Source organism: Misgurnus anguillicaudatus, chromosome 20, assembly GCF_027580225.2.
Source record: "Misgurnus anguillicaudatus chromosome 20, ASM2758022v2, whole genome shotgun sequence".
NCBI lineage: Eukaryota > Metazoa > Chordata > Actinopteri > Cypriniformes > Cobitidae > Misgurnus > Misgurnus anguillicaudatus.
Genome location: NC_073356.2, coordinates 10,016,537 through 10,080,913, shown reverse-complemented (window position 1 = coordinate 10,080,913; position 64,377 = coordinate 10,016,537). Strand labels below are relative to the sequence as shown.

At 37.4% G+C, this 64,377-nt stretch overlaps 2 protein-coding genes across 2 annotated transcripts; both read left to right on the top strand.

Annotated features, from left to right (window-relative positions):
• The first annotated feature begins 11,147 nt into the window (after nt 1–11,147).
• Nucleotides 11,148–38,924, top strand: LOC129455188 (uncharacterized). Its single transcript, XM_055219848.2, has 3 exons — nt 11,148–11,455; nt 25,747–26,194; nt 38,464–38,924. Exons 1-3 carry the CDS (start codon nt 11,294–11,296, stop codon nt 38,922–38,924), a joined length of 1,071 nt encoding a protein of 356 aa, XP_055075823.2. The 5' UTR covers nt 11,148–11,293.
• A 5,535-nt stretch (nt 38,925–44,459) lies between these two features.
• LOC141351613 (uncharacterized) lies at nt 44,460–46,490 on the top strand (the record flags this gene model as incomplete). Its single annotated transcript, XM_073858715.1, has 1 exon — nt 44,460–46,490. A coding segment is annotated over one exon (1,806 nt), but the record flags the coding sequence as incomplete, so codon positions are not given.
• Nucleotides 46,491–64,377: the final 17,887 nt, after the last annotated feature.

Below are 64,377 nucleotides of genomic sequence, written 5' to 3'. Positions count from 1 at the left end.
TTTTAATGATAAAACATCACTTTACTAGTCTTCGTTTTTATATCTTAAGTTACCCTGTACATTATTACAACACAAACGTCCTAAGCATGTACATAGTTATTTACTGTAAGTTGTACATTTTAGTTTTTAATCAGTTATTATACATTAATCTTCATTACAGTATCAGATCAGCAGACAGACCGCAGCATATTCAGTATTAATGACAAACGTGCTTATTCTGAAATCTAAATAAATAATCATACTTTGTACCGTATGTGCATGCAATAATTTGCTGGTTTTATGTTATCTAAACTTACAAGTTACCTAAACTTATTAAGAGAAATAACGCTTACCGTGTAGCTGAATGTCAAACAAAACTTTATTTATACCCGTGTCATTAACAGAATGCAGCAGACGCACTCACCTTAACGGTTTTTTATAAATCCATTTTCCTGCCCGATTAAAGCATAAACATTGCAAATAACACCAGAATTAACAGTTAATTTACGTACACACATCTTTAAAATAATCTTGCGTGACTGATACGCTGTAAAGCGGGTGAATTTAAAACATGATTTTGAATGGAAGTCAATGACGCAGTCTGCCGGTAGGGTATACCAAGATGGCGGCTCGAACTTTTTTTTTTTTTTTTTTTTGGATGGCGGCTCGAACTCTGCGCTGGCTTCACCTCACGCTGTTACGTTAAGCGTTCTATGCGCAATCCAGTCATTTATATAGATCAGTGGTTGCGATAGACATGGGGCCAAGATGGCGGCGTGAATAGATGCACATGTTATAGCGCTTACAAACAATATAGGGTATATCTTACAAAAGTTTATGTAAGAAGAAAGTCACATTTGTTACGGCTTAGTGATAAATAATTGCAGGTAATTAATACAAATTCCGCGGTTTCTTACTTGAATAGAAGAGGAATTATCATGGATTCGTCAGCCCATGAGATGGATACCGAACTTCAGAGATCAACAGAGAAAAGACTTATTAGCCAAACTCACTCTTATACTTGTCAACAGGAAAAGGAAGATGAGTGGGATTCGACTCCAAATACGCCAACCAAAGCACCTCCGTCGAAAAAGCATGCAAAACGTGCTGCCTCGGATGATCTAACTTTAAGTCAGGTGCAGCAAAGTATCATACAAATAATCAGACAGTCATCCGAGGAAATAAAAGACATGGTGAAAGAAAATTCGAACAGCATCAATCTCTTGAAAGAAGCTTTAGAAGTGGTGCATTCTGAAATTTTCGACATTCGAAAGGAGAATGACAATCTTAAAAACAAAACCGAAGAAAACATGAAGCGCATCTCTGAGTTGGAGGACAGATTAAATGATCAGGATCGTTACTGTCGAAGGTGGAATCTTCGATTAGAGGGGCTGACCGAACAGGCAGATGATAGTGTCAAAACTCGTGTAATGGAAATCTGCAAAGCGGTGGTTGTCGAAGAAGATCGTAACTTCGTGGCAAACAACGTGGACATTGCTCATCGAGTTGGAAGACCCAGTCCAAATAGTGGCAAGCAGAGCCGGATTAACCCAAAGGCAAACTAGGCACGTGCCTAGGGCCCGATTGGCGGGATGGGGCCCAGACAGAGGGGGAATTTTATTTATTTTTTTTTTTTTACAAATGTCCCATCTACAATTTCGCAGCTGTCGGGCGGGATCCCCGTATGTCCAAAACCATTGTTTTTCAGGAAATTAAAAAAACGCCGTATTTTTTAAGTTATTAAACATTATTTCATTAAAGACGAGCTTTATGACTCGGGAGCAGAGAGATACGAACTTATGCTCTCATTGATAAAAATGGTACGGACACAGACGTCGCCGCTGCCAGCAGTGTTCAACAAATACTGCGGTCATATTGAGCCTTAAAGACGATGCTTCAATAGTTAACCAAAGCTGACTGTAGTATACATCTTTCTTACTAAACTCGATTTTAAAGGTTTACGATCTATAAGTGATGCAATACAAAACACGATGAGCGGACTGCTGTCTAATAAGTGGAAATGAATCTGCTCGCAAACTTACTTTCGTGGCTCACGGGCTTCCTTCTGCACAGAAGCATTACAGCTATCGAGTTTTAATAAATGTACTCAAACCTAACTATTTACACTTGTTAGTGCCTAACAAACAGAAGTATTATATTAATTAAACAGCCATTTTATCTCCAATAAATAAAACATTTACTTGTGTTTAACATTCACAAAATAATTTAATGGTGGTATGCAAAACATTCAATTTAATTCAAAATTGAATTCAATAAAAACATTGCTGCTTGTGTTTTACATGCACAAAATAATTTAATGGTGGTATCCAAAACATTCAATTTAATAACAGTATTATATTAGATACATTTTAAAACTTCAATGCATGTATGATAAGCCTAGTAATACGTAAATATTTAAAATACATCAATAACTGATTAACACAGATAAAATCATAGTTAAGTCTTTCCATTACTGAGTGTATTTGTGAGTTTATGACTGTTGTTGTCTGAGGTGGTGACTCGGATGGGGACGCCAGTCATCAGAATGGTTGATTTTCAAGTTCATAGTTCTAATCTGTACCTGACAGAGTTCCTTTAAGGACACAGACATGGTTGCTGCAAAAATAAATAAATAAAGGACAAACGATCATTTCCCTACGTTATATAAGGCATGTTTACGTATAATAACGAGGCAAAAAAAAAAAACAGTTCCTTGCATAATAATTCATGACTGCAATGGCAAGATTTTTTTTTCTTTAAGCCCCACAAAAATCACGTTAGATACCAAACATGATAACAAAACCAATGGATAGTGGCTAACTAAGTCAACTGCAAGCAATCTGTGTTTTAAATTCACTTCACAAACGTAAATAGCGTAAAGAATAATCTAGCAGCCTCAGAAACGATACATTAGACTTTAGCACTACCATTACTTTGAGATAAAACTGTTATACATAATATAAAAACTGTTATTATATAATTCATATAACTGAAACATAAATAATCAGTGTTTTGAGGACATTTACCTCAGTGGACGTGTTGCTCGACGAGGATTTCGTTGCGATTCTCAATCTTGAAGAGAAATATGCAGCGAAGCTCTCCGGCGGATTACTGACACCTGTTGGTTATTTACTGGTACTACTGCCTTAACAATGACACTCCCAATGGATAAGGTGAGGATAATTTAATAGCATTTAATAGAGCCGTGTAATGACGTATAAATAATAAATTTAGCAAAAAATTGTCTGATAGACTGGTTAATATACAACACATGACTTAATTTGGTATACAAACAACCAATTTGTAACCAAAGACTAGGCTATGTAAAATGTGAATTAACTTTTATTAGTAACTTTGGTAAGTTTCAGATTTCAATTCATAAATAACCTCGATGGGGGGGGGGCCCAAAAAATGCAGCCTGCCTAGTGTAGTCCATTTATTTAATCCGGCTCTGGTGGCAAGGAAAAGAAACCAAGGCCGGTAATAATAAGATTCACTTCCAGAACAGCGAGGGACCTCACATGGAAAGGTGCAAAGGGAAATGACTTTCTTAAAAGGAACAAGATGTACTTCAAAGAGGATCTCACGTTTAAAGACAGGGCTACGCGGAATCTCCTTTGGCCTTCGATCGACAGAGCACGGAAAGAGGGTAAAAAGGCCTTCTTTGTGGGAGTCAAGGCAATCGTAGATGGTAAAGAAATTAAAATGTAAACCTGCACTACTCTCTTTACTTTGTGATCTGAATCTTAAATGACTATGAAACGGAAAATGGGTTGGCTTTAGGCTTCTATTCTTTAAAGACTAAAACTAACTATGCGTTTATTTATATTGCTTCTATTCATTAGAAATGTGAAATTACAATTTCACAAGGTTTCTTTCTTTTCATTTTATTCAAATTGAAGCAAGCAGGATTTCAAAAATGACTACGAATGTGACTGATTTTCGAAAAGATGAGAGTAAGATTATACCCTTTATTATACACTCTCAACACTTTCAACCTTAATTTGGTTATTGTTCACCTAATTGTTCTATTAAGGTGTTCTTTCATTCTTGTTCGAGTTCATGTCAATAACAATATTTTCAGTTAATGCCAGGGGAATACGAGATATGTTAAAAAGAAAAGCTCTGTTCTTGTTTTGTAAGGGTAAAGAAGCAGATTTTTGTTTTATTCAAGAAACTCATGCCTGCAAAGATGACGTTCTTTTTTGGAAGAATCAATGGGGTTCTGACATTTGGTTTTCTTTTGGTGCCTCAAATAGAACAGCAGGTGTCGCTATTTTAAAAGACAAATTTTCAGGGAAGGTTCTAAGTCACAAAACAGATGATCAAGGTCATTGGGTTGCTTTACTTATTGATATTAACCAAGTTAAAGTTATTATTATAAATATATATGCCACCAATAATAAAAAAATAAACGAGTTGATTTTTCAGGATATTGAAGGCCATATTAATAATTTACATTCGAAATTCCCATCTGCTGAGATCATTTGGGGTGGTGACTTTAACACAGTGTTTGATGGACAACTAGATCGATGGCCACCCAGAGTTGACAATATGGCAAATGAATTAAGCAATGTTTGTTTACGGCTGAACATGATCGACATATGGAGATATAAAAATCCACAATCACTTATGTATACATGGAGTAATAGGGACAGATCTCAACAGTCACGTATTGATTTTTGGCTAATTTCAGAACATATAAAAGAGAGAGTTGAATTTGTTACTATTGAACCATCAGTTTTAACAGATCACAAAGGCTTATCAATTAAAATAAATGTGTTAGTATGTCAGTCAAGCAGAATTAAGCGAGGATATTGGAAGTTAAATAATAGTTTACTGGATTACAATGATTTTTGTGACCAAATTAAGAAGTTAATAGTTAAATATTGGCAACAGGCTTCTTTGATTCAAACTTATGGGGAATTATGGGAAAAAACTAAATTTGAAATAAGGAGATTTTCAATATCATATGGAAAATCAATTAAGAAAAAGAAAAAAGAAAATGAAAATAAAATAATTAATGAAATAATATCCATCACTTGTAAAAATAACCAAAATATGACAAGCACTGATTTATTAAAACTTGCTACATTGCAGAATGATCTGGATAAGATTTATGAAGAGAAAGCGAAGGGTGCTTTTGTTAGGTCTAGAAGAAAATGGATGGAAGCAGGAGAAAAAAACACAAAATACTTTTTTGGTTTAGAAAAAAGAAATGGAAAAATAACATCTGTAAATAAATTAATAATTAATGGAGTTAATAATGATAATCCCAGGGATATTTCTTGTTTTGTTCATCAATTTTATAGTAAATTGTATAGTTCAAATAATCAACTAAATGATGCAGATTTTTTTCTTGATAATGTGTCCAACAGCATTAATAAAATTTCATCAGATTACAAACTGTTATGTGATAAAGAATTAAATATTGAGGAAATTACTAATTGTATAACTGATCTTAAAGACAACAAGGCACCTGGGAATGATGGATTGACAGGGGAATTTTTTAAAAAGTTTTGTGATGACCTTGCACCTTTTTTACTTGCTGTTTTTAAAGAAGCAATTGATTTGGGAGAAATGCCTGCATCATTAAAACAAGGGGTAATAACACTTATACCAAAGCCTAACAAAGATCAATTATTCTTAGACAATTGGAGACCAATTAGTTTGTTAAACAATGATACCAAAATTTTTTCTTTAATCTTTGCAAAACGTCTCAAAAAATATCTGAATACAATAATTGACGAAGAGCAGTCAGGTTTTCTGAAAGGACGTTTTATTGGAAATAATATTAGATTAATTTTAGATTTAATTGATTATAGATTCCTTATTCCAGATGATTCCTTTATATTATTCATTGATTTCTATAAAGCGTTCGATACTATTGAACATTCGTTTATGTTCAAAGTTATCGACTTTTTTGGTTTTGGATTTTTTTTTCAAAAAGCAATTCGTACACTTTATAATGCATGTAATAGTTCAGTCCAGCTTTCCCACGGTACTTGTCAGAGATTTGATATAGGCCGTGGGATAAGACAAGGATGTCCTATATCACCTTTTCTCTTTATTTTGGTTACTCAGGTCATGGCTGCATATATCAAAAAAGCAAGTTTTCAAGGAATATCAGTGTTTGGGAAAGAGATTAAACTTAGTCAGTTAGCAGATGATACCACAATTTTTATCAAAAACAGTGATGATGTGGGCGAAGTTATTAATTGTATTGAAACATTTTCTGGTATATCTGGATTAGTGATGAATAAGAATAAGTCCATCTTATTTTCTCTTAAAGAATGTGTCTTGAAGGAAATTTGTGGAATACCAATTAAAGATAATCTCAAATACCTTGGGATAATGGTATGTAAAGATTTGAATCAAAGAAGCAAGTTAAACTTTGAGCCTATTATAGAGAAAATGAAGAATCGGTTTAATATGTGGCTTATGCGAGATCTGTCCCTAAATGGACGTGTTCTGCTTTCAAAGGCAGAAGGGATTTCAAGGTCTGTTTATATATCAATGTCAGCAGATGTACCAAACATTGTTGTCAAAGAACTGGATAAGATTCTTTATGATTTTATTTGGAGGAAGAAAATACACTATTTACGGAAAGATATTCTAAATAATAATAGAGCTTTTGGTGGCCTTGAAGTGTTAAATTTTACAGATCTTAATAACGTGTTTAAGATAAAATGGATAATTGAATTTATTAAAAATAAAGACAGTATTTGGAATATTTTCCCTAATTACATATTTAATTCTTTGGGTGGCATTAATTTTCTTTTAAAATGCAACTTCTCAGTTGACAAAATCCCAATTAAATTGGCAAACTTTCATAAGCAGGCATTGCTGGCTTGGCAATTAATTTATAAACATAACTTTTCTCCGCATCGATACTTTATATGGAATAACAAAGATATCCTGTACAAAAAAAAATCTATATTTAATCAGACTTGGTACGACAATGGAATTCTTACTGTTAATCAATTGCTTAATGAACAAGGATTACTCTTAACATATTCTGAATTTCTCAACAAATTTATGATTCCTGTGAGACCAAAAGAATATGCTATTATATTTGATGCAATCTCTGATAAAATTGTACTACTATTACGGAATCCTGGATTCTATCCTGTAAATGTTGATCTTCAAACCAGTTTTTGTAGTGATACAATGTTTATTGGGGATGTTGATATACTGAAAGATAAATGTAATAATAAATATATAAGAAATATTTTAAAAACAAACTATTTACCATCCTCAACAGTGTTTTGGTCCACAAAATTTAAAGATATTAATTGGAAAAAAGTATGGTCAATAACAAATAAATTTTTTATTAGTAATGGTTGCGATAGACATTTTCAATCTCCGTCATTTTTTTTTTTTTTTTGAAAAACAGCGTTGTAAAGAGTCCTTCACTGTCATTTATTATCCGTCATTTCATGTTTTAATTATTTTCATTTTCGTTCACATGTCCATTTCTAATCATAAACTTACAAGACGAGCATACAAGTCAAATGTGTTTATTCATCTGTTTAGAGAACAGATAAACGGAGACCGTGCATCACTTTACCCTCACGTGAAGCAGATGAATTAATGTTTTTTTTCTCACAGTGACAGCGGAGGCGATAAAACACGGAGCTTTATGCTGAACAGGCAAATATGAACAAATCAAATAACAAAATACTAGTGCGATTAAAATATCAATAAACATGTAAAAATCTGAATTGAACTAAACTCATCTGAAACCATCTTATGTAATAAACGCATGAAGGCAGATTAATGCAGACTCTTGTCATTAGATTTTGTATCTTTACCTTAGACAGGCGTCTTGTTGCAGCGCTCCTGTAGTGTTTAACTTCAGCAGCCATGCGCAGACCAATCAGTGTATGATATCAAAATATCGCGAGAATGTTTACAAACCAGGGCGTCATTTGAGCAACACACTGCCACCAACTGGACATAAATAGGAATTACATTCTCAAGTTGAGTTGTGTGGGCAATCTGCCAAAGAGTCATTCTGAGATGGGTGCCTTTTTGGTCAAACTTTTTTTTAAATATATGCCTTAAATAGTTATATTTTTGATCATTTCATGTGATAGTGGATTAGTCAAACCTTTAAGAAAATACATTTTCCCACCTCAGGCATGAAATTCTAATCAATATTGAGTGTTTTTTCTTACTGAAAGTTGTTTTGGAGTTCAACCCCGTCACAGACCACTTGGACCCTGTTTAAATATGATTTAAAAAGATTTTCAAGTAAATTCTTGTAGAAGCTTTTCATTGAGATGTCCCTTGTTTGATATCATTTATTGCATTTAGAATTTTATTTTTTAATACTCACCATTTGAATACCAAATCAGGTCATGAAAACTGTATCTAACATTGGTCTTCATATCTTATCACAAAATATGCATTAACATTAGGATTTAATCAGGCTTTCATATTTTCTCAGACTGTCCTGTAAATTCTGCACACAGCAAAACAAACATTGACCTAATTTGTCATTTTATCACCAAAATATTAATAAAAACTATCAAATAACAGGGTTGAACTCAGCATAACGGGGTTGAAAATGATAACAGGGTTGAAGTGATGATCATTATTTAATATAGCATGGATTTCTTACCTGTAAAATTAATGATATCACATTCAATAAAATTGTATTTTATTAAATTTGGCAAAAAGAAATAAACATTTTATTAAGTATTTAACATTAAATCAAAAGCATTAAGGATTAATTGATCAAAAACATCAATCGATCTTTCCATTTGGTTTTATTGAACATAAAATACCATAATCGATTATTTCTAACAGGTCACATCACAATATAACAAGTCTACAATTGAGTACTCTACTCAAAAGTGTCAAATATTCAACCCCGTCACAACGATTCAACCCTGTTATAATAAAAATGTGACGGGGTTGAATGTGACGGGGTTGAAGTTTTTGCCTAACAGTAGCTGTTAGTCCTTACTTAACTAAGACAGTAGCATCACATGGCATTTAGGAAATCATACAAGTTTAATGTTTTCCAAAACTATTATTTAATTCTTCTTAAACCGTTGTTTACTATCATTTAGTAATACAACAGAGTTGAAATGTTGAGCCTGACAATCTTAATCTGACAGTGAAAAGCATGAAATAAAAGTAAGAAAAGATTCTGACACTTGCCTTTCTTTGCAGCATGTTCTTCAAGAGACTTGTGTGATATCACTTTCTGGGTGTGATGCCACAGGGATTGATCCGTTATTTTTATAGGGGGGTAAATAGTATGGCGTGATGGGGTTGAAAACAAACTGGAGGACGTGTATAAATATTGCAATTTCATATATAATTAATGCATTTTTATATACATATGTATATTTTAGTTAAAGTAAACCCATGTATGATTAAATTAGCAGTAACTATTTTGCATTAATTGCAGTTTTTATTTGTTTGATATTCAATGAAAATGTAATGATGGTTAGTGAGGACATGCAAGTATGCTTGTTGTCTACTACTTAGGCAACCCATATCTATAAATTAAAATAAAATAAAAGCATTTTTTGTTGCATTATAATGCAAAGGCACCTGGTTCTATTAATTGACAGCGTTAAAATGCATTTTGTGATTTCCTTTCATTAAAAATCTTTGAAGTAAGTTTGGGGGACTTAAAGGGCACCCAATTCAGAGAATCACCCGTTTACTTTATAAAATGTATGGAGTGTTACATTGGTAGTTGAACTGTATAGTTAAAAACAAACATGAACAAAAGGCAGAGGCACTCAAAATATGGGTTTTAATTCCACTGCTATGTTTAAATGTCTAGTGCAAATTGCTGGAGAGAAAGCATTCAGCCCCTTCGTGTCATAAAAACCATAAAAGCTTAGTATACCGCTTCGGTACAATTATTTTAACTATCACACACTGACATTTTGTGACTATATAAAATGTTATGTTTATCATAATTTTAAATGTACATACGGAAATGTTATTTTTGGCTTTCATGAATGTGAAAGAAAAAAATATATTTCATAAACCTTATGTTTCTGTTAGTCAAAGTTCACATTCATAAATGTACATTTTCAAAGTGCAACCCCCTTTTTTTTAAAACATGAGATGTATTTTGAATTTTCTAAAAACCTGAAAGTTATTAGAACAATGGCTGTATCACTTAATCTGGACTGAAAGACTGTTGGACTCTGGCATATTATTTTATTGTTATATGACAATGATGAAAATTTGTGTTTGTTTCTTTTTCTGTTCTTTCAAGCATTTAATAAAAAAACCCGATTTTTTTAAACTACTTTTATTATGCGTGAAGATTAGGTGACGCATTTCCGCTCGCCCGCTACTGGAGGTCACGTGTTTCTAGTGATGGGCAGATCGAGGCTTCGTGAAACACTGAAACAGTTGAATCAATTGTGTCGAGGCTTCGAAACATCGTTCGAAACCGCCTCCACAGTGACACCTAGTGGTTATTTGCACGTATTGCCATAGAGCAGCCTTGACAAGGTTTTAGACGAGTGCTGACAAATTGTATCCCACATGTTGATTGATTAAAACAAGTGATTAGTTGGGAGAGTGGATAGAGTCCTCGACTCCCATGCAAAAACCCTTGGATCGAATCCCGGGAAACGCATGTTATTACCGTCGTCACAATTAAGTTACATATTTTTTGTTGTTGTTTCATCATCTGTTTGACAACTACATGAGCTTTTAGGCTCATCATTGTCAATAACTATAAGCTGGTCTATTTAATAAATAAATTGAATAGAGATAAATACCACATAAACAATAAGAAATTAATAAAATATATCAAGCCACCATGTCACATATAAATATCTGCTGTGTGTGGAAGGACTTAGCATACTTCTTTTTTTACAGATATATTTCTCCAGCCTTTAAAAAACTCCTCTCACAAAAACCCACAAGGTCAATATGCGTTTATTTCACTTTTATACAGATGTGCGAGTGTGTTGTCTGTTCCCGACCGTGCCAATCAAACGCTGATTCGGCAGACCACACCTGATGAAACACTAAGTGAAACACTTCGAGGCTTCGTTTGGTCATAGTCACGTGACATGGGTGTTTTGAATCACGCTTCGGATCAGTGTTTCGACACATCTGTGCTTCGGGATCTCGCAAAGCTTCGGAACGACTGTTTCGCGTCAGCCATCCCTACGTGTTTCCTGTGGAGCTCCACTCGCCCGTAGTCTGCAGCCAGACCCTTCTCAGGCGATCTGAAGCTCTTTAGTCCACCGATAAACCAACTAAAGAAAGAAAGAGTTTGCGTGTTAAGTGTTGTCTTGTCTCGGTGTATTTTAGTGTTGAGATGTTGATGATGAGAGATGTGAACGCGATGTGCTGTAAGTCAGTAGGAACTGATATGTCCATGCTGGATATTGATGATTTCATCACAGAAATCTCTCAGCTGAAGAAAGAGGTGGCGTTACTGGAGGCAAAGCTGAGAGGAGATGAAGGAGTGAAGAGAGAGGTTTGTACAGCTTAAAGAAAAAAACACCGTTATTAAGTATTTTACTATGTTCTGGTTCTTACCTCAACTATAGGGCTCGCAAAATCGCTAGCCTGACGTCCCGGGGCTAATGTGCTTTGTAGTCGGGCTATCAAAATGCATCCCCGCCCCTGCCCGTCGGGCTATCTTGACTTATAGGGAGGAAATATATATTTCAATGCTTATGCATTCTATCACAGTATTGGATGGGTAATTGTGGTGTATGAAATTAAGGCATCGGGTATTTAAATTGCGTTTGAGCGCGCGCTCGAGTTTTACTTTAACTTTCGCTGCAAAGCCGCAGTACCGGAGGCCAGGGGCGTAGCACAAGGTCCCGGGTCCTATGCATAGGCAGTCCTGATGGGCCCCACATTTTTCCATATAGTTTTCTAATCACTACATGAACAAACTGTATGATAACCAAACAAGACTTGATTCAGACATATTTTATTTTGCTGAAGTAACAAGACATTAAATTTTAGAACATTTATTTTTATTATGCTTTATTACTTTAAGGCATAAATTAAATCTTAAATATGCCATTTTAGTTTTGTACATAAACAAAAAGCTCCATTCATATTAAAAGACAAACAAAATATGTATCACTAGTCATTTTATCTGGAAAAAAGGCAAAATGAAACAAATGCTATTGCTTGCATACTTTAGCCTATTCATTTAAAATTAAACATTTTTTCAAATTAGGCTATTGTTTTGTATGCAAACAGCTGTTAGTATACAGTTTATTTATTTAGCCTTTCAACTCAATTTGCATGTAGTCTATGACCAAATTATCATCTGAAAGTGTATATTCTGCTTTTTCAATGGGTTGTCTTAGTTCATTTTAGCACTAACAATCGCAGCCAGGAAAATTCAAACAGTTTAGCCAGAGGTGGAAAGAGTAATAAGATATTCTACTTAAGTAAAAGTAAAGTTACTTGTCTAAAAATCTACTCAAGTAAAAGTAAAAAGTAAGTCACTTTAACTTTACTCAGAGTAAAAGTTACTTTTTTACAGCGGGAAGACGTGGAGAATTCTAGTATAGTTAAAAAACGACAAGGGAATATACATTTCAAACTAGTGGTTTTTAATTGTAGGAATATCTTTACAATTAAAGTGCAATAGCAAAAAGTTAATAAAGTAAAAGCTTTTATATAACTAAGAAACATTTATGGAATAGTTTAATGATTTTTACAGGTGAGTATGCACTTTTAAAGCAAAAAAAATATGAGGTCAGCAGCTAGTAAATAAAATCCCTATAGTAAGGTTGTAATTGATGTATTGCTGGTTACATACATTATTATATAGTTTAAATGAGCATATCATGAGATGAGTGCATGGCTATATACTTTCATCCTTATTGTCTTTTATCTAGCTTCCCTGACCTGGGTACCTGATGTAAGACCTTTTATTCTTATTTCTCTCTCTCTCTCCAATGTCTAATGACCTGCGCATTATCGAGGACGTTCTTAAGTTGTGGTTGACTTGACGCAAGGCTGATTGACCTCGGAAGATAATGCGCATTGTATTAAAAACGCGTCGTGCAAATGAGCGTTAAAAACCCGGCTGGCAATTTCGTTCTCATAAGCATAAATCCTACCTTACATATGAATGAAACACTCGTTTCGCCTCAGTGGAAAGTGGTCGCTTAAATATGGCCAGAGGTTTATTTCATAAGAAATGAATTGAGGGTCTGCATTAGCGCGTGTGGCGTGCCTGTCTCGTCCGTCTCCATGATTGTTTTTATGAGTTTAGCGCGTTCCCCGCCCATCAATCAATCATCATTCATCCGTGATTACCTTGCATTTTTAAAAATATTCTTTACTCAGTAACGGGTATGATTTAAAATGTAGCGAAGTAGTATAGTAGGAAGTTTGTTTTTTTCCTTCCACTGTTTTTTCTTTCTGTTTTGGTGGCCCAATTTAGCTTTGTTTGACAAAGACATTTCAACCGCACCGCAGAAGTTTGCGCTCTACCAGACGCACAACTACAAACAAAATGCGTGTGCAGATGGACTAAACCATTTGGTGCATTAGGAAGGGGTGGGACCGTGAGACTTTAGATAGTTTTTACTTATACAAAATATATTCAAACAGTTATTCAGCAAATACACTAACTTTACATTTCATTTGACATTATAAAATTAAATTAAGAAATGAAAATATTCAGGTAAAATAAAATATATTCCAGACTTTCAAGGGCCCTCTCTCCCCTTGGGGCCCTGGTAATCAGTACTGGTTTTACCCCCAGTCCGACGCCCCTGCCGGAGGCAGTCCGATTTGTCACGGATTTGTTGTGCAAAATCCTCTTACTTCGTCCTGTCAGTTATTAACATTACTATCCTCACGTCAAAAATAATTCTCTCGCAGCAAGCTTCAAAGTGTACTGGCAGTGAAGAGATTTACGAAAAAGGCTGCAGTATCCGCCTGTTTCTCGAACACGGAAGTAAGTGATGTGACGTTTTTCCTTTCAGGTGTTGTGTCGAAGTCTGTTCCCCCTATGTTCCCCCTATTTTTCCCTTCAGTGTAGTGTTTTTATGGCGTTTTTATCATGTTATAGGTTTTATTATTTATATATTTAAAGTTTTAATGGCTACTGAGATGTATATGTGTGCATTTCTGTAATGTATCTGTATTGTTCTTAATGGTAAGTCAATTATTTTTACAGTATGAATCATATTATATGTATAATATATTTATTTAATTATGTATGCAAACATTACATTTTTAAAACAACCAGTAAAGGGGAAAAAAAAGAAAAAGACAGGCTATATTTTAAAAGAAATACCCTAATAGAAAACTGTCAAATGTCTGAAATATTTAATAAATTGTATTATAAAATACATGATATTATGCCTTTTTAGTATAACCAATTCAAATATTTAATCTTTCTAAATGTAACGTGGTGAAAACGTTATAAAAGCACTACGCTGAAGGGAAACATAGGGGGAACATAGTTCGACACAACACCGGTCCGACTTCCTCTATCCAGCCGGTAGAAAGTGTAGTGGGAGCATGCATAAAATATGATTTAAACAGTTAAAGCTATGGTCTACGATTTCAAAGATTGTTCATTATTAATAACCTCGTTTAGATGCTGGTTATGGTTCTACAGTAACATCCTAACAATATGAAGAGAAAAAAAGAATTTAAAAAATCCATTCAGTCTATTGGGTGTATGGTAGCAGATAAGTTGACCAATGTAAACTGTCCGGCCGGATAGCTTACATTGGTTAACTGCTCTCATCCAATCCCTGCTACATTTGAAAATCCACCTCGTGCTCGCGTCTCCACCCCATCGCACACCACCCCGCCCCTCTCCTGCCTGCGACATGAAATTTGTGTCAGTGTATGGTAGCTAGCGAAGCAGCAACATCTCACTAATGGAAAAAAAAACTTAAAACAACAGCAGCAAGCAGCCCCTGCTTGTCCCTACAGTAAAGGTTGGAAGAAAAAGGAAGTCTGTTGAAGAAAGAGCAGAGGTTAAAAAAATTTGAAAAACGCCGGACTCTAAGTAGAATCAATATATGGTCCGCCATTGACCGTTGGAGGAAGCTTCAGGGAGATTTGGGGCTGAAAACCGACGCCGACACGGCAGACTTTTGTTGAACAGGTACGCACTTATTTATACTTTTATTGTGTGAGGTGTTACATAAATATCTTTTTATGAGTACATGCTGTCGTTCGGCATCGGAATGTTAGCCGTTTAGCATCGCGTATCACGGGTCAAAGTAATTATATTTACTAAGATTGTGTGAGGTGTTACATAAATAGTATTATAATCTGACTACATGCTGATGCTGCCGGTCGGCATCGGAATGTTAGCCGTTTAGGATCGCGTATCACTGGTCAAAATAATTATATTTACAAATATTGTGTGAGGTGTTACATCAATAGTATTTTAATCTGACTACATGCTGATGCTGCCGGTCGGCATCGGAATGTTAGCCGTTTAGCATCGCGTATCACGGGTCAAAATAATTATATTTACAAAGATTGTGTGAGGTGTTACATAAATATGATATTATCAGTCTGACAACATGCCCATGCTGCCGGTCGGCATTGGAATGTTAGCCGTTTAGCATCGCGTATCACGGGTCAAAGTAATTATATTTATAAAGTCATTTCTTGAAGCTCATGAGGGGAAGCGTATGCCAAACGTTGTTGTGAAAGTAAATAACGTCAATTACAATCATAATTGTAATTGTTCATTCCTTCAAGCCTTTGTGTTTACTGCTCGGTAAATCTCTGTTCTGATGTTTACTACCAGTGATCACAGCTTGAATGAGTGACGTTGTTCAGGTGGTTTCCCGGTGGGAGGGATCAGGTAGCACAGAGGGGCGGGATGAGTTTTTTAAAACTTACTAACCGTCTCAGGCTTTCTAGACCGATTTTCAACATCATAGACTACAGCTTTAATATTTACTACACCTGCCATGTATGAACCAGTGTGAGGATGAAATTAAAGCTATAAAAGTGATTTTCCTTTTGTCTTTTGTAGTTTGATTAACATAATGACTCAAACATAACCATTTCTTATAAGACGAACTGTCCCTTTAACAACAGAGAAGCGATCTATACACTGACACATGATCAACTTCTCACGTATAATAAACGACTGTTTTTATGAGAATACTTACAGAGACTGTGCTATTACAATATAGTTTGTGCGTATATCTCCTGTCAATCCCAAAAAAATATGCGTTTGCTTTGCGTGATTTTTGTAACGCGCGTGGGCTTTTGAGTTTGTGCGCGTGAAAACAGTTCACTTTAGCATCTTTGTCGCTCAAATAATCTAAAATCGCTTAAATGTTACTGTAAACTTCCTTATTAACTGTATTAGTAACAGTATGTTCTTATTACAGCATGTCATGCAATTAGGGGTGGAACGATACATGTATTCGTTTCGAACCGAATCGGTACGGGGGGTCACGGTTCGGTGCACGAATTTAAACGGAGAATACACGGTATGAAAAAAAAAACTTGCGTGCAATATAATTAAAGGGGACATTCCAGAAGTCGTTTTTAAGATATTAAATAAATATTTGATGTCCCCAGAGTACACATGTGAAGTTTTAGCTCAAAATCCCATATAGGTAATTTATTGTGGCATGTTAAAATAGGCACTTTATGGGGCTGAGTATCCCTTTAAATCCAAACGAGCTGCTCAGGTGGGCGGAGTCTCAAGCGCTGGCGCTGTAGACAGAGTATCGAGGGAGATTCTCTCACGAAAGAAGTTAGTGAGCGATGTTAAGCATTTGAACATGTTTAAAAAGTCAATTATCTGTTTTATGCATACTAAATACATGTTTATTAGCAGATGGGGAACATTGTGAAATAAAAATAAAGACTTTTAGGTATCATGCTGAACTTGTTTTAAACAGGCACAATGATTTTAAGCATGTTACAATAAAATACACGTCCACAAACACTCAGAAGTTTACTTTTTGACCAAACCATACGAGCACATTTAAATGATCTGTAATAAAACAACACGTTTAATGCTTAAACTTCAGAGAAACAGATCAAATGACATGTTTAAGTTTGTGTACACATATTGAACACATTCGCGTTTCTGTCAGTCTCTCATCTATTTTGTAACTCCTCATTCATTTGAAACTTCAGAGAAACATTAAACAACATATTTACTTATTGTGTATGATAGTGAATACGCGTTGTTCACTCACTCTGTCTCGTACAGTGCATTAATCCTCGTGTTCATTTATATAAACTTCAGAGAAACATATTAAACAACATAACTTACTTGAAAGCGAACCGTCGCGTTGCTCTCTCTCTCGTTTGTTCGCTCACTCGCTCTCTCTCTCTTGCACTAAGGTAACGTTAATCCTTTAGAACGTTAATTCAATCTTTAGAAAGATTATTAAAACTACAAGTTATAAGGTTGTAGGCTCCTGTTTGTGTTTGAAGGAATACAAACGTGTCGTGCTGTCAGTAATACTTTCTCTCGGTCACTCTCACTCGAGATAGCATCATGATTGGATAGCGCAGTTGCAGGGGCGGTATCATTATAATGAGATCCCTTAGCTACGTCATGCGGGGAGCGAAATCCGCATGACCTATTTATTCACATGCTTTCACAGAGAGCCTTACCAAAACAAAGTTACAGGGTTGCTATTTTTCATGTTTTCTGGGTTGGTAGAAGCACTGGGGACCTGATTATAGCACTTAAACATGGAAAAAGTCTGATTTTCATGGAATGTCCCCTTTAATGTAATGCGGAACTAATGTTAGATACGCGGGTTCTTTAGGGACAGCTAATCTGTAGCCCCGCCTTAGCTCTGAGGGCTGAAGCTCTGATTGGCGCCGATGCAGCCGAGCTCCGCCTGTGTATGCGCTCTATCAGAGCCCGTCTACATTCTCTGGCACTCTGCAGTTTTTTGTCAGGTTGAGGGTCGAGTGAGTGAGTGAGTCAGTCAGAAAGCAGCGACAGCGAGTATGGCAAATGGTGGTGAGGATCTGCCGGCCTCTTTAAGATCGCAAGTTTGGGAAAACTTTAGTTTTCCAGTCAGTAGTACAGGCGAGAAAGTGGTGGAAAAGACGAGGAGTGCGTGTCGGCGTTGTCAGCAGTTTTTGGGTATGTGAGTGGAAATACATCAAATCAGGGCTCTCAAGTCACCCGCATTCACCATGAGACACCCATTTCAGTCAGTTCACACGCTACACCTTGTATTTCTCACGCTGAGAAGTGGGAGATAAATTGTCCTGCTATTTATATTTTTTTTCTATTTTTATAGTTAATGGACAAAGCGCAGGCATACGCAGGGCAGTTCTGTCGAGTTCAGCTGCTTTCAGTTTTTTAAGTGTGCTGAACTTCACGCAGCGCCATCAGCGTCAGAGTACCGCGAGAAATCTTGCGGAGGAGGCTGATTTAAATCGCTCTCGCGTTACTCTGACGTCATCCACTTGTCGTTTCTTGCAGCGCCTGATGAAGTCGTACACACCTATTAATGCATCCTACAAGCCTACATTTTTTTGTTCTTTAGTAAATTAATATGAAATAAATGTGCTAAAATGTAATTTAAAAATGTATTTAGGTAACTTGTAATACATTTGAAACCCATCTTTGTATGAAAGATGAGTACAAGTTTATAGATATGTTAAATGCATTTCAGTTCACAATATTAATGACAAATTTCGCCGAAAGGTGAGGGATTTTCATGCCTGTATAATAATGTAACACAGTTACTAACTCAGTTACTTTTTGTGAGAAGTAATTAGTAACTATAACTAATTACTTTTTTAAAGTAACGTTCCCAACACTGATTATACAGCGCAGTAATATTGACGGAGGTTTGCGCGAGAGGGGGAGTAGTCAGGACTCTCAGTAGTGGTGATGATACTGCGCTACAAGGTCGAAGTGCACACACCGTTTTGACTGAATGTTTATTATGAAATCCCAAAGATATATACACTAGATGTCGCCTTGGAGTTCTAAGCATGCGTCAAAACCTCCGCCATCTCGGAACAGGGGTCTTGTCATAGGAAGTATCTAGGTAAAGCTGCTATCTCCGCCTGTTTTTCGAATTCATGGACGATGCCAGACTTTTGTGCTGCGTATGGATGTTAGGCCTGCTAGCACTATGCATTATAGTTAGAAAAAGTAGATTTTCATAATATTAAAACTTTAATTTTTTTCTTGACTTAATGCTTAATAAATGTATGACTGTTGAAACGAACCAAAAGAAAACCAAGAAAATCGCATTTATGACGATTTATGGTGATTTTATTTCCGTTGACGCTGATGTGGTGCTCCCCTGTTTCAAGATGGTGGCTCTATTTGACACATTCGGTCCAATGAACTGCTGTAGCCAAGGCGAAATCTAGTGTACATATTTATGATGAAATTCAAGAAGACTTGACATAATTTGTGCAGTTAGGGGTTGCCATAATAGCTAATACAAACGCAATAAATCTCTACAAAACATTTGTTTTAACCCCATGTACAAGAGCTGAATGTGTATGTGGCGCACATGCACTCATGATCTGTATTTACAAATCCATCCAGTAAAACCTTTCATAGAAACTACCAGTAAACAATAAATATAATAATTGTTTAAAAACAACTAATATTACGCTGATAAAAATATGGTAAATACATCAATGCGGTGCATTTTGAGAGTACAAATAAGTGACTAGATCTATGAGGATTTTTATGTTCTTGTAAACAAATTTGTGCCCTTTTAGTAAAATCTTTGGTTGCATATGATAATAATAATTATAAGGCACACAAACCACATACACATTACACAACATGATAAATGAGATTTGCCATTGGTCAAAACATGTTTAATGTTTATAGAATAATTAGTGGGGGCATTTAATACAGATTAATTATTGATTACAACATTTGAACGCTGAATTTAAAGTGGATACTGTTACATTAAAGTTACTTAATTCAAATGTTGTGACTTTCTGGAAAGGCAGTCAAGTGCATTTGTCTTTTGCATAGTTCTTTTGGCACAGTCACACACACACACACACACACACACACACACACACACACACACACACAGGGAAACCAGATCCATGAAAGTGTGTGTTTGTCATTATATTATTCTGTATTCGCAAGCATTACTGCCAGATTCACAAACCATTAAGAGGAGCAAATGTATGCGCGTGTTCGTCAGGATGACGTTGGATCTGATTCGCGTAACTTATATGCGTGCGTTAACGTGAGTGATTACAGAATAATAATGCAAGCAAATTATATTGATATTGCGAGACAGCATTTCACCTCGACGAGAAATCTGATATTTACATTACTGGCATATAGCGGTCTAATTTGAAACGGACAGTTTTGTAAAAGCAGCAAACACCTGGCAGGTTCTCTTAATTTACTACTAAAATGGTGCCGCTGCCTATTCCTTCTATCCATGCCCAGCGCCACTGATTCAAGTCCTTTATCAAAAAGGTCGTCTTACCTAGTCTACGCTTCATAAACATACTCTTCATCCTGCTGGTAACGTCAACTTGTTATGACATCTCCGCGGCCGCGCGGCATCTGCAGCTGGATCTCAGCCACACCTCAAAGACCCCTCCCTATTCTACTTCTTATTGGCTAGTTTGTTAGTTTGGTTGAGAGTGAAAGATGTGTTCCTCTCATTCTATTTGTAGGCAAACGCATGATTTGTTTTTATTCGCAGCCAAGACCACACGCCGGATCTGACTGCAAGCTCTTTGGTGAGCTCTGCTTTGAATTGAAGTTCGATCGTGACAAATAAATAGACTACTTGCGGAGTCAGTGATATGCTGCCATTTATAACGGTGCCTTGCAACCCCCACATAAACACAAAAAATGGATTTGCATGATTCACGAAAGCCTCGTTTTCAGGTCGGAAAAGCCGGAATTCCGGATTTTTCCGGAAGAATCACACCCCTGAATATATACAACATAATCTACTTTGTTTATGTTTATAATAGCTCGTAATGTGTTTGCGCGTACTTTTGCTATGTTTTAAATGAAAAAGCAAATACTTAAAGGCGCAAAAGAGGATGTTTCCGCCGATTGAGAATCCAAAGACCGTTACTGAGTTTTTTAAATAAGCGCATGCGTAAGAACAGCCTCCCTCCTTCACAGCTCATTTCTAGGAAACGCCTTCCATAACTCGTGCACGAGTATTTGAACACGAGTGTTTGTTTACCACTGGCATATGCTGTGTTGCGTCAGTGGATTCATTATGTGAAATGATATGATAATAAACACATAAGACGTTAGATCAGTCGACGCTACCTACTCCCATTTCAACTAGCATGTAGCAGACTAGTCACTGCCTTACAACTACAGTACAAGAACAACGTCGATATACCTGAATAACAGTACAACAATAATTATTACACAAAGAAAGAATAATCACTGTTACCTGTCGAGGGGAATTTTTGCGACCTGCGCGTCTGTCTTGACACCTCTCTGTTCCTTCATTGTTCTCCAGTGTTGAAATGTTTCTCCAATAACGGCTCTGGTTTGTTTACATTATTCTGACAATTTTCTCCTCTTCTCAGCGACTTAAAAACTCTCTTTTGCGTCCTCCTTCGGGCTTCTTCTCTTCCATGGTGCAAATTCGAAAACAGCGTATAAATATTCATGTGTAGACATTTCCTGGAATAGCGTTTGTAATGCTACTTCTTGTGTGGCACAAAGGGAGATTCTGCACGGGAGCGCCCCCTGGTGTTCGGATGTGCCTGGATTTCACCGTAATTCATTCAAATTCATTCATTGAGAAAACGCGCATTTGCACGATGAATCGTTAATACGTCTTCATATATCAAGCCACTTCTTAAAAAGATCAATTATATTTAATTTATAGAATAAAAACAGTGTTATGTTAATTTGATACAGTTTTTTCTACCTAATCAATACTGTTAGATCTTACTTCATTTGTAACTTTTTCTTTTCTATTTTATATCCTTCTCATTTCTTGATTTGTTCTTATTTTATTTTCCCACATCACTTTTTTGCTTATCTGAAAATTATTCAACCCATGACTCAAAAACCATAATTTAATTCATTTAACCAGTACTACAGGGAGTGCAGAATTATAAGGCAAGTTGTATTTTTGAGGATTACTTTTGTTATTGTACAACTACAGTGCTTTTGGTCAATTCAAAATGTGAACAAACCCTCAAACCTGAACATTTAAGTAGTAAAAGTGAAATGTTGGCTTTCTTAAGAGAATATTTCTATGTACACCATTATTAGGCAACTATTAGTGTGCAGAATTATTAGGCAACTAAATGAAAAACAAAGATTTTACCATCTCACTTGTTTTTTTTCACCTGTTAAAGTGAGAATAATAAGCAAACTCTACATTTACAAAAAGAAAGTAATAGTGAAACGATAACAAATAAAGAAATATGTGGACGCAGTGACCAATGTGTCCGCCCTTATTTTCGATGTCAGTCGCGGGCCTTCCGTTCACTGATTAATTCAGTTTCTTGATCTGGTCTGAACCAACATTTTGTGCAGATGCAGGGAACTACATTAACCTTTTCCACTGGTGGCACTTGCGCTACCAACTTTTTCAGTTACTGGCGCAAAATATGATTTGGTCTCACATATTTTTTTCAAGTTATATTAAGGCGCTCTGGATAATAATGAACAATAATGAAACTGTATTGCAGAGATATGCTTTTTATTTTACTTGCCATCTTTTAAACCAAATGCCGCCTTGTTTTCTTAAATGTTGCAGTTTTTTCAACTGATATGAAATTTACTTTGTGGTGGTAGCCGGTGAATAGGGCTTTTATTACCCACTGACAAATATTGGTATACTTTACATGTGACGTAGAACTAATAATGTGTGACACAACACAATACTTTGATTCATTGAAAATTAATATTAATTTCACATTATATTTGCAAAATAATCGGTCTTCTTGAAAGATACAAACTTTTTCCTGTACCACTGCTTGAAGAAAGTGTCTTCTAAAAATTGGCAGTAGGTCTGAGAGTTGTTTTTTATTTCCATTTTCAACCCAAAAAGGTCCAACAAGCTCATCTTTAATAATACCTGTCTGTCTGTAGTGTACTGTAGACACTTTCTTCAAGCAGTGGTACAGGAAAAAGTTTGTATCTTTCAAGAAGACTGATTATTTTGCAAGACAACGCTCCATCACATACATCAAAGTACTCCACTGAGTGGCTGGCCAGTAAAGGCTTTAAAGATGAAAAACTAATGCCATGGCCCCATCTTCACCTGACTTAAACCCTATTGAGACCTTTTGATTCCTTCTTAAGCAGGACATTTACAGTGAAGGTAAACCGTACACCTCTCTGAACAGTGTCTGGGAGGCTGTGGTTGTGGCTGCACAAAATGTTGGTTCAGATCAGATCAAGAAACTGACTGAATCCGTGAATGGAAGCCTTGTGACTGTTATCGAAAAGAAGGGTGGCTATATTGGTCACTGAGTCTATATGTTTTTTATTTTTTATCGTTTTATTATTTTCTTTTTGTAAATGTAGAGTTTGTTTATTATTCTCACTTTAACAGGTGAAAAAAACCAAGTGAGATGTAAAATCTTTGTTTTTCATTTAGTTGCCTAATAATTCTGCACACAAATAGTTGCCTAATAATGGTGTACATAGAAATATTCTCTTAAGAAAACCAACATTTCACTTTTACTACTTAAATGTTCAGGTTTGAGGGTTTGTTAAGATTTTGAATTGACCAAGAGCACTGTAGTTGTACAATAACAAAAGTAATCCTCAAAAATACAACTTGCCTAATAATTCTGCACTCCCTGTATATTGTAAAATTAATTCATTTTAAATTAGATGTAGGCCTTCAGGTCCACCCTATTTCAAGGCCAACTTAAAATTGTATGGCCTTGCGACTGATGGTCAGATTATGGCAAAATAAAATGATTGCAGATTTAAAATAGTATGGGAATGCTACTTTCCACATTTATGAACCCATTTAATTAAACATGGTTTCTGTTACTAGTCAAATGTTTACATTTTAAATTTGAAAGAATTAAATAATTGAAATAATGGTCATAATGTATTTTTTGCGTATGTTATAGTGTGCATTTTGTTTCTGCGCACATGGAGGGATGTTGAGTTCCTTCCTTCTTTTTTGTCCTTGGCCAATCACATGCCTGAAGAATAAATAAGTTAAGTTACAGCATGTTCCCTAATGAGGCCATAATATTTATTCTGGGGGGTCCTCCCACCTCGCGGCTCCATCAGAGGCCACATCGCCCCTCGAGCACCCTTCTCATTTTTTTCACCCCTGACCCGTTTTCATGCCTGATTATAAAAGTAATTAATTACCAGGAAAAGTAATTACTGCGTTACTTTAAAAAAAAAATATTTCAAACAACTTGAATGCCCCTTATGTTAAATGACTAAAATGGACACTAAAGAGAAATCACTAATTTTGTGGCAGCATGTGACGATTTGAGGTGCTTTACTAGATCAGAATTACTTGCCACTGACGTGGAGAGACTTTTTCTTCATGGGCATAAGTTGCACATTACACAAACATTCTTGCCTTTCACCTCAACAATGGAAAAGTAGTGCTTTATACTTCGTGTTTACGACCGCTACCTTTGAGCTTGTTGTACTTGCCATTGCCCTGTCGCTGGTGTTTTCGGAGTGATTGATGCGCGATGACCGGGCTGCATGTCAGTGCTTTGAGATGGGGCACAGTCAGCAGCAGAACCACTGCTCGTTGAGAAGAGAAAACAACGCTTATTTTCAAGTCAGTCTACAAAAGTCTCCAACCACGCCAAAAAAGATAGCTAGATTTGTCCTATAAAGTCGCTAAAGTGATAGAAAGTTGCTAAATTTAGCGACAAAGTGACCTAGTTGCTCAGACTTTTTAACACTGCTGCTCGCTCCTCTGACTCGGACTGCGTGTGTGGGAGGGCCTTTTTGTGAACTCTGCCTCTGGTTGGCTACCGATGGAAATTAAGCCAATCATCATCCGTTATGTTTCTCACAACACACACAAGAGAAAAACAGTGTTTGGGTGGGAGAGTGAGCATACGCGGCTGAAAATCACTACAGTGAGATCAATTTTAGTAACGCGCAGCATTTTAATGTCAGTAACGATAACGGCGTTATAACGGGGGAAACAGTCATTTATTTGATTACTCGTTACTGAAAAAAATAACGCCGTTACTAACGCCAATTACTTATAACGCCATTATTCCCATCACTGCATATAATATCGTTTTCATTTTTATTAACTTAACAGTCTTTAAATGGGGAAAACATGGAATAAATGGGGCTAGGCTAAATGCTAACAAATTCACATGCTGTACAAAGATTAAGTGTATGCATTTAAAAAAGATAGGTCTATATTAATTAGGGATGCACAATAATTTGCATCTGATTGTCATTGTACATATAGTGAAGCCAGTTTCGTGATTAGAAGTAAATCACCATCACCTGTTTTCAGATGGAGAGGCATTTACTACACAAAACCGTAGTTCACTGACAATCTGGGCAATTTTGCATTAATTAAATGCAAATATTGCCTCCGATATTTATGCGATAAGGACCAGCTTGTCAATGAACTACAGCTGCTCCACCTGAATAGCAGGTGATGGCGATTTACTACTAATCAAGTAACCGGCCTTACTGAAGAGATGCACATGATATTGCATGCAAATTATTGCGCATCCCTAGTATTCATTTGTCTAAGTTGAGGTAAGAAGAACATGGTAAAATATTGAGAAACGGTGGTGTTTTTCTTTTAAACGTCATTTACATTAAATCATTTATAATCTTACACTGCTCGTGTGTGTTGTCAGGATGTGGATTGTTGTGAATCTTCAGTGTATGTGACTGATGGATGTCTGGATTCAGTGTTGATGAGCAGAGATCAGAGCCGCACACCACAGCCACTGCTGGACTCTAAACTCTCTGAAGAGAAATCCAGACACACACAGGACTCAGAGCTCAGTCTCACTTTACTCTGTTATACTGAGTCAAAGCCCACAGACGCTCAGGACACTGTGTGTGACAGTAATCAGGGCTTACAGGATGAGGAATCTACTGATCAAACCTCCACAGAGTCTCTGGATTCTGTCTGTAACGCTGGAGAACAGCAGCAGATCCTGCAGACCACACTGAAGATGTGTTCAGTCAAACTGATCGACTGCAGGAACCTGATGATGAAGATTAAAACAGAACCCACAAAAGAGGAAGATCACACCGATAAAGATGAAGACAATCATGCAGATGATTTAATTTCACCAGGTATGTCTCCTTAATTATTGTTGTATTTATATATTAATAATTTATACTTTTTTAAGTGTCATGTCAGACTGTTTTATTAAAGGCGGTTTTTTGTCAAAAACTCACAACAAAAAGACCTAAAAAAAGGACTTAAATCTGAAAGGAGTTTAGGATATCTTTAATACCTATTATACCCCAGGGCTGTAGCTTGAGTATTCGGGGCCTCCTAAAAAAAATTGACGTAGGCCCCCACCACCCTCTCTTTATAAAATTTATTGTACAATATGTGTGCCCACATGTAATCTAATAGGAGTTTTTTTTTTTTCAATATTTTATTATGTTTTTCCCTCAACTTCGACGAATTAAGGGCCATTTACATTATAAATATAACATCAGGGCTCCAGACTAACTTTTTTCATTAGGAGCACACTGGCCCCCAACTGAAAATTTTAGGGGCGCAACCAGAAAATTTAGGGGCACATACAGTAAATCAACATGCTAACCAAATATTCACATTTCTACTAAGTAATACACTGTATTACTAATACATACTTTGATGATAGGTGCAGAAAGTACAATGTGCTGTTTTTAATTCAGTGTCACATCACAAAAAAAAGTCAGATTTACTGGTCGCACATGTGCGACTGGATGTAAAATTCAGTGGCACACTCTTGAATTTTGGTGGCAAAATGCCACCATTTGGTGGCAGTCTGGAGCCCTGAACATTAACGATAACTATATTAGCTTCCACATTATAACGATAACTTTATGCTAATTCCCTCACGCGCGGGGCACTCGCACAAATACTTGCCTTTAATGACATTAACTTTTATTTGATATTTCTTGTAATAAAAACTGTTGCAATTGTTAACATGTAACTGAATATGTAAATACGCTGTTCTTGTTGCATTTACAACGCGGGTACCCAGCAGCTGTCCTCAACACGCTGCGTTTTGTGTAAGTCTAAACAGTGAATTTAGTTTGTGTAATCTAAGTTAATATCTTACCTTTTGGCGTAGTCAGTGTGGTAGGAAAAAAGCATTACGTAGTTAATTTCAAAGCAACTGCATCTGCACTGGATACCTGAGGTAATTTTATGTTAAAAGACCTACGCATTGAGCTTTACCACTGTCATTTCATGTGCACTTCAAATAGATTTGATTGGCGATATTGTTTGTTGTATCTTTTTCGTTATAGTTGTGGTGTGAACTCCGCTTTTGACTTTAATATAAAACGATTTTGAAAACTATATTTTTTATTGTTATCGTTATAATGTAAACGGCCCTTTAATACATACCTCTCTTTTCTCAATGCGTGCACTTAATCGTTGTACATTGCATCCATTTAGCCTATAGCATCATTCATTAATTAGGATCCAAACACTGATTGGTGAGTGAATAGGTTTTTGTATTACACTGTGTGAGTGTGAGCAAGTTTGATGATGTTGCACCTTGATTGTAATGTAAATACGTGAACACATGAATGCTGCATCTGGATACAGGGAAATACTGTATATTCAAGTGAATCGCCATCATTTAGAAAGAACATTGCATTTATGTATGAATCAAGATGGTGATTCTTTTTTCAATTAATCATGCAGCCCTTACTGTCAACTCTTTCCCCCCAGCGGGAGTATGTAATGTCACAGATCAACTGATCAATATTTAGGGTTGGGAACCAGTTCCGTTTTTTAAAAGGAACCGGAACCGCACACAATTCTTAAGTTTCGGTTCTAAAGCGGTTCTGATGCGATGCACGTGCAAAGCGCTTCATGTCTTACCTCATGAATATTAATTACGTTGAGCCACTGTTTATAGTCACTTGCGCAACCAAATTAACACAGCTTACCACAGAAAACACTCGCGCTGCTGAGGTAAGCTTTGTATACTTCATGTTAAACATGTCTAAAAGTCAAAAGTGTGGATTCTAGTGCTGTTGACGGTACAGTCCGACCCGCTGTAACAAGTCTGTTTGAATAAATCATTTAACCTCTTAGTTACAATAAAGTTCAGAAACTCAAATACTGTGTGTTACTAAATAGGAAAGATCTGGTGAGGATGATCAAAATAGACCCAGCTAAATCACACACCACAGGATTGAATTCATATGCATATATTAGAATAGAAAATACAAATACAAAATTTCAAACACTTAGCTCATTGTCATCTGTTAGTCCTTAGTTAGGTCCTTGCTCAGTCCTTTTAGAAACGTGAGTAATCCAGAGTAATCAACATGAGTTATCCAAAAAATTGATAAATCCCAAGATTGTCCATTAAAATGTTGAAGGAAAACCCCCCCAAAAAATCCAATTGTCTCTTGAAACTCAGCAGCAATTAAATCCACTTTTAGTTCAACAAGGAGACACAAATATTCTAGAAAAGGGATTTCATAAACTAATGAAATCCTCCAGAATCACATTGTAGGTTTGGACAGCATGCTCCATCTCTAACCATTTCCTACTTTATTTTAGGCCTTCCTTCCTCCCAGGTGTAATCCTTTAAAAAAAATCTCTTCCCCTACAATAGGGATTCAACCTAAAAGTCCTCAAAATTAACCACATAAAGGATGTTTTAGATAAGGTAAACAAACTCAAACACCACCAGCTTAAATAAACAGTGAACTTAAATTAAGGCCTGAAACACAAATAAAATCATATATATGCATTAACAAAATTATGCTTTTTTTATACACCAGAAAAGCAAAAATATGTGCATAATATTTTTTGTGGGCCTTAATAATGTAGCAAGGCTACAGAGTCCCCCCCCCGCCAGCGGCTACATAGGGAGAGTTCCCCAGAAAGGTTTTAAATTGACAACATTCACTGTATCTTCCTTATCATCTGGATGAATCCATCTGACTCGGTAATTCACTGGCCCAAGCTTCATCTTCACCCTGGCTGGCCCTGACCACCTTGGGGCTAGTTTAGAGGAGAAATAATCAGAAGCCTTGGAAAGAGGATGAGCCTTTACCCAGACCAGATCTCCCACTTGAAAGTGTACATCTCTCCTGTGGGTATTGTAATACCTGGCTTGTCGAAGTTGAGCTTTCCTCACAGATCTTTTAACTTCTTCAGCAAGTAGTTGTTGCCTTTCTATTATAGAATAGGAAAATTGAGAGGGATTTGGAGAATAATTGATAAGTCTCTCCAATGGACCCTGCAGGGGTCTTCCTAAAGTAAGTTCTGCAGGTGTCTTGTTGGTAGTTTCATGTTTGGCATTATTCAGTGCAAATCTGAACTCAGATAGCCACTTGTCCCACTCTCTGTGATTTTCCCCCACATAAGAAGCCATCATGGTTTTCAGAGTTTTGTTGACTCGCTCTGTGAAGTTTGTCTGTGGGTGATAACTTGTAGTTAATTTCTGAGTAACACCCCAGTTTTTGCACAGATCAACCAAGAGCTGACTAAGAAGCTGAGGGCCTCTATCAGAAAGAATGTACTTGGGCACGCCCCATCGATTAAAGATTTCATCCTTCAAAATCCTACAAATGCGTGGAGTCTTACTTTCTCTTAAAGGGAATAGCTCCACCCACTTTGTGAAATAGTCAACCACCACAAGGAGATAAATGTTGCCCTTCTTACTTTTTGGAAATGGCCCCATGAGATCGATGCCAAGCATGTGACCAGGTTCGTTCACTTCAGTTGATTGAAGAAACCCCAGGGGTTTGGTATTCGAAGGTTTGTACTGTTGACACACAACACATTCTTTCACATGTTGCCACACATCCTTTCGGACATCTGGCCACCAGGCCACCTCCAAGATTTTAAGAAGAGTTTTCATTTTCCCTAGATGAGCTCCTAAGGGGTTGTCATGGAAATAGCCGAGGAAAGTAGGGGTAAGGGATTTTGGGACTACCAGCTTGTACTTAACACCATCAGCGTTTGGAATAATTCGGTAGAGTACACCCTGTTGAATTTCCCATCTTATTCTGTCACTTTTCTCATTCTTTCCATCCACTTTTTCCATTAACTCCTTCATTTGCTCATCTTGCTCTTGGGCAACTTGTATCTCAGCCAGCGAACTTGGTAAGTTAAAGTTCCATGATGAGGTCTTCACCACATATGCAGCCAAAACAGCATGATCTTCAACAGATCTAGATAGGGCATCTGGTACCACATTCATTCTGCCCTTTCTATATTGAACTTGGAACTGAAACCGTTGTAGCCTCAAAGTCCACCTTGTGAGTCGAGAAGTGGTCTTTGGAGAATTAAAGGCCCACGTCAGAGCTGCATGGTCAGTGTATACCACAAAAGGTACACCCTCCAAATAATGGTGCCACTTTTCAACTGCCCACACAACAGCCAAACATTCCTTCTCTGAGGTGGAGTAATTCAATTCTGCTCCCCTCAGACTCCTTGAGGCATATGCGATCACACGCTCCTCATTATCAATATTTTGTGAAAGTACAGCTCCAAGTCCTGTAGAACTGGCGTCAGTTTGTACTTGAAAAAGATGGCTCAGATCTGGTTGGGCCAGCACAGGGGCTTTCTGTAGGGCTTCCTTCAGTCTCTCCATACTTTGTTGACATTTTTCCGTCCATTCCCATGTGACACCTTTTCGCTGTAACTGATACAAAGGGGCAGCAAGCTCTGCAAAATGTGGGATAAACTTGTGGTACCAGCCTATCATGCCTACAAACCTCTGTAATGAATGAATGTCATGAGGAACAGGGTAGTTGGTGATAGCGCTTGTCTTTTCTGGGTCTGCTTCCACCCCTTTTCCAGAAACAACATGGCCCAGGAACCTTAATTCATTCTTAAGAAAATGGCATTTCTTCAAATTCAGGGTCAAGTTTGCTTGGTGGAGTTTTGAAAAAACAGCTTCCAGATCTTGAAGGTGCTTCTGCTGGGAAGGTGAGTATACAATAATATCATCTATATACCCAAAGCAGATTGTCCCCCTTAACTCACCAAGGACTCTTTCCATAAGACGTTGAAATGTAGCCCCTGCATTTTTTAGACCAAATGGCATGGTCAAAAAATGATATATGCCATACGGAGTGATGAAAGCAGTCTTCTCGCGACTATCCTGGTCCATTTGTACCTGCCAGTACCCAGATTTTAAATACAATGTGCTAAAATATTTTGCCCCGTGCATAGATTCCAAAATATCATGAATAATGGGCATAGGGTAAGCATCCTGGGGTGTTTTTGCATTTAACTTTCTATAGTCAACACAGAAACGTAGGCTTTGATCAGGTTTTGGCACGAGGACCACTGGGAAGGCCCAAGAAGACTGTGAGGGCTCAATTATGCCTTCCTGAAGCATCCTGTGAACCTCCTGCCTAATAACATCCTTCTTCAGAGGTGAGACACGATAGGCCTTGCACCTTATGGGTATGTCATCGGTTGTCATGATCTTGTGGGTGGTAAGGTTTGTCTTCCCCAGCTTGTCTGAACACACAGAAGGCCAAGCATACAGAAGTTGTTGCACCTCAGGGGGATACCTTAGTATCAGATCATCAATTAAAGTTGGCACCGTGGTAATCAATTGCTCAGGCACTTCAGAGTCCAGGGGTAAAGCCATGTACAAGGTGACTACATGTTCCTCTTGCTGGCTCCATAACTGTTTTCCTAGAGGCTGGCTAAGAAAAGGAAATACTCTAGCTCTTCCATTAATGCATAGTTCATAGTTATATTCGGCCACATGTACTCGTACACCAGTTTGACTAAGAAAATCCAGGCCTAAAATAAGTGGAAAAGCCAGCTGTTCATCTGCCATCACATAGGTATCAACAGTCCACACTAGTCCATGCCACTCATAAGTAATAGGAACTCTACCTTCTGATTTTTGTGCCTTTCCATCAGCTAGCATAAATGTTCTGTTGGAGTGTTTTTGTATTTGTTCACCTGGTTTAGCCAGTGCTTCCCACAACTTCCTCTGTATTAAAGTAAAAGTGGAACCAGTATCTAATATAGCTTCAACTTGTCGTCCTTGGATACTAATAGCAACTCGAAGCAATGGAGGGGTTGTAGAGTGGACTAAAGCAAGATGTTGGGATTGCCCAGTAGTGGGTTTAGGAACATTAACATGTCGTACTGTTGGATTCTTCTTTCCTTTTTCACTGGCCTTAATTTGATTTACTTTGGCCCAATAATCTCTCTTAGAATTAAGGTCTCTTTCTACCATTGATCCAACCTTAACTAACTGTTCTACTGTATGCACAGCACCATGTAGGCTTCCAGCCAAAGAAGGGTTGCAGTTATTCAGAATCCTTCTTTCCATTTCCTCCTCAGGGAGATCACTTTTCCACTTCAGACACAATGCCCTATAGTCATAGGCAAAATCTCTAATACATTGATTAGGCTCCTGGATCATAGCTTTGAGTTGTTCTTCTACCTCTGTAAGATAGTCAGTGGGTAAGAATGCTCCTAAAAATGCATTTTTAAAATCCATCCAGTTGTGGATCTTACTTCTTTCTGCAAGCCACCAGCTCCTGGCTGGACCAGAAAGAACAGCATTCAGCGTAGCTATAAGTTCAATGTCTGACATATGTCTGAGTGTTAAAAAAATTCTCACAACGCTCCACAAACTCTACCACATCACTGGTTTCTCTGGCATCACCAAAGTGTGGAAACTCAAGATTAATTGGAGGTTTGGGATAGGAAGTAGGTGGCTGTGCTGACTGCCCAGTGTCTGAAGCAGAAGCTCCAAAAGAAAGATGTGCCACAGGGGTGCTAGTTTTTCTTATTAGGGCAACTTCCTTTTTCCATTGTTCATCCCTTCTCTGAAGACACTCTACAACAGCATGTTCTAGCTTATTCAGAGACCTTTGCATTAATTCTTCAATATCTTCAAACCGCTGATCCAGAGTTTCTCTGAAGGCAGTTTCTCTATTAAGTGCACTTTGATTGTAAGCTCGAAAATCATCTTTTAATGTGGAAATTTCTGTATGTAATTCTTGAACAGATTGGGTGAGGGTGTTTATTTCAGAATCCATTCTCTCAATATCATTTCCTATAGGATTCAAAGGTGGCTGGCCTTCCTCATCACTCTCTTCAGCCTGACTGTTAATGTACAGCTCACTTAATAGAGAACTGATTTCAACAACATCCCTGTAGGTATCTCTAGGTGAAACAGGCTGGAAAGGAAGAGACTCTGCAGCCCCCACATTATCTACATGAATGGACTCTGTCTCTGGGTTTGAATTAAAATTCTGCATTGTAAGAACAAAAATAGTTAACCCACAAAATATAATTCAATCACAATCCACTCAGTAACCAGTAACACAGTTCACAAAACACATGAGTCCCCGTACGGGCCACCATCTGTAACAAGTCTGTTTGAATAAATCATTTAACCTCTTAGTTACAATAAAGTTCAGAAACTCAAATACTGTGTGTTACTAAATAGGAAAGATCTGGTGAGGATGATCAAAATAGACCCAGCTAAATCACACACCACAGGATTGAATTCATATGCATATATTAGAATAGAAAATACAAATGCAAAATTTCAAACACTTAGCTCATTGTCATCTGTTAGTCCTTAGTTAGGTCCTTGCTCAGTCCTTTTAGAAACGTGAGTAATCCAGAGTAATCAACATGAGTTATCCAAAAAATTGATAAATCCCAAGATTGTCCATTAAAATGTTGAAGGAAAACCCCCCCAAAAAATCCAATTGTCTCTTGAAACTCAGCAGCAATTAAATCCACTTTTAGTTCAACAAGGAGACACAAATATTCTAGAAAAGGGATTTCATAAACTAATGAAATCCTCCAGAATCACATTGTAGGTTTGGACAGCATGCTCCATCTCTAACCATTTCCTACTTTATTTTAGGCCTTCCTTCCTCCCAGGTGTAATCCTTTAAAATAAAAATCTCTTCCCCTACAATAGGGATTCAACCTAAAAGTCCTCAAAATTAACCACATAAAGGATGTTTTAGATAAGGTAAACAAACTCAAACACCACCAGCTTAAATAAACAGTGAACTTAAATTAAGGCCTGAAACACAAATAAAATCATATATATGCATTAACAAAATTATGCTTTTTTTATACACCAGAAAAGCAAAAATATGTGCATAATATTTTTTGTGGGCCTTAATAATGTAGCAAGGCTACACCGCGATGCTGTGCATTTCACAAACTATGATAAATATAAAGTACAGTCTCATCCAGCGAGATGTCTTCAAGTTCGCGTGAAAGCAAACGGACATAAGACTCAAGCCTTAGTGCGCTATATGCTGATATCAGTGATGACCCGCTGGCTTGGGGGCGGAACAATGAGGTAAGATATTCTCTCTTGGTCAAGGTTGCGAAAAAGTATCAATCTGCACTACCAGTATAGCAACATGCATTTTCAGCACTGTGCAGACATTATAACCCCAAAAAGGTTCCTCACTTGAACTGTGTGTTGTTTCACGGATGAAAGTGATAAAATAAACATGCACATAGGTGCCGATCCCGTGGTCGCTCCGGGGCTCGAGCAGCACTCACCGAAATGGCCATGCACATTATGCTCAATTGCTTCATTTCGCATCTATAACCACGCATAAAACATGATCGCGCCGCTTTCCTCCAAAGCACGTGGACGCTCCAAAGCGTCTGTCGTTGGTAAGTAACCTAAGCATTGCTTGACAATGTGACGAGCAGCCTCCGGCGGAAAAGAAGTCGGCGCATATGAACACGCATGTTTGTTAAGAAACGTATATCTGATCCTCATTTACATTTTTATATTTCAAAATATATGTATGCATTATATATAAGCCTATATGCATCAATGCACGCATGTACATACGAAAATTATTACTTGTACAGCAGCCTTTTCAGGATATATGACAAAACACTTGCTCCAGCATATGAATCCTAAATCACAGGGCTCCAGACTAACTTTTTTAACTAGGAGCACAGTGGCCCCCAACTGAAAATTTTAGGGGTGCAACCAGAAAATTTAGGGGCACACACCGTAAATCAACATGCTAACCAAATATTCACATTTCTTCTAATTTCCAGTGTATTACTAATAAATACTTGATGATAGATGCAGAAAATACAATGTGCTGTTTCAAATTCAGTGTCACATTTTATTGTGCACTTTTGGAAAATAAGGTCAAATTTACTGGTTGCACATGTGCGACTGGATGTAAAATTCAGTGCCACACTCTAAAATTTTAGGGGCAAAATGCCACCATTTGGGGGCAGTCTGGAGCCCTGAATCATATGAGAATTGCTGCTGCTAATAGTTCACTTCAACAGGTACATTCCTACGAGGACTACAACAGGAATAAATGATATAGGCCTAGTGACTGAAAAAGTGAAAATATCACTTTACATTTAAAATATTTTATCAGTGATTAATAAACACACATTGAATTGTTTAAGTATTGTGCATTATTTTTTATTACATGGAACCTGAATCAGAACCGGAATCGTTAGGCAGAACTGGAACCGGAATCGGAACCGGAAAATTTCTAACGATTCCCAACCCTTTCGATAATGAATTTCAATATTGTTTTTTTAAATAGATTTTATCAATTAGTTGTTGCAGCCCTAGAGGCTGTTTACACTTGGCATTAACATGTGTTTTCGTCGATCGGATCACAAGTGGATGACGTTAATGCCAGGTGTAAACGGTGTTCAAAACGTTTTGAGCTCGTCCACTTTCGACCACTTTCAACCACATCCAGAGGTGGTCGAAACCACTTTCGATCGGATCACTTTGGAGCTGCGGAACGCACATGTGGTTGAATGCGTTCGAACAGCCACACGCGACCGTCTTCTCTCCGCCCATTTATCTAATCTGAGGTATTAAACACAAGTTTCACGTCTTTTTTGACTTCTGGCGTGAACATTCGGTGAACAGCGCTATTTTTAGCCTTTCATTGATAAAAACTAAGCGGCTGATCTCCGTAGTTTCGTTTTGAAAGCGTCTGAAAGTTGCGCGATCCTATTTCATCAATTGTGCTGAAAATTCAAAGAAAGCTCTTACATACTCATGTACAAAACACTGTGCAGCATGTTTACTTGCTAAACAAGCAGTGCACTCCGACATAATATTAGTTTGCGTCCATATAAACTCATAATTACTCCCGCTCGGGTTTGAATGACAGCAGAGAGACTCGCCCACCGTCTCACAGACCACCCCCTCATAGTATTCAGCACAGAAGCGGTTGAAAGTGGACAAAGGAGACGGATTTAAATACCAGGTGTAAACGTCATGTGTCTCTCTCGTCCACTTGTGATCTGATCGATGAAAACACATCTTAATACCAAGTGTAAACGGCCTCCTAGTTGCATTGTAAAATATTGCATTTTTACACACAGGAAGGATAATGCGTTTCTTCACCCTTGAGCTGGGTGGGGGTTAGGCTTGGGCGGTATTCAAATTTTGATACCATCAAACCGCCTCCCTATTTTACCCCGGTATACGGTATTACCGTGAATAATTATAAAATTATGACGTAATCAGACAGTGTCGCTATAATGTTGGCTTGTGCCTAAACCCTTCAGAAACTGAATACCAAACACTAATACTGAAACAATAACAAAATAACATGCACAACAATATTAACAACTTTTATTAGCAACAACTAGCAGTTTATAAAAAAGTTAAATACAAAAGGTCAAACAGAATTAACCAGTTGTTGGTTAAAAAAATTATCTCTAAATTAGGCTATTATAGTGGACTAAACGCGACTACAGTTAGCCATCTCATTCCAATTTCCAGGATATTTTTGTGTAAAGTGAACTCACACTAAATCCCTCACACTCAATATTTCGTAACTCGCCTGTTTGTACTTATAAACCAATAAAAACATTTGGCGCAAGGTCACGGCATTTGGGTTCTGGCGCGAGGTCACGGCGTTTGGTTTTGTGCACTCACATTGCATCAAGCTAAAATTCAATCAAAGCAACAGTCTCAGACTTGAAGAAAATTGCTGAACATTTAAACCTATTTTCTGCACATTTCGCCATATTTTAATGAAATAAAGAAAGTCCTCCTTCTGTTAACTTATATTTCTGCATATTCCAGCATATAAAATTAAAATATTTTTTGTTAAATCCAGCAATTAAATAATTAAAACGAAAGTCTTTCCTGGTTGTATTCCAAATTATTAACATTCACGTCTTTTAACAGTAAAGTGCAGATTAAGTTTTGTTTTTGTAAATAGACATTTTTACCACTTAATTAGGTTTTGCTTTGTAGAAAGCCTTTCTTTAAAGTGAATTTCGTTTTTGTATAAATTGTGTCTTAATTTTAATAAATGTTTTATCAACCAATTGCATGTATTTAATAAATTAAAAGCAAATATAGACAATATAATAACCGTGACATGGAGGCGCCGGCACGGCGCGTTCGCTTGCATTGCAATGTTGACTAGAACGCACGGACCTCATCATAAATGAATGAAACTCATACATTAGCATTAAATATCTTTGCTGCATTCTTTCTAAAACAGACAAGGGCTTTCTCGCGGCTCGCATCAGCAAAGCATTGCATCGTCCATGTTGCACTTAACAGAAGTTGACACTTGTCTTTTTGAAAAATGAAAAAGTAATAATAATTATACAAAAGAGTTGTTCTAGTCGTTACTAGAAGGCACAGAGTGAGTTAGACTTGCCTTGGCGGTGCGTCTTTATGCATTCTGAAGGTGCCTGTTTTATCGTGTTGCAGTCTATTGGCAACATTCCGCACAAGTTGGTTTTAGATTTGGAAATACATTACATCTACATTTCAGTGCTAACTGATAAGGTGATGATGATCATCATCTTTCTTTATTATTTTTAGGACTACCTCAAACTTAAGCGGCGTCTGTCATTTTCTTAAATAAGCCGCGGCAATGTTTCAAATGAGCTTCTAATAAGACAAACGCCTTTATTTTCCACGCGATCACCTTACCAAAACCATTTTGAAACTAAGGAGTCATTTGTCGTCCGATTGCATACAAGCAGCATACAAGCTCCGCGGCGACGCGTTTGCGGGAATGATGTTTCGGATGAGCCGGAGGCAGAGCAGCAGAGAGATGCGACAGAGTTGCGAGATTGCAGGCGCAGCTCGAAATGACTGTTATTTCAAACAGCGTAACTTGTTTTAAACTAATCAGTTAATGGCTCGGTGGTCGGTGAAGAAAATTTTTAGTTTTCGCCATCCCTAATTTAATATTTAATCCTTGTCTGCTATATAAGTTCATTGTTTTTTTTAAATGCCGGTATGGCGGTATAGAAACTGATACCTTTGCTATTTTTAGATCCCGCGGTATACCATATTACCGTATTACCGCCCAAGCCTAGTGGGGGTAGAATATTAATCCTCTCAGCTGTTTTAATTGTATCATGTTTCTTTTAGATGTGAAGAGTGAATCATGTTCCGAGGGAGAAACATCCTCAACATCAGAAGAGCGACTGACAGCACAAACTCTTTCCTGCATCACCTGTGGAAAGACATTCAGCTCACAGAGACATTTAGAGACACATGAGAGAAAACACACAGAACAGAAACTCAGCTTTACTACCTTACAAGAGAAGAAACTTCATCATTCAAAAGATCACGAAGAGAAGAAGCAGCAGCAGTTTCACTGTGAGCAGTGTGGGATGATTTTTGTCTTATCTCAGCTGGAAGATCACATGAAGTTACACAATGGTGAATCGCCTTTCTGCTGCACTGAATGTGGAAATTACTTCAGCACCAAACAAAGTCTTGATGCTCATCAGAGAATTCACACAGGAGAAAAACCATACGAGTGTCCTCACTGTGAGAAGAGATTCAGAGAAAAAAGCTGTCTGAAGAAACATCCCAGCAAACAATGACCTGGCGGTCCGCCGGCGGTTTTTGGGCGGCACGAAGTCAGCGGCTTGACGCGGTCGGACCACCGTCGGGGCACCTTCGGCAAACCGACCAACGTAAAAAAGCTGTCGGTCTCCCGGCGTTTCTTGGGTGGCAAGCCACCAGCGGCTTGCCCCTGCTGGACCACCGTTGGTACACCAGTGGCAAACCGCCCCAGCAAACAATGACCTGGCGGTCCGCCGGCGGTTTTTGGATGGCACGAAGTCAGCGGCTTGACGCGGTCGGACCACCGTCGGGGCACCTTCGGCAAACCGACCAACGTAAAAAAGCTGTCGGCCTGCTGGCGTTTCTTGGGTGGCAAGCCACCAGCGGCTTGCCCCTGCTGGACCACCGTTGGTACACCAGTGGCAAACTGCTAGGTTTCTACTGAAACTAAGAATTATAAAAATCTTAAGAAAATACATGAAAAACAATATGAGACTGCATATAGGGCTTATTTAACGAAATGCATACATTTTTTTTTATATTTCAGTTTAAAAGAATTTTAAGGATAAAATAAAAAATGAGAGATAGTGTTTAATACAATATAGTCCACGTGCAGGTGTGGTTATTTGGACATTTATAGACAACAAACAAACACGAGTTTGTGATTTCATAATCATTTGAGGAGATTTTAAATTGTTGTTGTGATTATGTCAATGTGTGAATTTGCCATGACGCGTGTGTTGTGCGCGCCGAACACGTGCCCTTTTTGGCTTGTTCGACTTCATGCGGCGCTGCAAGAACCGACAGCTGTATGACGTCAAAGTACCGCGAGAACGATTCGAGAACTCATACGAAGTGTAATTTCGTCTCGCTCTCGCGGCACTTTAACGTCATCCGTCTGTCAGTTCTAGCGGGGCCGCAGGCAGGAAGTCGAACAGCCTTCTTTCTCAATACGGATTACCATCCGGTGTGGGACTGACGAAGCTCCTCTTTCACGGGTTCCTTTACTGTTTTCAGGTAAGTTTATTCCCTCAAAATACACAAATAATGCACAAAACTATTATTGACACGTAACAGAAACGCTTGTGTTGAATATTTACTTCATAGAAATGTTTTTTTGTCTTCTGTAAGCATGTGGACGCTTTTCAAAAGTGATAATGTTAGGGTGACTATAGCTTTTGCATTGTTTATTAAGTTTTGGCTTTTTAAAAACCAACTTCGTGTGTTGATGAGATGATGTAATAGCTTTGTTCAGGTTGTCAATGCATTATTGGAAGTAACTTATGCTAATTTGTTTAGCCTAAAATATGCAATGTACTGCACAGTTAAACGGTGAAAAAACTTTCATATAGCGTGAGTATTTGGTGAAAGTAGTACAAACACATGTTTTATCGTTAACATATATATACAAAAAGTTGTTATTTTATTTTAGGAGTGACAAAAATAACCTCTATAATAGAAGAAAAGCTGAAAGATTTCAAAATTTTCTGAAGGGAGCCACAGACAGATGTAAACTCAGGCAGGTTGAGAGCATATTTACTCACTTTTTTCACAACATATTACCATGCATCTTGTCATTTTTCTGCGTTTATTGCAGTTATTCTAGGAAGATTTTAACATCCAAACGTGAGTGGCACCATATGAGCAATACGCACAACCGGCGCAACGTCATAGAATGTCTCTGAACAGGTTCACGCCCACTTTTGGGGGAAAACAAACTAGACGTTCCATTGACTTTCATTCAAAATAGCGGAACAAAGCAACATTCGTACACAGCCGGCAGGCGTAAATAACTTATGAAATCACTCAGATTAAACATGTTGAGTATATATCTGTCCGCCCTGCCTGCCGTGGAGCGCGAAAGATACATTGACACATTTGGTTTGGTCAGTGTGGAAACATGTCCCTTTCATTCTCACAGCGTCAAATTTGTGTAACAACGCTCCCTATTGGCCAGAGGTGTCTTACCCGGACATTAAACTCGTACCTCATCGAGTCAACAGGGAAGCAAGTGAATGATTTTACTTCGTATTTGAAAGTTACTTCGTATTTATTTATTATGTCTTTATATTTTGAGTAATGAGTGCACTTTTCCGTCCAGCCATACAACTAACTGGCTTAGCGATATTTCCAGCAATCACTGGATGGCGTTGTTACACAAATTTGACGCTGTAAGAATGAAAGGGACATGTTTTTATATTGACCAAATTAAATGTTTTAATGTATCTTTCGGGCTCTATGGCAGGCAGGGTGGACAGATAAATACTCGACATGTTTAATCTGAGTGATTTCATAAGTTATTTACGCCTGCCAGCTGTGTAAAAACGTTGCTTTGTTCCGCTGTTTTGAATGGAAGTCAATGGAAGCGCTGCTTTTCTATCACCCAAAAAGGGGCGGTGACGAAATTTACAGTCAAGTTCCCGGATGTGCCGGTAGTCCGTATATTAAATGAACAAGTAAACCTAAAAACATAGATTCTGTTATATTTTGTATACTTTAATTTTCTTTTCAGTGTTTCACATCCTTTTAATCAATATTGATTGCTTTGTGACAAATTGCATATTATGTTTGTAGATTTTCCATGCTGATATCCGTGCAGCAGAATTGAAGCAGACCTGTCAGAAAACATCTCTAAGGTGCTATGAATCTCATAACTAGTAAGTACAACCTTAAACTAATACATTGCTGTTTACAGGTTTAAGGTTGTGGTTTATTTATAAAGTGCATCCAATTTCATTGGTAAAAAACAATGTTATTTTGTGTATTTGGTATAATATGCAATGTGTTTGCGTGGTGTACGGTTAAAAACACATACATTTTTATAGCTTTAGATTTCCTCCATTCCTCAAACGCATTGATTTTATACAGAACTCATCGATCTGAAATGCGCTGTGTCCCTGATTGGCCAGCTAATATGTACGTTGTGATTGGCCTGAATATGTCTGACGTCAGCCGGAAATGTGACGCTCCTGTTTGAAAGATTCGGTCACAATGCAATGCTGACAGGAGTTCATTTGTAGGCTATGAGTAAAAGTGGGAGCAATTATACAGACAGCGCATTATTAGAAAACCACGCCCACCGGGGGAAAACAATCCAACCATCTCCATTTACTTTATATTGCATTTCTGGCTTATAACCAAAAAAACAAAACAATGCCTGAAAGCTGCTGCGTGACAGAGTCTACAGCTAACACGCTGAAAAACCCAGAAATAAGTTTTTAGTACCAAGCTATAAAACTCAGCCTTTAAGGAGACAAAAGTGGATCGCTGATTATGTTTCCCTACAGTGGGCAACTGGGCATAGTTCTAATTATAGTAGTACTATGACAAGTTGCCTGTATCCAGTTTTGTGTCTTTGAAACGCTAGTTTTTTTTTTGTGTCAACACCTTATAAAATCTTATTTCTGGGTTTTTGGCTTGTTAGCTCAAGCCTGGTCCAACCAGACTCTCGTACATTCATTTCATTTGTACAGGGAGTCTGGCCACGCTCCATTGCAAAGTGTTACTTCCTTTAAGGAGGGTCTTCTGTTGAAGTACGACCTCTGTTCGCTGATTGGTCCTGCAGATTTTTGCAGGAGAAAACGAAACTCTACACAGCAGTCCCAGACATTGTACTGAAGCGAAATGAAAATTAAGCGGAAGCACATAGGAGGGCGGAGTCAGGCTATGTTAGCTCCACACCCCGCCACACAGCAGCCCCCAGGCACCGCTGTGGTATTTGTTATAAGCCAGAAATGACATGGAGGTTCAGGCAGCCTCACGCAATACAAAGTCATTGTTACTCATTGTTTACGCATATCGTTAACTTGTACTAATACATACTTACACACCAAAGTAAATGTAAAATCATTAGTCGGACCATAATTGTACTTTAACAAAATACAATAAAAAGGCAAGGCTTTTTCACATTTTACTCCTAAATTCTCCCATGCAGTCTAAATCCTCTTCTAAGACAAGCATTCACATACACAAATACATCTTATGACCTTGTTCTTCAGTAATTAAATAATAAAATGCGCAAATGAGGTTTTGCTTGAAATAATATGAACAGCAGCAATCCGAATCCTTCTCATTTTGCTTGTCTGTTTTTGTCCATCAGGATACACATCATAAGATAACTAGAGCTTACGGCTCTGTTTAGATTCAGCCTCACTTGTGAAGACTTCAGATGACGTAAACACTCACAAAGACATTATATGATGGCATCTATAGATGGACATACACAACTGCCAAATGTAACATATTGTAATTACTGCACCAAAGCGCAACCCTACAGATTTTCAACCCACTTAATATTGTTACAAATACAATATATGTTTATATTTGAAAAAATATTCTTTAGCTAATTTTACTGATTTATTTCCATTTATTTGTCCACAATACTCTGCCAAAATGATGTTTTGCATCATCCAAATATTGTTAATGTACATTTTACAGACATTGTAACAACACAAAGTGGGTTGAAAAAGTTTCTTCTTCTAAGTGCAGTAACTACGCTAACACTAAAACCGAGAAAAAAGTTCTTAAAGTGTTTTACACCAGCCAGTAAAACTTGTTACTGCAATTTTGGCAAACACATTTCTCTGATGGGACAAAATTAAACCAGGAGACTTTGTCACAAGACAACAGATCTCACAAAGCCCATTTCAACCTTTACCTCAATTTTGACCAAATGCATAGTTACTGCGCTTTGGCTTTGTTGGGCAGTATAGTAGTATTATAGTAATGCTGGAGTGAAATCATGGTAACCGTATATTTTTAAATCATGGTAATGTTTGTGGTTACTAAAATGTAGTACTATAAACCTATGCTGTTGTAAGAGAATGTTTATTCTTTATTATTGTTGTGAAACCATGGTTGATTTTATATTTACCATATGTTACTGCAAATGGTGGTAAAATCATGGATAACTTTGCATGGGTACAGAAAGGTGTAAACTGGTTGTTTTTATTTGGAAGTCATGTTGGTTTTAATGCATGTGATAAATGTATATGCATTTGAATATTTATTCTGTTTACTGACAATAATAAATTTGCAGTTGATGATGTAAATTGTTTATTATTGTGTTGAAAGACATTTGGTTAGCGTGATTAAACAATTATGAACCACGGACCGACCGGGCAGCTAGCAACCATTACCGGTATAAACCAGCGGACCTTTGCGGCTGCCGCTGGTGGTCCGCTGGAAAAACGATGGGTAAAACTCCGGCGAGCCGCTGGCGGCATCCGCCGGCGGACCGCCGCTCGTCCGCTGGCCTTGTGTTAGCTGGGGCAGCGGTCCAACAGCGGACCTCCGCCCTCTGCGGCTGCCGCTGGTGGTCCGATGGAAAAACGATGGGCAAAACTCCGTCGAGCCGCTGGCGGCATCCGCCGGTGGACCGCCGCTGGTCCGCTGGCCTTATGTTATCTGAGGCAGCGGTCCGACAGCGGACCTCCGTCGAAAAAGTAGCGGCTGCCGCTGGTGGTCCGCTGGAAAAACGATGGGCAAAACTCCGGCGAGCCGCTGACGGCATCCGCCAGTGGACCGCCAACTTTGCCGCTGGTGGTCCGCCGGTGGACCGCTGACCTTATGTTTGCTGGGATGTGTTTATACACACCAATGAGAGACCGTATCAGTGCAGTAAATGTGACAAAGCCTTTAGGGATTCAGGTACATTAAAATCACACCAGAATATTCACTTTAAAGAGAAAATCTATCAATGTTCACACTGTGATAAACATTTCTGTCAGAAATATCATCTGATACGCCACGAGAGAATTCACACTGGAGAGAAACCTCATCGCTGTAGTGTCTGTGGGAAGAGTTTTAGGCGACGTGATCATTTAGTGAATCACCAGAGTATTCATACAGGTGAAAAACCTTACAAATGCTCTCAGTGTGAGAAGAGGTTTACTCAGTCAGGTGCCTTAAAAGCCCATCAGAGAATTCACACCGGAGAGAAACCTTACATCTGCTCTCACTGTGGAAGGAGCTTCATTGATCTTAGATCTTTAAAAGCCCATGAGAGCATTCACACTGGAGAGAAACCTCATCGCTGTAGTGTTTGTGGGAAGAGTTTTAATCGACATAACAATTTAGTGAGTCACCAGAGAATTCATACAGGTGAAAGACCTTACAAATGCTCTCAGTGTGAGAAATCGTTTACTCGTTTACCTAACTTAAAAGCCCATCAGAGAATTCACACCGGAGAGAAACCTCATCGCTGTAGTGTTTGTGGGAAGTGTTTTAATCAACATGACAATTTAGTGAGTCACCAGAGAATTCATACAGGTGAAAGACCTTACAAATGCTCTCAGTGTGAGAAATCGTTTACTCATTTCCCTAACTTAAAAGCCCATGAGATAATTCACACCGGAGAGAAACCTCATCACTGTAGTGTCTGTGGGAGGAGTTTTGTGCAGCGTGGAAATTTAGTAATCCACCAGAGAATTCATTCAGGTGAAAAACCTTACAAATGCTCTCAGTGTGAGAAATCGTTTACTCATTTAACTCACTTAAAAGCCCATCAGAGAGTTCACACTGGAGAGACACCTCATCACTGTAGTGTCTGTGGGAGGAGTTTTAGGTGGCTTGAAAATTTAGTAGTGCACCAGAGAACTCATACAGGTGAAAAACCTTACAAATGTTCACACTGTGACAAGTCATTTGCTCAATCAGGTGGCTTAAAAGCCCATGAAAGATTTCATACTGGAGAGAAACCTTACGTCTGCTCACAGTGTGGAAGGAGCTTCACTGTTCTTAGTTCTTTAAAAGCCCATGAGATAATTCACACTGGAGAGAAACCTCATCGCTGTAGTGTTTGTGGGAAGTGTTTTAATCGACAAAACAATTTAGTGAGTCACCAGAGAACTCATACAGGTGAAAAACCTTACAAATGCTCTCAGTGTGAGAAATCGTTTACGCAGTTAAATAACTTAAAAGCCCATCAGATAATTCACACCGGAGAGAAACCTTACGTCTGCTCACAGTGTGGAAGGAGCTTCACTGATCTTAGAACTTTAAAAGCCCATGAGAGAATTCACACTGGAGAGAAACCTTATTACTGTAGTGTTTGTGGGAAGTGTTTTAATCGATATGACCATTTAGTGAATCACCAGAGAATTCATACAGGTGAAAAACCTTACAAATGCTCTCAGTGTGAGAAATCGTTTACTCATTTAACTAGCTTAAAAGACCATCAGAGTGTTCATACAGGAGAGAAACCTCATCACTGTATTGTTTGTGGGAAGTGTTTTAATCGACATGACAATTTAGTGAGTCACCAGAGAACTCATACAGGTGAAAAACCTTACAAATGTTCACATTGTGACAAGACGTTTGCTCATTCCGTTTCCTTAAAAGCCCATGAGAGAATTCACACTGGAGAGAAACTGAAATGAGTCTTCTATGGTCTCCATTTCAAGGTTTTTATTAACATAATGAGAATGTTGTGAAACTGCACTGTCTGTGTTTAGTATAATAACACCTTCTAGATCTGCTGCTATCAAGGCCGTAGCCAGGATTTTTCAAATACCGAGGACAACACCTACATTTTTTTTATTATTTATATTTTTTCCATATTACAGAATAATAATAAACGCGTTCAAACTACGACATAGCACAAATGTAACTGTCTGTGAGTATTTTGTTGGTGACTAAAAGCATCCAAAATAAATCAATGGTTACATTTCATCATCTGAAGTGTAAGTCACCCTTTGCCTAAAAACTGCAAAACTGTGTCATCTTTTTTCAAGAAGCTTCTTAAATTTTCAATTAAGGATGAATTTTTAAGAGCATAGAAGGAGTTTATATATAAGATGGGCTCTTATTGGCTGATTTTTCTTCAATATTCAGTGTAAGTCATCTATTTCAAAAATACATTTTTGGTTTTCTAATAATTATTAGCTAAATTAGTCAGTTTGGCACAGCTATATTTTTGGTCTACAAAAGTAATTTCAAGCATTTAACCATGCACCTTCAGATTAAATGATTTTTAAGACCATAGTTAACATTTTAGTCAAGTGACCTTAAACTTTTGAACAGTAGTGTAGGTTTGAATAATTGGTAGCTGTATTGCATCTCATATTGTAGGCTATTTGCTGCATAACCATAACTCTCCCCTTCCCTCCTTCTCTTTGTCTGCTCATATTTTGCTGGCCTTCCAAATAATAATTTAGTTTGTTGCAGCCTTTTCATTTTCATTTGCTTTATTAGATCAGAAGAGGGATGTGCACGGGGGGTTGCCCGGGCAACTGCCCATATGCCCTTCTCGACTCAAGTTGCCCTTCCGAGGTGGAAAAAAATAAATTTACTTTTACTTTTTAAAATAAACTTTCACTTCGTTACACTATGCGGTGTTCCTTCGTTACTGTTTTTGTGTATTTTATTTTTAAATTGCCGTCTCGTGTTTCTGGGCCATTCGCGACTCGTTTGAGTCGATTCCTTTAAAAGTATTGCAAATAACTGAGTCTTTTGAGTCATTCTTTGCAAAGCAAATGGGCCAAACGTTTTGAATTTGTTCGCGAATCAGTTTGAATGAATTCAAAAACTGAATCATCTGATGAGGTTTTACTCGTAGCCTATGTAGATTGAAACACGCTGAAAAGGATGACGTGGATATGAATTTACTAATCTTTTAACTAAAAGCAAAACTTCACACATGTAACCACCATTATATTCGCGTGACCTGTTCTTCGTCAGTCACAAATGCGCGCAATCTCCAGAAACACTGTAGCACAGATTGAAGAAAGTCCAAGATGATTGACGTCTGATTCGCTGTATACTGTACTGTATGATGTAAGTGATTGTCACAAAACACAAGTGACATGACAAGAAAATATGAGTTTTGTATAAAATCAGTTTGTATCATGTGTGTAAACTGTCGAGACCATCATAGGAGATTACTTGATATTTCAGCTATAAGCTAAATCAACATTGAGACTAGAGTTAGTGTTATAGAAATGCTTGTCTATTCTGTGTTTGTATTCTTTGATTTGTACCGTTTGTGTTAGATCCTCACGTGCAGAATGTTTTTATTATAGTGTTTTTTTATCTTTAATCATTTGTTTACATAATCATCATGATCATTAGTTATTATCCATTTAATTATTGTATTTGATTATTTAATATTATTTTATCATTATCAATTTAATTATTATCAATTTTATTATTACATTATTGTTTATTAATTCATTTATTCATTATTGTTTTTTATTCATTATTCATTCATTATTATATTTCTGTATTTTATTATATCACTCATTAATTCATTGTATTTCTATATTTTATATGTCTCTTGGTGGTTCAGTTTCACATTTGGGAAGTTTCATAGAGCTGTTCTGTCTGTGTGTAAACAAGATAGATAAAGAGAATGTTTATGAAAGCCCAAGTTCTAAGGGATGTTACAGCTGAGCAATTTTGGATATAACAAGTGCATGCTGTATTCCTGGGGTGGACGAGGTTTGAACATTGAGGCATATGCAACTGAAACTATTGTCCATCAATAAAACTCTGTTCTATTTTATCATCTAAAACCTCCGTCTCACGACTCTGTTTACGACTCTGTTTATGCTCTCCTCTAGCAACGATTGATCAGCCTTATATCTGACAAATACTTTAACAAAGTAAACTTATATTTTCTGACGTGATTTGGGGCCTCATTTATAAACGTTGCGTACGCACAAAAGAAGGCGTACGCCACTCTCTACGCAATAGTTGTTATTTATAAAAAGCAAACTTGACGGGAAAATGTGCTGTCCGTCACGCAAGCTCTGACCCAGGCGTACGCACAAAAACGGGTGAAATGAGAAATGGCGACACCGACGGCAGATGGAAGAAACACGTGAAAGTGAAAGTAAAAATGACAACACTACCCCTCATAAATAACATGAAGACTTCACAAAGCAAGTCTTACAATTAACAGCCTACACGAACACCCGTTTGATCGATCAGCAGTGAAACTAAATAAATAAATCGAAAATTACAACAAAAATTCAAATGAACACATATTTGCTAAAAGAAAAGTGAAATATGTTCTTCAATAATATTGGCATGTTGTGCAATTCATCCTCATAACGAATATAGTTAACAGAACGAAATAATGTACAAAACTGATATTCTTGTCAATGTGTCCGTCTGGCGGAGCAGATATAGATGCAATTACATAGACAGATAGATAGATAATTAAGGAGATGTATAGTTAGATAGATAGATAAATAAATAGATAGATGTATTAATTGTCCACTGGGGAAAGTTGTTTTCATAGTAAACCATATCTTCATAATCTACGGAATTATGGTATTCATGCATATGCCTTTAGTGTGTTTTATTTTTGATAAAATAATGTATGGCGTATGACTCAAACATTCAGGACGCAACAAGAAATTACATTTGCGCTGAACAATGTCCCATTTCCACGTCGATTATTACCGACATCTGTAGCTTGTCAGATGCAATTAAATGAATGGAAATAAAATGCCCCATCACAATGCGTAATGCCCACACTGTGCCCTCCAAACAACGTTTTTCTCCTCTTTTCCCCCTCGCCAACGATAACTTCTACTTCACATTGAGTGAATTTACGTTTTTTTTTATTTCCTCTATGTGTTTGCCATGATTTCGCAATCAATGCATATTAACTTGTGGGCGTTTGACGGACTATTTATGGGCAACTATGGGCGTGTCATGAAGCCGCAAAAGCTGCGCTACATTTAGAATTGATTGTGATTTATTAAGGGAAAAATGCGTAGGATGTGCGTGCGCACGGTTTTATAAATCCGAATATTTCTGTGCGTACGCCCGTCCTACAGTGGGGCAAAAAAGTATTTAGTCAGCTACCAATTGTTCAAGTTCTCACACTTAAAAAGATGAGAGAGGCCTGTAATTTTTGTCAAAGGTACACGTCAACTATGAGAGACAAAATGAGAAAAAAATCCAGAAAATCACATTGTCTGATTTTTTTAAGAATTTATTTGTAAATTATGGTGAAAAATAAGTATTTGGTCAATAACAAAAGTTTATGTCAATACTTTGTTATATACCCTTTGTTGGCAATGACAGAGATCAAACGTTTTCTGTAAGTCTCCACAAGGTTTTTACACGCGGTTGCTGGTATTTGGCCCATTCCCCCATGCACATCTCCTCTAGAGCAGTGATGTTTTAGGGCTGTCGCTGGGCAACTCAGATTTTCAACTCCCTCCAAATATTTTCTATGGGGTTGAGATCTGGAGACTGGCTAGGCCACTCCAGGACCTTGAAATTATTCTTACAAAACCACTCCTTCTTTGCCCGGGCGGTATGTTTGGGATCACTGCCATACTGAAAGACCCAGCCACGTTTCATCTTCAATGCTCTTGCTGACAAAAGGAGGTTTTGAGTCAAAATCTCACGATACATGGACCCATTAATTCTTTCCTTAACTCGGATCAGTCGTCCTGGTCCCTTTGCAGAAAAACAGCCCCAAAGCATGAGGTTTCCACCCCCATGCTTCACAGTAGGTATGGTGTTCTTTGGATGCAACTCAGCATCTTTCTCCTCCAAACACAAGAAGTTGAGTTTCTACCAAAAAGTTATGTTTTGGTTTCATCTGACCATATGACATTCTCCCACTCTTCTTCTGGATCATCCAAATGCTCTCTAGCAAACTTCAGACGGGTCCGGACATGTACTGGCTTAAGCAGGTGGACACATCTGGCACCGCAGGAATTGAGTCCCTGGCTGCATCGTGTGTTACTGATGGTAGCCTTTGTTACTTTGGTCCCAGCTCTCTGCAGGTTATTCACTAGGTCCCCCCATGTGGTTCTGGGATTTTTGCTCACCATTCTGGTGATAATTTTTACCCTACGGGATGAGATCTTGTGTGGAGCCCCAGATCGAGGGAGATTATCAGTGTTCTTGTATGTCTTACATTTTCTAATAATTGCTCTCACAATTGATTTCTTCACACCAAGCTGCTTACCTATTGCAGATTCAGTCTTCCCAGCCTGGTGCAGATCTACAATTTTGTTTCTGGTGTCCTTTGACAGCTCTTTGGTCTTGGCCATAGTTGAGTTTGCATTCTGACTGTTTTAGGTTGTGGACAGGTGTCTTTTATACTGCTAACAAGTTGAAACAGGTGCCATTAATACAGGTAACAAGTGGAGGACAGAGGATCCTCTTAAAGAAAAAGTTACAGGTTTGTGAGAGAAAGAAATCTTGCTTTTTTGTTATTGACCAAATACTTATTTTCCACCATAAATTGCAAATAAATTCTTAAAAAATCAGACAATGTGATTTTTTTGGATTTTTTTCCTCATTTTGTCTCTCATAGTTGAAGTGTACCTATGATGAAAATTACAGGCCCCTCTCATCTTTTTAAGTGGGAGAACTTGCACAATTGGTGGTTGACTAAATACTTTTTTGCCCCACTGTATGTTTCATCCGTACGCCACTTCTGACGCAAATCCTACGCAAAGTTTTATAAATGAGGCCCCTGGTGTCCGGGGCTGGATCGTTTTTTATTTGTCTGTGGTGTGGAGACCAGGGGCCTCATTTATAAACGTTGCGTACGCACAAAAGAAGGCGTACGCCCAGTGGCGTGTTTACCATTTTGGGGGCCCTAAGCAAAGTCCAAGAACCGGGCCCCCCATGCCCCAGCATTGCCCAAGGTTTTTCATTTGAATTGCACAACAATAATATTCAGTATATAGAATTAAGTGAGATACATATAAACCGGGTTTATTTTGTTTTACACTGCTTAAAATAACACTAAATTGTTACAGTTTGGTATGACAAAAATTCTTGGTTGAAAAAAAAAATTTCACGCCCCTCTCAGATATATTTTTTTGCTCGCAAATGTCTTTTAGGATGTATTTAAACAATGTTATTAATACTGCAACTTCAGTGTCTGACATCTTACTAAAAAAACTAAATGAGGAAAAAGAGGAAGCATTATATTATGATTCAGACTGATCTAACAAACCGAACTAACAAACACCAGCAAACAACATTGTAAGTTGGTTATTGCTTGAATTTATGGATGGGAATCACATAACTCTCATGTTCATATTGTAAAACCAAACTTACTGTGAGATACAACAAGCATATAGACTAGACAAACACTAAAGATGAGATTTGATGACAATAATGAGATACAGAATATGATTTATCTATTTTCGACATGTTTAAAACCCCTGCGTGGTGTCTTTATCATGTTTATACCTGTACGAGCGTGGAACAAAAAATGCGTGTCACCAATCACAGGTGTGAAGCTTAAAGTCTTTAAAGTAAACTTGACCATAGAGTGAATGTTGTGCAGTTACGAGAGCAGAGAGAGTCGAGGGAGCGCTCATTCCAGCACTTGTGTGGCTGCATTTGTGAGCGCTGAGCAGAGGTGCGTTTTCCCGTAGAGTTTCGCTCATGAAGTAGCCTATGTGTGCCCTCACAAGGATGCGCGCAAATATTATTCTGCGTACAGACTCGCACATATCTTGCTCGTGCATGCTTTATACGTACCTTAGATTTGGGTCTGAATAAACGTAACATACTTTCGCACACCTTGTGGCCAGTAGGGGGCCCCCCAAGCCCGTGGGGCCCCATGCAATTGCGTGGTTTGCGTGGTGGGTAAACACGCCACTGCGTACGCCACTCTCTACGCAATAGTTGTTATTTATAAAAAGCAAACGTGACGGGAAAATGTGCTGTCCGTCACGCAAGCTCTGACCAAGGCGTACGCATAAAAACGGGTGAAATGAGAAATGGCGACACAGTGAAAAAGACAACACTGCCTCTCATAAATAACATGAGGACTTCACAAAGCAAGTCTTACAATTAACAGCCTACACGAACACCCGTTTGATCGATCAGCAGTGAAACAAAAAAATAAATCAATCGAAAATTCGAATGAACACATATTTGCTAAAAGAAAAGTGAAATATGTTCTGCAATAATATTGGCATGTTGTTCAATTCATCCTCATAAAGAATATAGTTCACAGAACGAAATAACGTACAAAACTGATATTCTCGTCAATGTGTCCGTCTGGCGGAGCAGATATAGATGCAATTACATAGACAGATAGATAGATAATTAAGGAGATATACAGATAGATAGATAAATAAATAGATAGATGTATTAATTGTCATCTGGGGAAAGTTGTTTTCATAGTAAACCATATCTTCATAATCTACGGAATTATGGTATTCATGCATATGCCTTTAGTGTGTTTTATTTTTGATAAAACAATGTATGGCGTATGTCTCAACTATTCAGAAAGCAACAAGAAATTACATTTGCACTGAACAATGTCCCCTTTTCCCCCGCCCGTGGCAGACACACTCTGGCGATGGAGTGCTAGACGTTTTTGTGCCTCGACTTTGATGTCCGAGTCCGACCATTTCTTTTTTATTTCGGCCACGGTCCGAGGTTGTGAGGCTACAGCATTTACGGAGTCTGCCACCGTTTGCCACTCAATTGCCTTTTTTGGCATTAGTAATGCCCACACTGTGCCCTCCAAACAACATTTTTCTCCTCTTTTCCACCTCGCCAACGATAACTTCTACTTCACATTGAGTGAAATTACGTGTTTTTTTTATTTCCTCTCTGTGTTTGCCATGATTTCGCAATCAATGCATATTAACTTGTGGGCGTTTCACGGACTATTTATGGACAACTATGGGCGTGTCATGAAGCTGCAAAAGCTGCGCTACATTTAGAATTGATTGTGATTTATTAAGGGAAAAATGCGTAGGATGTGCGTGCGCACAGTTTTATAAATCCGAATATTTCTGTGCGTACGCGCTTCCTATGTTTCATCCGTACGCCACTTCTGACGCAAATCCTACGCAAAGTTTTATAAATGAGGCCCCAGATCTAACAGTTTTGGCGTAGTCGGCAGGATAGAATAACAAGTTTTGTTGTCTCTATCCGAACGAGGAGTCGGGATTTTGTCTCGCACATCCAGATGGAAATGTTTCCAGACCACTGGCTTCTGACTCCAAGCCGCGAGTGACGATGGGGATTAACCTCGGCTGGTCCGGTGTCCTCTCTCCTGACTCATCCACTTAAGCAAAAGCAAAAGTGAGTGTGTTCTGTTCTGACATTTTTGAAAATTCAGTACGTACTGTGTTGGTAGCTTGTCTACTGGTCAGATTATATTACTTTGATAATGAAGCAGTCAGTTAATAGTTAAAAATCAATAAAGCTAGATGATATAGTTGAAAAGCTAAAACAACAGCTGAAAGAGTGCTTTAAGATCAAACAAGCAGAAAAAGAAAAATTCAGTTGCTAATATAACATCAAATATAATATAACATCAAAAGTGTTGGGCGGTCTTTAGGTTTCCAAGATAAATGTAAAAATAAAGACATATTAAAGACGTATCTAAAGAGTTAAGAAACGTGTAAAATTCAAAAAATGAAAACCCGAGAATCGAAGCGTATCCCTTGGATTTTTGTCACTTTGTCTAAATGTAGAAATTGAAAAGTGAAAATGTAAAATCAAGACAAACATAACAGAGATAAAGATTCAAGAAGTTATGGAGGGAATGCTGAAGGGGTTATAAGATAGATAGTCAAAAGTTAAAGCTCAGTTTGAAAATAAACAAAAATCTAAAATGGCTTATGTTTAAGTTCAGTGGCGGCTGGTGCTAAAAAATTTGGGGGGGACGCAAACACACTCAAAATCAAACTTTTACTGTAATGCAGTACTCTTAATAGCCATTTATCAGGTGATGAGTATCATTAGCATTTAATGCTGAAAATGTTACAGTTGAAATCAAACGCACGAAATAAATGTACTGTTATGAATCTGTAATTAACTAATATCAAGGTAATCATTCACACGCACTCATGCACGCACGCGCGCACTCACGCACACACACACAGAGAGAGAGAGAGAGAGAGAGGTGGGTTGCGATAGACATTTTCAATCTCCGTCATTTTTTTTTGAAAAACAGCGTTGTAAAGAGTCCTTCACAGTCATTTATTATCCGTCATTTCATGTTTTAATTATTTTCATTTTCGTTCACATGTCCATTTCTAATCATAAACTTACAAGACGAGCATACAAGTCAAATGTGTTTATTCATTTGTTTAGAGAACAGATAAACGGAGACCGTGCATCACTTTACCCTCACGTGAAGCAGATGAATTAATGTTTTTTTCTCACAGTGACAGCGGAGGCGATAAAACACGGAGCTTTAGGCTGAACAGGCAAATATTAACAAATCAAATAACAAAATACTAGTGCGATTAAAATATCAATAAACATGTAAAAATCTGAATTGAACTAAACTCATCTGAAACCATCTTATGTAATAAACGCATGAAGGCAGATTAATGCAGACTCTTGTCATTAGATTTTGTATCTTTACCTTAGACAGGCGTCTTGTTGCAGCGCTCCTGTAGTGTTTAAATTCAGCAGCCATGCGCAGACCAATCAGTGTATGATATCAAAATATCGCGAGAATGTTTAGAAACCAGGGCGTCATTTGAGCAACACACTGCCACCAACTGGACATAAATAGGAATTACATTCTCTAGTTGAGTTGTGTGGGCAATCTGCCAAAGAGTCATTCTGAGATGGGTGCCTTTTGGGTCAAACTTTTTTTTTAAATATATGCCTTAAATAGTTATATTTTTGATCATTTCATGTGATAGTGGATTAGTCAAACCTTTAAGAAAATACATTTTCCCACCTCAGGCATGAAATTCTAATCAATATTGAGTGTTTTTTCTTACTGAAAGTTGTTTTGGAGTTCAACCCCGTCACAGACCACTTGGACCCTGTTTAAATATGATTTAAAAAGATTTTCAAGTAAATTCTTGTAGAAGCTTTTCATTGAGATGTCCCTTGTTTGATATCATTTATTGCATTTAGAATTTTATTTTTTAATACTCACCATTTGAATACCAAATCAGGTCATGAAAACTGTATCTAACATTGGTCTTCATATCTTATCACAAAATATGCATTAACATTAGGATTTAATCAGGCTTTCATATTTTCTCAGACTGTCCTGTAAATTCTGCACACAGCAAAACAAACATTGACCTAATTTGTCATTTTATCACCAAAATATTAATAAAAACTATCAAATAACAGGGTTGAACTCAGCATAACGGGGTTGAAAATGATAACAGGGTTGAAGTGATGATCATTATTTAATATAGCATGGATTTCTTACCTGTAAAATTAATGATATCACATTCAATAAAATTTTATTTTATTAAATTTGGCAAAAAGAAATAAACATTTTATTAAGTATTTAACATTAAATCAAAAGCATTAAGGATTAATTGATCAAAAACATCAATCGATCTTTCCATTTGGTTTTATTGAACATAAAATACCATAATCGATTATTTCTAACAGGTCACATCACAATATAACAAGTCTACAATTGAGTACTCTACTCAAAAGTGTCAAATATTCAACCCCGTCACAACGATTCAACCCTGTTATAATAAAAATGTGACGGGGTTGAATGTGACGGGGTTGAAGTTTTTGCCTAACAGTAGCTGTTAGTCCGTACTTAACTAAGACAGTAGCATCACATGGCATTTAGGAAATCATACAAGTTTAATGTTTTCCAAAACTATTATTTAATTCTTCTTAAACTGTTGTTTACTATCATTTAGTAATACAACAGAGTTGAAATGCTGAGCCTGACAATCTTAATCTGACAGTGAAAAACATGAAATAAATGTAAGAAAAGATTCTGACACTTGTCTTTCTTTGCAGCATGTTCTTCAAGAGACTTGTGTGATATCACTTTCTGGGTGTGATGCCACAGGGATTGATCCGTTATATTTTATAGGGGGGTAAATAGTATGGCGTGACGGGGTTGAAAACAAACTGGAGGACATGTATAAATATTGCAATTTCATATATAATTAATGCATTTTTATATACGTATATTTTAGTTAAAGTAAACCCAAGTATGATTACATTAGCAGTAACTATTTTGCATTAATTGCAGTTTTTATGTGTTTGATATTCAATGAAAATGTAATGATGGTTAGTGAGGACATGCAAGCATGCTTGTTGTCTACTACTTAGGCAACCCATATCTATAAATTAAAATAAAATAAAAGCATTTTTTGTTGCATTATAATGCAAAAGCACCTGGTTCTATTAATTGACAGCGTTAAAATGCATTTTGTGATTTCCTTTAATTGAAAATCTTTGAAGTAAGTTTGGGGGACTTAAAGGGCACCCAATTCAGAGAATCACCCCAAAATGGCGCTCATATTTTTCTTTATCTTGCTTAAATTTTCTCCGTCAAAGACTTTTCGTTTAACGCAACCGAATACACACAAAAAGAGACACTAAAGTTGCCTAATCACAGGCTCGTGCGATTCTTTTTGCTTTTATAGCAATAGCACATACAGTCCATCAGCTCAATATGCACGGTTCGTGAAGTTTCCTTAAAAACAGTGGTTTTCTCGTGGGTGCTTTTTAAACTCTACAACAACAAAACTAACAACAAAGTTGACCAAGCCACGTAATATACCGGATTATATGAGCAGCACTCGCTCTCATTATGTCCACGCAACACGAGCTCAAACGTGCCACAAAAGTTCATCTCGTGCACGTCTATCATGCATTCAGACTTTAAAACAGCAAACAGGGAAAAAATAAAACTCAAGAAGACTTACATGATATCCAGCTAGCCAACTCCGTTTGCCATGAGAAGTGGTGGAGCACACAGACTGCCATCATTTGACTCCGTTGGTCGATCTGGTCCAAGCTTCTTAATCCTTTATTTATTCATCAATTAAATACCTTGTATGGGGTGATTTTGTAAGGATAAAAGCATATTTTCCTTCATCTCAAGATATTTCACTTGCTTTCACTGATCTGTACTGTAGCTATCAGTTAACACAGCAATCTCCAACGCGGTTATGAGACTCTTCAAACGATCCAATCACAGGAGGTAAAAAAACATTAAAAGCAATATTAGCCCCTAGTGACCAGCCGCCACTGTTTAAGTTACAACTCTTTGTTGATCAAAAGCAAATTACGTCGGTTTTACCAGATTTTAAATGCATGCAACACTGGTAGTGACATCGATACAACCAGTTTCAGATTTTGACACAGACAATGATGTTTGTAAAAGGGTAAATCATGTCCTTAGTGAGTTCAGATGAGTATTTTGGTTTTGCTACTTCTATGCTGTGCTTGGCAATGAAGATCTGCCTTTGCAAATGCCAGTTAGTATGCCATGATGTACATGATGTGTGTCATTTGATTGTACAATGTTTAAGGAAATTGCTTTTCGAAATTTGCCATGTATAAACATAACAGTTAAGGGACAGGATTATAAGTTTGTGAATCTTCCAAATTAGTGTTAAGATTACAGCTGCTATCAACTGTCTGGTAAAGGGACTATTTCATTAAGCTCCACAGGAGCGTACACAACAACAGATTATTTTTCAAAAATTTTGATGGGTAAAATAAGGGTAAAGTGTTTCAACTCTCATTCTGTTAACTAAATAAAATATGCTTAATAAATTTATGTTCAGATACGAATGGTGTGTGTGAAAGACAGGGCGCATTCTTGTTCTGTTTTTCATAGAGTTGAGGGCTCAGTTTATGAGTAAGTTTATGATGGTCAAAGGAAGTAGGGAATGTTAAATCCATGATCAGTTTTAACTGTTTGGAAGCTCTAAAAGAGATTTATTTTTCTTTATTGGTCAGAGATGGGTTCAACATAGTCTCAGTCAATCTGTCATGAGCAGAAGTTGTTCTTGGTGAAACTTTAAGGAGTGAACGTTTAACTGACGATAGAGCCAAAAGAGATGTTTGGATAAACCTTTAGGTTTGGTTTGATGTAGGAAGGTAAAACAGTAAGTAGTTTGGAATGAATTTGCAAGTTGTAAACGAAGGATAAATGAAAGTGTTGAAAATCACTGAACGTTTGTGTGAGCGAAGGAGGGGGTTTGTGAGGCGCTGTATCTGTTCTTCCAGCAATTGCTGAAACAAAAACAAAACAACAATAAGCTTTTCTCTTCTCTCTTTAAAGCTTTAAGAGAGAGTGCTTATGTGTGGCCTACTCTATTTGTTAGGGTCCATATTTTAAATACATATTTTAATTTCTCATTGATAAGAAGCAGAGATAACAATCTTTCCATCTGATTTTCTTACAGAAGTTTCTTTAACATCAGAAACTAAACTATTCATATTACAGAAACAATAGGAGAAATTTTGACATTTCTCAGAGAAACACGGTGTTATGGCCTAGGCAGCAGCTTTGCTGTGTGGTACGCAGCTGTGAATTCTGTGTACATCATGATGTTGGCCAATCAAGATAACTTGTGTTTTATTTTGATGTTTCTCTGTTTTAAGTTTTTTTGGTTTAAGTATAATTTAAGTTTAATCACCTGTCGAGAATAGGGGAAATGAGATGTGTGAGTGAGTGTCACGTGTCATTTATGTTGCTTAACCCTTTTCCAACAAGCCTATTTTAAACAGGGGTTCGTAACATAAATGTGAACTCATTTGTGATGTTTAGATCTTCCTCTCATTTTTCAGTTTGTCCCACATGTAGTCACTGTTAGAGTTTAGTAAGTGACATTATTCAGCCGTTTAGGTTGGGATGTGTTGATTAATTGAAATTCAGATTTGCAATTCAGAAATTGAATGTAACATGGCAGTTATGGATCATGGAGACTCACAGTTGATTATAGAGTAGCTAAGCAAACCAATACATTGATAAGATAAGACCTCTTGTGTCTGACTCATCAACGATTTCCAGCTTAATTAACCGGAACACAAATGGTTTACAGTGTTTGATATGACTAATGGAGTTTGGTCTGTACCAATTGTAAAAGAAATTCCATCATTATTTGCTTTTACAATTTAAGGTCAACCTGATTTCAGCAGTCTTTGCAAAAGACTTTTAAGACTTTTAAGACATCAAAGACATTTGAAAGATTTTGATTTAACATCAGTCATTATTCAATATGATATATTGATTTGTTCAGAAGACAAAAACTGAACATGAGAGAGACGTCAGGCTGTTTGATTTCTTGTACAATAAAGAAGTAACAGAAGTGACAGAAGTAATCTTTGACAAATTCAAAGTGTATCGCAGGGTAAAAGACAAAAAACACCTAGTTGCTGTGAGGCAATAAAAAAAAAAACATTTATTAACAACTATTCAAGAGCTGAGATCTTTCTTTTTTTGGGTTTATGTAATTACAGTCATAATTGGATTAAAGGGTATGCAGAAAAATCACAACCCTTAAACAATTTGTTAAAAGGTAATCCAAAGGCCCAAGACTCAGTTAACTAGACTCCCGAAGCTAACATAGCTTTTGAGGGATTTAAAGAAGCCTTATGCGAAGCTCCTGCACTTGGCATGATTAATCACAGAAAGTCTTTTAAATGGTATGTAAACGAACAAAGGGGTTATATGACATCTGTTTTAATACAAGAAGATAGAAATAAGTCTGTACTGTATGGGTATTACTCACAACAACTTGACTTTGTTTTACAAAGCTGGGGCCTTGTTTACGAGCGATTCAGGCAGTGTATTTGGCCTTGCTTGGTCAAAAAGATCATCATTATCTGCCATATTCTGTTTATGCTTTATCTCTTTAGGGAGAGCTGCTCTTATGACATTGAAGAAGGCACACCATCAAATCCAGCTATATTACTTGGTCTGTCTGAAGCAATTCCAAACCGCCATGATCGTGGCTGTATAGATATTATACAAATATTAAGTGTTCTTAGACAATTTGCCACTTAAAAATTCCAATTTGATTTACAATGATGTTTATCTTTTGTGGACAAAAAGGAAAAGGAAAGGCAAAATCACAAAAAAATGTGAATTGGCTAGTAACAAAAAAACCTAACATTTATATTTAATATTTTGTTATGCCTGTGGAGCTGTGCATAAATCTCGAGCAGGTTGGCAGCAGAGAGGTTTCCTGAGATGTCCCGGGAACAGGTTGTGGTAAAAGCCCACCTGAAGGGAGTTTCTAGTGAGATTAAAGGGAATACCTTGCTGACCAGGCAGCTACGGTTGCCAGCCGCATGAACGGCAGAGAAACTCTTACTGCTCAGAAGTGTCATCTATGGCAGTGTTTCCCAACCACTGTGCCGTGGCACACTAGTGTGCCGTGACACCTTGTTTGGTGTGCTGTCGAAAAATTAAAAATCACAACTGCGTATGTCAATGTCATCAATTCCAGCCAGGATATAATCTTTGTGTTCATCAAAACAAATGTACTTGCATTGAATGTGAGTTCTACATTTTATATAGTAAAATATTCCAGCTAAACAAGTCATTTAAGCATTGCAATAGAGGTTTGTGCATTTCTTTTAATGCTTTTTGGTATAGTGGTGTGCCGTATGTTTTTTTACTTATTAAAACTGTGCCGTGACAGAAAAAAGATTGGGGAACACTGATCTATGGTGACAAACAGCTCACAGCTCACAGACATAGCTGAGAAGCTGATTTTCAAATTCAATGCTCCAGAAAGTAGAAATGAGAATGGTTTGAAAATAGTTGCAAAATGGCAAATTACGATATTTGGACATTTTAACACCAATTTGTAAATCCAAAAGTCTTTTCCTTATTTGGTCACACAGATACACAGTGTCGGACGCTTAGGCGCTTTTCAAATGTGTTCACATTTTAAGGCAAATTGGTGGGCGAGGGGTTTAAGGAAACATGCAAAAGAAATTGTTTGCGGATGCGTAACTTGTCAAAACCACAATTCGGCACCCAAATTCTATCAGTTGTAAGCAGAACACCTCATGGCTGTCTGGTGAATTGCAGAGTGACTTTATAACCTTACCTAAGTGCGAGGGTTATCAAGATATTACAATTATAACTGATAATTTTCTCGTTTGGTGTTAAGGTTTTTTCACAAAGAAAGGCTTTGCTGCCTTTATGGCTAATATGCTGGTTCGAAACATCATTCCAGATGAAATTAAACATTATTGATTCTGATCAGGGCAAATACTTTACTGGTCAGGTATGTCAGGAAGTCTGTAGGCTTTTGAGGATTCAATGGCTATAGCTGCCAGAAACTTCAGACCTTGCAGAAGTAAAGTTACATTTAATATCAGATTCTCTTTTTACATTTTGTATGGCTTTGATTGAAGTGGTACAAAAAAAGCAAAATCAGGTTCAGGATGCTTGCTGTTAATATTGTGCCAGGGCAAATGCTTTATAAAAATTTACAACACTCAGGCCTAAAACCAAGATGGGACGATCCTTATGCGGTCCTACTAGGTACCCCTTCAGCAATAAAATTCAACAGTAAAACGTAGCAGTGAAGTTGCTAGGTAAACCTAGATGCAAAATTAGCTTATACTCCCCAAATCTTAGACAGGCGAAATGCTGTGGGATGGAGTGGTGCATGAGAAGAACTCCGTTTTTTAGGACGGGGGGGGCAACCCTCATGTTGAAGATATGGGGTGGGGGGCAAATGTTTAGCTCCTCCAGAACCAGCCTAGTCGTCTGAGGGTGTCTATAGTTTCTATGGGAGTCAAAGCTAGTTATTTACTAGCAATAGTCAAAACAAGATATTTCCTAACAAATCTGTTTATACAAAGTTGTTTTTTGGCCATGGAGCTCTCTTGTTTTCTTTTCTTTTGTTTTTATGTTTTCGCAGAGATATATGTCGGCGGCCTTCAAGAAAAATTAAGCCTTATCATGTTTACGAGTCTACTTGGTGCCAACCTCCAGCAGACAGCAGTTGGAACTCCGCTGTATTTCGAGATTCTGCCGGAAGGACGGACTGGCGAGACTTCGTGGATTCCGGTTGATTCCATGAACAGAGACATTCTGAGTTTTAAGAATCACAACTGACATGGTTGCAAGTCTTGTCTTCATGACATGACACAGAGTCAAAGATGTATTAGATGTGATGTGTGTTTCACATCTGTTCAGAATGATTCATGGATTCACTCTAACTGTATGCACTCAGTATTTGTATTGGCTATTAATTAACACATGTACAGGGGTTTTGTTTTGAAATTTAAGCCATTTGACTGTTATACAAGATTTATCCAGATTAAAACCAGGTAAATGGGTCATTTTTAATTATGACACTGAAGTGTATGAGCCAAATTAACACAAACACAATGTTTTTGCTGTGTTGATTTCTGATCATGATTCAGATCCATTATTCCATCCATGGTTAGAAATCACCGTAATCTTAATTCGGCAGTAACTCTAGCTCATACATACGCTAAGATGCTTAATATTTCCAATTGTTGTATGTCAATCTTTTCTTAAAAAATCTACATCTATATGTACGTCCTTTGTTGCTGTCTAATTTAATCTCCATCATTGAAGAAAGTAACATGGGTAACATTTGTAAAATGCTAACTGATTTGATAATCGACACCTCTTTTCCATCTTTGAACACTCCAAGTAGTGATCCACAGTTGATGGTTTTGGTAGACACCAGTTGATGGTTTTGCTATCAAAGTTGCAACCTTACCAGACAATTTGTTTATCTTACTATGCCCTATTGCTGGGAAGAGATGCTGAAAATGGCTGGAATTGTTAAAGTTGGAAATGGCCATTGCATAGGCATTTAGGGGTGGTAAAGAGTATATTTTCATAACCTTTTGGGGGATTCTAATTGTACCAAATCACAAGGCAAGTGTCAAGTGTATTATTATTGAACCACTGATAATGTCAAATCCTTACAGATGTGTTTTTAAGGTTGTCGATTATTCATGGGAAAGCAGTCTGCTATCCATAAGCAGTGTTTGCCACTACAAAAAGTTATCTTATCCAAATAATTCCTGGTATTTGCCTGCATACAACAGTACTGAATCAAACCATCGATTTGCACTAAATGTAAAATTGAAGGGAATTCTTTCTGATATTGAAGGAAACGGGGTAAACATTACAAACTAGAAATGCCTTTCTAGTTTTCCAGATGTGACAAAGCTCTTCTGATAATGATAAATGAAACACTAGTTGCCCTAATGGTACGCACTTCGTTTGTGGTAACAAAGCTTATCCATTACTTCCTAAGGGCTGAAAGGTAACCTGTTATTTGTACCTTTATCAGCGATGCGAGAGTATTGTCAGAGGAATTATGCACTTAATCATGAGACATACTTAACGTCCGATTTCTCCATTCTGAGAAGTAACTGATTTACAAAACGAAGTACACGCATTAAATGAAGCATTTGAAGCTACAGCGAATGTCACTTTCATTTCTATTGCTAATATTTCGGATGAAGTAAATGCAATTAGAAGTTGTTTTGCAAAATCAAATGGCGCTTGCCATGCTGTTGGCTTCTCAAGGGGGGCAGATGTAATTGTAATTGCGACTGAATGTTATGTTGCCTATACATTCCAGACGATTCATGGGAAAGTGGTTGATAATCTGGCTAAAGTTCTGCACAAACGAATAGCTAAGCTAAATAAAAACCACCTTTGGTAGTCGCAATTTCAAAAGTGTTTGTCATCTTGCTCTTGTACATAAGAGTCATAAGAGTGTTGATTTGTCTTATTAGACACTTGACTGTGACAGGCCCATCAAGGCCATTATCCAG

Excerpts from the sequence above, each read along its gene's own strand:
- LOC129455188 (XM_055219848.2), top strand. The coding sequence starts at position 11,294 with ATGTTGATGATGAGAGATGTGAACGCGATGTGCTGTAAGTCAGTAGGA. Across the intron at positions 11,456-25,746 it reads ATGAAGGAGTGAAGAGAGAG|GATGTGGATTGTTGTGAATC; the intron begins GTTTGTACAGCT and ends GTGTGTTGTCAG. Across the intron at positions 26,195-38,463 it reads AGATGATTTAATTTCACCAG|ATGTGAAGAGTGAATCATGT; the intron begins GTATGTCTCCTT and ends TGTTTCTTTTAG.